Source organism: Lynx canadensis, chromosome C1, assembly GCF_007474595.2.
Source record: "Lynx canadensis isolate LIC74 chromosome C1, mLynCan4.pri.v2, whole genome shotgun sequence".
In the NCBI taxonomy this organism is placed as follows: Eukaryota; Metazoa; Chordata; class Mammalia; order Carnivora; family Felidae; genus Lynx; species Lynx canadensis.
Window position 1 is genome coordinate 65574009 of NC_044310.1, and position 72089 is coordinate 65646097.

At 37.5% G+C, this 72089-nt stretch overlaps 2 protein-coding genes, 1 long non-coding RNA gene and 1 other non-coding gene across 8 annotated transcripts in view; all 4 read left to right on the forward strand.

The window, feature by feature from the left end:
- The first annotated feature begins 4729 nt into the window (after positions 1-4729).
- IFI44L (interferon induced protein 44 like) lies at positions 4730-26634 on the forward strand. Of its 4 annotated transcripts, none has more exons than XM_030324378.1 (10): positions 4730-4857; positions 7204-7693; positions 8222-8270; positions 9230-9425; positions 12856-13008; positions 15762-15933; positions 20471-20571; positions 20893-21064; positions 21412-21547; positions 26547-26634. In XM_030324378.1, exons 2-9 carry the CDS (start codon positions 7216-7218, stop codon positions 21543-21545), a joined length of 1455 nt encoding a protein of 484 aa, XP_030180238.1. In that variant the 5' UTR covers positions 4730-4857; positions 7204-7215; the 3' UTR covers positions 21546-21547; positions 26547-26634. The 4 variants fall into 4 exon arrangements, with proteins under 4 accessions (XP_030180238.1, XP_030180239.1, XP_030180240.1 ...); XM_030324379.1 differs by lacking the exon at positions 26547-26634 and adding an exon at positions 21741-21751; XM_030324380.1 differs by lacking the exons at positions 21412-21547; positions 26547-26634 and adding an exon at positions 21814-21945 and having other exon boundaries at positions 4731-4857.
- Positions 14102-14208, forward strand: LOC115522507. The gene has a single exon (XR_003971413.1). It is a non-coding gene; the product is annotated as a U6 spliceosomal RNA (small nuclear RNA).
- Positions 26635-27232: 598 nt separating the features above from the next.
- Positions 27233-44292, forward strand: IFI44 (interferon induced protein 44). Of its 2 annotated transcripts, XM_030324381.1 has the most exons (9): positions 27233-27316; positions 27561-28024; positions 32721-32757; positions 33466-33661; positions 34050-34199; positions 39138-39309; positions 40368-40468; positions 42689-42890; positions 43957-44292. In XM_030324381.1, exons 2-8 carry the CDS (start codon positions 27571-27573, stop codon positions 42878-42880), a joined length of 1302 nt encoding a protein of 433 aa, XP_030180241.1. In that variant the 5' UTR covers positions 27233-27316; positions 27561-27570; the 3' UTR covers positions 42881-42890; positions 43957-44292. The 2 variants fall into 2 exon arrangements, with proteins under 2 accessions (XP_030180241.1, XP_030180242.1); XM_030324382.1 differs by lacking the exons at positions 40368-40468; positions 43957-44292 and having other exon boundaries at positions 42689-42821.
- A 25785-nt stretch (positions 44293-70077) lies between these two features.
- LOC115521742 overlaps positions 70078-72089 on the forward strand; it is a 22135-nt gene continuing 20123 nt past the window's right edge. Inside the window, exon 1 of the long non-coding RNA XR_003971154.1 lies at positions 70078-70089. This is a non-coding gene — a long non-coding RNA (uncharacterized LOC115521742). The remainder of the gene's footprint in view (positions 70090-72089) is intronic.

Consider the following 72089-nt stretch of genomic DNA (forward strand, 5'->3'; position numbering starts at 1 on the left):
CACAGAATGTGAAGTGGGCTCCAGGCTCTGAGCTGTCAGCACAGAGCCCAATGCAGGGCTCAAACCCACAAGCCGTGAGATCATGACCTAAGCTGAAGTCGGACGCTTAACTGACTGAGCCACCCAGGCGCCCCTATTTTTAACTTTTTGAGGAACTTTAATACTGTTTTGCAGAGTGACTGTACCAGTTTGCATTCCCACCAGCAGTGCAAAAGAGATCCTCTTTCTCCGCATCCTCGCCAACATCTGTTGTTGCCTGAGTTGTTAATGTTAGCCATTCTGACAGGTGTGAAGTGCTATCTCATTGTGGTTTTAATTTGTATTTCCCTGATAATGAGTGATGTTGAGCATCTTTTCATGTCTGTTGACCATCTGGATGTCTTTTTTTGAAGTGTCTATTCATGTATTTTGACCATTTCTTCACTGGATTATTTATTTTTTGGATATTGAGTTTGATAAGTTCTTTATAGATTTTGGATACTAACCCTTTATCTGAATGTCACTTGCAAATATCTTCTCCCATTCCGTCGGTTGCCTTTTAGTTTTGCTGATTGTTTCCTTTGCTGTACAGAAGCCTTTTATCTTGATGAAGTCCCAATAATTCATTTTTGCTTGTTTCCCTTGTCTCCGGAGACATGTTGACTAAGAAGTTGCTTTGGCCAAGATCAAAGAGGTTTTTGCCTCTAGGATTTTGATGGCATCCTGTCTTACATTGAGGTCTTTCATCCATCTTGAGTTATTTTTGTGTATGGTATAAGAGAGTGGTCCAGGTTCATTCTTCTGCACGTTGCTGTCCAGTTTTCCCAGCACCACTTGCTGAAGAGACTGTCTTTATTCCATTGGATATTCTTTCATGTTTTGTCAAAGATTAGTTGGCCATATATTTGTGGGCCCATTTCTGAGTTCTCTATTCCATTCTGATCTATGTGTCTGTTTTTGTGCCAATACCATACTGTCTTGATAATTATAGCTTTGTAATATATCGTGAAGTCCAGGATTGTGATGCCTCCAGCTTTGGTCTTTTTTTTTTTTTCAGGATTGCTTTGTCTATTTGGGGTCTTTTCTGGTTCCATACAAATTTTAGGATTGTTTGTTCTAGCTCTATGAAGAATGCTGGTGTTATTTTGATAGGTATTGCATTGCATATGTAGATTGCTTTGGGCAGTATCAACATTTTAACAAAATTTGTTCTTCAATCCAGGAGCATGGAATGTTTTTCCATATTTTTGTGTCTTCTTCAATTTCTTTAATAAACTTTCTTTTCAGTGTATAGATTATTTCACCTCTTTGGTTAGGTTTATTCCTGGGTATTTTACGGGTTTTGGTGCAATTTTTTTTTTTCATATTTTTAACTGATGAAAGGTATACACAGCAGATCTTGTAAGTACTGTAGTAGCTCAAAAAAGATGGCCATGTTACTTCCTAATTCAGCCTATATGGTATTAATTCATCCTGTGGTTTTTCTGTGCAAGTAGCCTTTTCACATTCCATTGCCTAGTGTTTAATAACTAAATACAGATATATGTTTTTAAAGTTTATTTATTTTGAGAAAGAGAGAAGTAGCACATGGGAGGGGCAGAGAGAGAGAGAGAGAGAGAAAGAGAGAATCCTAAGCAGGCTTAGAACTGTCAGTACAGAGCCTGACGTGGGGCTTAAACTCAGGAACTGTGAGGTCATGACCTGAGCCAAAACCAAGGGTTGGATGCTTAACCATCTGAGCCACTGAGGCATCCCATAACTAAAAATATTTTTAAAAGAACCAAAAGATTATTGTATTTGCCTTAAATTCTTTATTGCACCTAATCCTAATTTTAGGTTCAGTCATTGCCTCACCTAATCTTAATTCACATTGTTTTTTTTTAATTTTTAATTTTTTTTTAAACATTTATTTATTATTGAGAGGCAGAGAGAGATAGAACATGAGCATGGGAGGGAAAGAGAGAGGGGGAGACACAGAATCTGAAGCAGGCTCCAAGCTCTGAGCCATCAGCACAGAGCCCGACGCGGGTCGAACTCACAAACCGCGAGATCATGACCTGACCTGAAATCAGACGCTCAACTGACTGAGCCACCCAGGCACCCCTCATTCCACATTGGTTTAATGTGCGTATAATCTATGTCTGTTTATGTCCCCAGAGTTCAGCACAAAGTTTGGTATACTGGTGCTCAATATATTTTTTTACTGAAAGAAGAAAGAATGGATGGATGAATGGATGAATGAATGAATGAATGAGTTAATGAGTAAATGCAAAAGGCTAAAAACTAGTCTCTTTGATTCTAGTCTTGTCCTTTGTTATAGTCAGAAATCTATGGTGGCCTCCCAATGGCCTACCTCCTTGTACAACTCCCTCCCCTTGAGTATGGCAGAAATCCGAAAATGATGGGATATCACTTCCATGATTCATTTATTGTCTTTAAGAAAGAGATTATCTTCAGTGACCTTGAAAAAATTAGGTGTAGGTGAGCCCTTATAAGAGAGGGAAATGTTTCTGAAGGCAGAGACTCAAGGCATGAAGGAGGTTTGACACAGAGAAGATTCTGCTGCTGACTTTGGAGATTCTGTTGCTGCCATGTTGTATAAGATGAATGGAAAGGCCATTGGCAAGAAACTGGGAGCAACCTCTAGGAGCTGAAAGTACCTTCAGGCTGGCAATCAGTGAAGAAAAGGAGACCACAGTCTTACACGGAACTGAATTCTGCCAATAACCCGAATGAGCTTTCAATCAGATTCCTTCCCAGAGAAAGATGGGACTGAAGTAGTGTCCCCTCCCTAAGGAAAGAAATGAAACGAAACAAAACAAAACAAAAACCTCAAGGCAACCTGGTTATACGTGTACATGACAACATCCCTCACGACCTTGTAACGTGAGACCGCTTAATCAGACTACATGTTTGTGTGTTACCATATATAGGAGACAAAGAAGTAAAATGTATAAAAGAAACTACACCACATGGTGTTTGGGGCTCAATTCTTTGGGTACGAACCCAACTGAGTTGTGCCGGCACATAAAGTTGCTTCCTGGAGAGAAAAGCCTCCGTGTCACGACTCTGCAAGAATCCTGCTATAGGAGACAGTTGGCCAATACCTGGAGTGAGAGACCCTGAGCAGAAAATCCATTTGAACCTTGCTGGGTTTCCTGATCCACGGAAACTGTGCCATAATAAGTGTGAGTTGTTTTAAAGCCTCTAGGTGTATGATTATTTGTTACAAGTCCAGAAAAACTAACTCTTCTTTCTCTGACATTCAGTTTTGATCATGCCATTACTCTGCTTGGAGTCTTCATATTGTCTTCGTGATAAAATCCAGCTTAAATAAAGACTTTTACAATCCTAATCAGCCCCCTCACCTCATTGCCTGCCAGTTCGATGCAGTTCAATCCATTCCAGCCACGAGAAATGTGTGGAGGCCCCTGATGACACTACGCTTTCTCTTGCTTCACTTCTTTCTTGGACTTTGTAGGGGCCCCCTGTGGGCTGCCCCCAAATGTACCACAATGACATACTGATTATTTTGAATTGAAGCTACTTGCGAAATAGCCGGTGTAAGGACACTTACACCCTTAGACCTCTGACCCCCTGAAAGCAGAAAATAAACCTCTCGTATGAAAAAATATCCTCCCTGTACTAAGAAGTAAAAAGACATCCTTATCACCAGAGATAAGGACTTTAAAGTCAAGAAAGCAGAAGAAACAGACCTTGGTATGTGTATGTGTGTTTACCAATCTATAGCTACCTGGCCCAAATTCCACTTAGAATTCCTTACTAATTAAAGTTCCCAAACATCTGTTTTCTTTAGCCCATCGAGTTCTCGCAAATTGATTGTCTTTTTGTCTAAATTGTATAAAAACTGCCTGTTTTGTCATTTCTTTGAGTCTCAATTTTATTATTGGGCCTCCAGACACACATAATAAAACTTTGTTTTTTCCTTCTGTCAATCTGTCTCCCTTCAGTTTAATTCCCAAACCAGCTGGAAAAAACCTTGGAGGAAAAGAAGGAAGTTTCTTCCTGACTATAACTTCATGTCTCAGTCTGAACTTTGCTTTGCTAGCTTTTACTAGTGCCCTAAGGCTGGGTGAGGCCACTGTCACTCCGGTCCCCAGGGGATCTTGTTTTTACTCCTCTTGCAGCATTTGGAACACTAATATACCTGTCTGTGTACCTGACCATCTCCCTGATTGCACAGCATACGATTTGAGGGCACTATTTTTATCTTACTCAGCATTATCCTTCTCCAGGGTCTAAGCCCTTGTTGAATGACTAAATGTGTAAATGGGAAAAGCTGTGCACTGCCAATTCCCAATTCCCAAATGAATTAGGGAAGAGCCAAATTTTCATCTGTGTGTTCCAGTGTAGAAAGATGGTTTTAAATACCAGCCAGTGCTGCCGCTCTGTTAGCTGAATTAACTTGCACACTTAAGTTTCATTTGCATACTTTGAGAAATAAAGATACTAAGAGTGTTTACCGTGTTTGGAGAAGACACTAGGAAATGCGAGCAGTTGCACAGTGCCAAGCACATAGTAAAATGTGCAGAAATGTTGGCTATTGGTTTTATTGCAGTTTTTATTAATTATCATTTCCTGAGTGCCTACATGTGGGCTACAGAGGGGACCAAAGATCTTTCTCATGGGTTTGGCAGAAATCTTAGTTTCTTTTTCCTTTTCTCTGTCTCTTCCTCTCTAACAAGGAAAAAGAAACATAATGACGTTCTCATGCTGGCCACTGATTGCTGCTGAGTTTCACTTTCCTTTCTTTCAAACACAGATGCCACAGATCTCGACAGAACCTTCTGTCTCCAAACTGTGGCTGCTGGATCCAGCTAAGACTACATTTAAGCTTCATCCAACTCTTAAAACCAGGTAAGTGATTTTTTTTTTGCCATCTGAGGCTTCCTAGCTGTGTGTAAAGACAATTGCCTGTTTTCCTTTCTTTGAAAATGAATTTCAGAGTGAAATGGCTGCTAATGGCTAATGATCATACTTTTCTCTTTCATTTGTTGTGTTTTTTAATGAAAATTTTAAATACAGGGAATGCTAGAGAGTAAGTTCTATCAGATTCTTAAGATGATTTATCTAATTAGAGTAGTTTTTTCCTCCTGAAAAAACAAAAGCATTACAGATAATGTTGAAGCTATCTGTGAATCTCTGCTATACTCCTTTCTCTTCCCTTCCTTGCCAGAGGGAAATATTATCCAGACTGCGGTATAATTATTGTTGTGCTTGTTTTTGTGCTTTTGCCACATATACCTCTGTATCTGAACGTGATCTCTAGTATTGCTTTGTGTTAACAGTTTATATGAATGCTATCATACTAAGTGTATTGTTCTCAACTTGCTTAATCTTTTGAGCTTTATTAAGGTTGATACAAATAGGCCTAGTTCGGTCACTTCAGTGCTCTTTAGTATTTCATTGTGTGAATATGCCAAAATTTGTATATCCAGGCTTCTAATTTATCCTAAACAAAGTTGCCATGAATATGCTTGCTCCTCAAAATGATAGGTGTCCATCAAAACAATGTGAATATTACTGAATCTCCATATTTGGGTCAACTTGGTATTGCTGGCCCCTTGTTGGATGTAAACTGCTATCTCATTATTGTTTAATTTACAGCTCTCTTTCTAGAACAGTTGAACATTTTTTTCATGTGTTTATAGTTGATTTGAGTTACCTCATCTGTGAATGTCTTCATATACTTTGACTACTTTTCCATTAGAGACAGTTTTTCCATTAGATGTGAGGTACACACACACACACACACACACACACGCACCGTGGAATATTACTCAGCCGTAAAAAGAGATGAGATAAGCCATTTGCAACAGCATGGATAGATCTAGAGGGTATTATGGTACGTGAAATAAGTCAGAAAGAAAAGTGCCATCTGATTTCCCTTATGTGTGGAATCTAGAAAAACAAAACAAATTAATAGAGTATGGGTTTATTTCTGTATTTTGCTTTTTCTCTTGGTTTTCTATCATGTTGTTTCATTTCCTGCTTTGTGTTTCTGATGAATGTGAGTCACTAAATCTAAAAACATTGTGGGGATAGTTTGAAGCTAGAAAAATGTTCGCTTCATCCAGACAAGATTTGTTTTTGCTCCTGCCTTACAACTAGAGGCACAGGCAATCTTCATGTATGTGAACCCACTCAGAGACTGAAATTACCAGGAGATGGAATTAAGTCTGTACATTTTTAGGCCACCCTTTTTTCTTCCCTGTAGCACTTCAGAATCCTTGCCCACAGCTTGGGAGGAAGATTGCCAACGCACCCTCTTTCTTGCACTATATTCCCCTAGCTCTGTGAGTCTAACAAAAGTTTTGCCTAACTTCTCAGCATCTCAGGCACCTCTTCTAAAGTTCACAGATGCTCCTCAGGGAAACGTGCTCCCAAATGCCAAGCTTCCCTCTCCGTCTTCACTTCTTTTCCAAATCTTAGCCAATGACATAGTTTCACTCCTTTGTTATCTCTTCAATGCTTTCAAATATATATATTTACAGTTTAACCTGTGTTCTAGTTTTTGAAAGAATGGAAAGAATTGGCATGATGACTCATGGTCTATCCTGCCACTGTGGGACCTCCATGTCTATTAACTCCTCTCATATTTCAATTTCTTGCTCTGTGAACTGTTTTATGTATAAATTCCCCTTTCCTATCTTCTAATTCATGGGCTGGCAAACCATGACCTGTGTACCACCCACTTGTTTTTGTAAAAAAAAAACCTTATTGGAACATAATCATGTCCATTTGTTTATATATCATCTATGTTTTTGCAATGTTGAGTTAATTATGGCAGAGATTATATGTTTAACAAAGCCTAAAATATTTACATCTGTCATTAAGAAAAAGTTAGCTGACCCGTGTTCTAATTTATTAATTTTAATTTTACTTTATTCTTTATTTAGTTGCCCATTTGTCTACTGACTTAAAAAATTTAATGATATTTTAATGATATTTTTTATTTCTAAATTATCTGGGTTTTTTTTTTTCATATCTACCTACTATTGTTCTATCTCTGGTTTTTTTTGTGTGTGTGTGTTTTGTTTTTTTTTTGTTGTTGTTGTGTTTTTACATTGTAATCCAACCAACATGTTTTAATTGGGTCGGAGAAAAAAATAACGCACTGGAACTAGAAGAAGCAGAAATCTGTACTTTAAGCCACTGTGGTATACTAACTAGTCTCTCAACCTATTATTGTTTTTCTATCAGATACAGAAAATCATGGCAGTGACAACGAGATTGACATGGAATGAGGAGAAAAGTCTGCAAAAGCTGCTTGGAAATGTTTCCTTGAGACTTCTTCATAAGTCTAGTGTCCATGGACATACAAGTTTTGGTTTGCTTGATAGGTGCCAGCTTCAGGGATCTACTATAACGATTCTTTACTTTTATGATAAGATTATTGGGGTCTTTATACCTGGGCATTATCCTGCACCATGTATAGAGTTTAGAGAGCCAATCCCCTCCTTCTGTTTTTCATTTCAAAGGAATAAAGCTACAGAAATGGCAATTGCAGTTCTAGAGGCAGAAGTGAAAATTGCTTCTGGGCAACTGACATTTTGTTCCTTTGATCAAGAGATGTTCTGTATAGATTCAAGCAAAACCAAACTTTCTATACATCCTTCGTTAAGCTCTGAATTAGGAGTACATATCTCCTCTGACCTCACTTATTTGGAAAATGAAGTCTTTCGAGTTGAAGGTATGTTGAATGAGATAATCCTACATTCTGGTTCTAGTCTTTCTTTGTATTTGTTGGTCATCACTGAGCTACAAGAACAAGGATAAATGAGAGGAACAGTCAGGTTTCATGCCATCAAATTACTGTTTCATAAACTTCAAAATGTAACCTGGGAAGCATAAAGGTTATGATGTATTACCCAGAAGGTGTAGACAGCTTTGAACAGAGTCAGTTGAGGAGTGGAAGTGGAGAGATGGAGATGGAAAGTGAGTGATAGCGGGGGTTTGTTTTGATATATGACCCCTTTTGGGTCAGCTCTAGGACCTCTGGGTATACTTATGTGAGAGTTTGCAGAGTGAGTTAATTATCCTCCCTAGAAGGGGGGGTAATTTTCCTTCCTCTCTTCACTAGGTTACCAACACTAACTCCTAACTGGACAGCTCGGCCCTGGTTTATATAAGCAGACTCGCTGCCCCACTGAAAAGGTTGACTTGGCATATTTAGCAAGACAGGTTAAAAACCTTATTATGCTATGTTTATTTCCTACAGGAATTAAGGATGATACAACCTATATGCGCAAGGTAACAAGAGCCTCAAAGTAAGTTAGGTTTTTGGACTATTACTTTATTTAGAACACTTCTATAAATGACATTGGAAATTAAATAATAAAATAAAAAAAATATAACTTGGGTGATAAAATGAATTATATATTATTTAATAGTATGTTTGAGGCAACTTACAGCAACAGCAAAAATAGAATGACTACCAACTGTGAACCTTTAAAAATCTACCTGACAGCAATTTGACTTTCTTTTTCACTTGAGCTGGCTAGATCCAAAGTTTTCCAGACAGAAATTTCTGGATGACTATTTCAGATAATTCCTTTGAAGCCTTTCCTTGGGAATAAAGTTTTGGGGGAATTTCAGTAAGTTTTAAAAGCAAACCTCCGGGGCACCTGGGTGGCTCAGTTGGTTAAGTGTCCGACTTCGGCTCAGGTCATGATCTCACAGTTCATGAGTTCAAGCCCCGCGTCGGGCTCTGTGCTGACAGCTCAGAGCCTGGAGCCTGTTTCAGATTCTGTGTCTCCCTCTCTCTGACCCTCCCCCATTCATGCTCTGTCTCTCTCTGTCTCAAAAATAAATAAACATTAAAAAAATTAAAAAAAAAATAAAAGCAAACCTCCTTTCCCCAATTTATAAATATCTGTATTGTATATATATTTATTTCTCCTTAATATAATATTATTACTGAAATAACACACATCTTCAGTGTTGCTGATATTTCTCTGACTTGTGTTGTCAAGGCTAATAGTTTAACAGTGATTTGGTTGCTGGTTAATGTTTAGCTTTATTAAGATATAGATAAATGCATTTTCTTCAAGCACAAAATGTGTAACCATAGACCATTTCACATCAGATGAGAGATGGGCATTAATACCCAAATAATACATAAGTAATTACAACATACTTGTAAAAGGAAGGAAAGAAGGTCCAGGAGAATTGTGCTGTTGTTCCTCTGGGGGTGTGGCTGTTTTAAGTTCCGCATGTTATTTCACAGGCAGAGGAATCGGCTTCTAGCAGAGCTCAGAGACTTCAAGCCCAAAGTAGACTTGATTTCAGAAATTTGTATTCTCTTGCTGGGTCCAGTTGGATCTGGAAAGTCTAGTTTTATCAATTCAGTGAAGTCTGTTTTCCAAGGCCGTCTGACTCGGCAAGCCATAGTGGGGTCTGATGACACCAGCATTACTGAACAGGTAAGTTACTCAAGGATTTCCTGAGGGTTTTGTTTTATTGATTACAATTATTAGATTTGTTCATTTCTTTGCCATTCTCTAGGAATGTTAACCTTCTCACCTACAAGCAATTAAATGCTAAATCAAATGTAAAACAGGAGTAAAAGTTGAATCTGAATTGCCTCCGTTGAGTTGTGTTTTACTGAGAGGCTTTTCATTTTTATGCACGCGAGAAGCACTTATATTTAGAATGCTTAAACTTGTAGAATACAACCCTAAAATTTAAAAAAAACTTTGTGTAAGTCTTTGTCTGTTATATTAGAAATGTGTTTTTACTTATGTCCCATATGGTTTTACCTGGATTGAAATTCTTTTCTCTTTTTTTTGTAATAAAATAATGAAACACTTTTCCATTTTACAAAACCATTTTATAAGAAATGATCATGAAAAGCAAGGCAACAATTCACTTTGGTGAGTCAACCTTCAAAGGGTAAATCTATCAGTGCTCCTGTGAACACAATCCTATTTGTAAACAAATAGGAGTACTAATACCATTTTTAAAACTGTTACTCCAAAGACCTACAAATTATTGTGGAAAAACTTTCTCCCATTCTGTGCTTCTCAATGTTATACAATCAAACAAAAAAATTAAGGGGAATGAATAGGACATTTCATAATCAAACTGTATTTTTCCGGGATTGCTACAACCTAATATAGTTATCTTCTGATTGGAAATGTGCTGTGCACCATCAGTACAAAATTTTGCATCGGACAGACGTGGCTCATTTTAGTTTTGTGTCACATTTAATAACTGAAAGCATTTTCTATGATTTTCAAGAAACACATTTTATTTCTTGAGGTTGGCTAGATTCTACCTACTTGGCTGGCTTTATCTTGATGTATTAGTCTAGCCTCAAAAGCCAAAGCAAGATACGGCAACAGCAGTTCAATACATTAAGCATTGATGGAATGTTTCTGTTAAATACTGTGTTGGCAGTAAAGACCTAAATACAAATAATTGGTCTTATTACTCAGGGATTTCAATGTAGATAATAAACAAATAAGTACTATTCACTGTGATAGGTGCTGTAGTAGAGGTACTCACCAGGACAGGATTCATCTCCTTCCTTTTCACATTACTTTAAGAGAAGATGTAGATCCTGAAGTCCAAATGAAATGCAAATACTACTATATAAACTGAAGGAATACAGGACAGAATATTTGTCAAGGAAACAGAATGTATTTTTTAAATGATTTATTTCTTATTTTGAGAGAGAGAGAGAAGAGAGGAAAGGAGAGAGAGAGAGAGAGAGAGAAAGAGAAAGAGAAAGATCTCAAGCAGGCTCTGTGCTGGCAGTGCAGAGCCTGAGGCAGAGCTCAGTCTCACCAACCTTGAGATCATGACCTGAGCCCAAATTAAGAATCAGATGCTTAACTGACTGAGACACACGGGCGTCCCAAGGAAGCAGGAGTTTATTGCTCAGGGATCCTTCTCTTTGAAGAACTCAATTTGTGAAGGAAACAGATTAATGAAAACTATGAATGTGCCTACTGATACTAAAATTACACAATGCACTTTAAGTACGTGACTCTACTGCTTTGTGTAATTCTTTTCCGGTGGAGGCACCCGTTTACTTAGATCAAAATATCCAGTGGTATTGCTCCTAGGCATTGGACTTATGGACCAATGGGAGCTTTTGACTTCATTGCAGATTACTATAGGTCATAGAGGGGTTCTCTGCTTCCTGGTTGGGAATGGGAGAATTGTGATTCAAGTTGTTTGGTATCTCGGAGTTAGTATTTTTCTTTGTGATTCTGCCTAAATCTTCCATAGTTGTGCCTATTTGGAAGTATATTTGACCAATAAAGATTTTTCAGAGTTCCGAGAAATACTCTTGGTATCAGATTGAGTGTGTTTATTAAGGAAAGATGATTTGTTAAAGCAGAGCTTCCCAAGGTGAGGTTTGTAGACCCCTGAGTGTCCCTGAGAGAATTTTATGGGGTCTGTGAGTTTAACATTATTTTCATAATAATACTAAGATGGTTTTGCTTTTTGTAGGGTATGGACATTTGAACTTATCATACAAATGTAGTTTTATTTGTTGCCTGGCACCTTTGCACAAATCAAGTAATGGCACCAAACACTGTTAGTAATCATTGTATTCCTTTCTACCACTCAGCTTGCAGGAAAAACAAACAAAATGCTTTCACTTAAGAATGTAACTGATGAATAAGTAACATGGATTTTATTTAAACTCAGCTTTTGAGAACACATTATTTTAATATTTTGTGTGATGAAATGGGAAGTACATATAAAGGGTTTCTAAGGCATGCCAAAATGTGGTGGTTGCTGAGCAAAGACACTGGTGCAATTGAGTTGTGAGCTGAACTTTTCTCAGGTAACATCATTTTTAATTGAGAAGACAATTGGCAGGCTTGCTTATTCATACGTAGCTATTCAGTAGAAATTCATGGAAAATGCACCAACTGAGCATATCACTTCAAGAAAAACAACCAACCAACGATGTTTGTTGCCAATGGTAACATTTGAGTTTTAAAGAAAATTAGAACTTTGAGCAGCTTGTATCCACCATTTTGAGCTTCATAACTTCCTAAAACTTAAAGACTTATCTGGTAAGATTAGCGGTGCTAGTAAAAAGTATGATGTTTTAGTATTGTCCAGGGAAATGTGCCAATATTTGGAAGATCTAGGTAAGCCAGTGAACCAATATTTTCAAATAAACAAATGCATTGGGTTACTAAGCCATGCATGGATACAAAGTGTATTCAAAGTGTAGGATAGATCAATGAATTTAATGTAACTGAGTATGAAAATATCACAGATTCCACATTACAGCTAACCTTTGAGAAATGATCACTTGTTGAGCTTTGATGCATTATTAATGAGGAATATCCACGATTTTCTGAAAGCTGTTAAATTAAATACTCTCTCCTTTTCTTACTACATATATACACGTGAGACTAGGTTTTCTTCATATACTTCAACCAAAATGATCTATCACAAAAGACTGAATTCAGAGGCAGGTGTGAGAATCCTGCTCTCTTCTATTAATCCAGATACTAAAGAGCATTGTAAAAAGTAAATTGATCCTGCTGTTTTTAATATTTTTTTGGAAAGTAATTTTTTTGTAAAAATGTTATTTGGGTTAACATGCAATAAATTCATAATTGTATTTTAAAATGATTTAAGAAATATTTAAAATTATTTCAGTTTCAGTTTCTAGTATGTTAAATGTCAGTAGATATGATCTACATAAATAAATATCTCTTTGAGATTCTCAGTAATTTTTAAGAGTATCAGGTGATCCTGAGACTAAAATGTTTGAGGACCACAGTGTTAGATATTAACCACCCTGTGTTCTTCCTATTGTCATGTCTTGAATGCTTGTTGAAGAACGAATTTTTACATTTGATATACTTTGTTTTATAGTATAGGATTTATTCCGTTAAAGATGGGAAACGTGGCAAATATCTGCCATTCATGTTGTGTGACTCCATGGGGCTACATGAGGAAGAGGGAGTAGGATTGTGTGTGGATGATATACCCCACATCTTAAAAGGCTGTGTGCCAGACAGGTATGAGGTAAGAATTCTCCAATCTCGAAAACCTTTCAAATCATTTCCATCAATGCTCTTTGTTAAATTTTTACCCTATAAGGCAATTTCAACTGTTATAAGGTATTTTCAACATCAACCAACACTACTCTACTTTTAAATGAATAAATATTCATATAAGTAAAGTAGAAGAACTTATTTTCTATGGGATTAAAAAATATAGGCTGGGGTGCCTGATTGGTTCAGTTGGTAGAACTTAAGACTCTTGAACTCAGGGTCATGATTTTGAGCCCCACATTGGGCACAAAGATTACTTAAAAAAATAAGGTAATCTCAAAAAAAAAAAGAAAGAAATACAGTCAAAAGCAGTATTTTACTTATACAAATTTCAGAAAACGTTCAGGAAAAGATTGTTCCTGTATCACTCTTTACAATAATGTAAAATAAGTAGAAAAGTAATAGTTTAACCTCATGCACTTTTTTGATCACTTAGACAAAATATTGGAACATTTAACCACTTTTTGTTTAAGTGTGATATTGTTATACTATAAGTACTTACGTTTCACCACTTAAATGCTACCTAAATACTTACATCCAAAGGTTGGCTTTGCCACTAATTAGATGTGTACTCATAATGAAGTTACATATATGTCTCTGCAAGTCTTACTTTTTTATGTGTGAAATGTAGGTAATAATAAAGCCCATTTTGTAGAGTGCCTGCAAAGATAAATGAGAGAATGTACTTTAAATGCTCAAGAAGTCAACCATTATTATCACCTTTCTTTTAGGCATTGGGTGTGATACAATCAGCTTCAATTTCTAAACATGACTTCTGTTGCTGCTCAGTTGTGCTTGATTGGAAACCTTAACTATGGACTCATATATTAAAAAAAAATTATTAAAAACCTATTTTGTTACAGATGCTATGCTAATTGAAACACATAGTTAACTAGGAACATAATTCTCATCCTCACAATTTATGGAGACATAAGATATAAGGAGGTGGAACAGAGCAGAGAGATTGGAGAACTTGTGAGCCTACTAACACCTTCGTTTTTCACAACAGAGAGGCAGTCTACTCAGTTCAGCATTGAAACATATAGTTAAAAAATAATGAACCTGTGCTCGCTTCGGCAGCACATATACTAAAATTGGAACGATACAGAGAAGATTAGCATGGCCCCTACTCAAGGATGGCACGCAGATTCGTGAAGCGTTCCATATTTTTTTGTTGTGTGGAAACCAATTTGACAATAAATTTCATATATTGAAAAAAAATTACTAGAAAAGCACAGAGGGAAATAAAGTTATTTGATATTATTCGAAAAAAAAATAATGAACTTAGCCCTGTACTGTAGTTTTAAATCTATTTTCTTAATTCTAGAAAGATTATCATTCTTGGTATGAAGATGTTAACTTGGAATTTGGGATTTTTCTTCTGTTTCTCTTTAGTTTCTTTTTCTTCTGTAAAATTAAAGAAATTATGTTATTTTATTTTTTTTAATTTATTTTTTTTAGTAATCTCTACACCCAACATGGGGCTCGAACTCATGACCCTGAGATCAAGTTGTGCGCTCTTTTTTTTGTTTTTTTTTTAATGTTTATTTAGTTTTGAGAGAGAGAGAGACAGAGCTCGAGCTGGGGAGGGGCAGAGAGAGAGAGAGACGAAGACACAGAATCTGAAGCAGACTCCAGCTCTGAGCTGTCAGCACAGAGCCTGATGTGGGGCTCGAACTCATGAGCTGTGAGATCATGACCTGAGCTGAAGTCAGATGCTGAACTGACTAAGCCACACAGGCACCCCTAATTTCATGCTCTTCTGACTGAGCTGAACAAGCACTCCTATAGCATTTTATTTTATTTTATTTTATTTTATTTTATTTTATTTTGAATGTTTATTTTATTTCTGAGAGAGTGTGTGAGCAGGGGAGTGGCAGAGACAGGGAGACAGAGGATCTGAAGCGGGTTTGGTGTTGACAGCAGAGAGCCTGATGTGGGCGTCGAACTCACAAACTTGCAAGATCATGACCTGAGCTGAAGTCTGAGGCTTAATGGACTGAGCCACCCAGGTGCCCCCTATGGCATTTTATTTTAAACGGCATTTCCCATCCCCCCTCTGTTTTTCTCCTCTATTCATTAGTCCATTTAAGTATGCAAAATGTTTAAAGTCTTAAATGATGTGTAACCAATGTCAATGGTCATTTTTTTTTTTTTTCTGGAGACTGGGATTTGAAATTAGCTTTTTAAAAAATATATTTATTTATTTATTTTGAGAGAGAGCGTGTGTGCGTGAGCACTCGTGCACACAGGAGTAGGGAAGGAGCAGAGGGAGAAGGAGAGAGAGAGAGAATCCCAAGCAGGCTCCATCCTGTCAGTGTGGAGCCCAACTGTGGGGCTCCACCTAAAAGACCGTGAGATTATGACCTGAGCTGAAATCAAGAGTGGAACACTCACCTAGCTGAGTGACCCAGGAGCCTCTGAAGTTAACTTTTTAAACAAACATTGTTTGCATTTTTCTGAAATAGGTCCATTATGGATAATGTAAAGTATGGATACTTATAATTTTTGCCAAAACAATGAAGTGGTTTTTCTATACGAAAGATATAATAACATTACACTCATAGTGGAGAGGAAGTATGGAAGGGGGATTACTAATTAACCTGGGGAAAAAGTGGCTAGGGGGAGGAAAGTTTTGGGTTGGAGGTTAGCATTTCAAGCATGGATGTGTTTTAATGAAGTCAGCAAAGACTCTCTAAATGTTACCTTATGTTTCTATAACAGTTTAGCCCCCATAAATCAATTACGCCAGACCATCCTATGTTCATCGCCTCTCCGTCACTGAAGGACAAGATTCACTGTGTGGCCTATGTCTTAGATATCAACTCTATCAGTTCTATCACCTCTAAGGAGGTGGCAAAGTTCAAAGAAGTTCAAAAAGAGGTCTTAAACTGTGGTGAGTCTCATTGTCCTTATTAAAAGAAACTTGTATTTTGAGGGGCACTTGGGTGGCTCAGTTGGGTAAGTGTTCGACTTCCGCTCAGGTCATGATCTTGCAGTTTGTATGTTTGAGCCCCAAGTCAGGCTCTGTGCTGACAGCTCAGAGCCTGGAGCTTGCTTTAAATTCTCTCCCTCTGCCCCTTCCCCACTCGTGCTCTGTCTCTCTCTGTCTCTCAAAAATAAATTAAAACATTAAAAAAAATTAAAACACCTTTTATTTTGAAATAATTATAGATTCACAGGAAATTGCAATGAGCATACAGAGAGGTCCTATGGACCCTTTACCGAATTTCCTGAGTCCTAGATTGGTTACTGGCAACAGCAGACAGAGATCATTTACATATTTTTTTGTCACGTGTGATTTTCCAGTGGCTTGATAGGCAAGTCACCTCCTCATATTACTTGACCTGACCAGGAAGATCAAAACCAGAAAATTGCCACTGTTATGTGTGTGTGTGTGTGTGTGTGTGTGTAGCCCTGTGTTGTTTTATCACATTTGTAGATTTAAAAGTAGTTAAGTGAGTCACCCTCATTTATGGTCTGGGTGCTTTTCAGTCTGTTGCTTTCTCACTGGATGTCAGGGCGACTGGGTTTGTGTGGGGCCCTTTAAGATTGGGATCTGTGTTGTTTATAATTCTGTGATTCCCCTGGTCTTAATCCCCATTGTTTTTCAAGACCAGACATTTTGTCTTTCTGGTGTCAGCCCCCAGCATTGGGGTGCCTGATGTGGGGCACAGTCCCTTCATTCCCTTGAGAAAGAGTTTGAATTTTTTTGGATCCCACCTGATTGTGAGGTCACTGCATCTGGAGTGGGATCCTGGGCAGTGTCTCTGCCTCTCGTACCCTTCTGGATGCACTACTTTTGTGTTTTTTTGTTGTGGACATGCTAGTCTTCTAGTTCTTAGGTCCTTTTCAGAGGACAGTGATTCCATACGTAGCTGTAAATTTGTTGTGTCCATAGGCAGAAATGAGGTCAGGGTCTTCCTATGTTGCCATCTTTAACTCATCCTCCATGGGAATTTTAGAATTACCTTGTCTATTTCTACAAAAAATCTTGCTTGTAATTACATTACATTAACCACATGTATAATTACATTAACCACATGTATAACATTAACCACATGTATAAATTTTGGGGAGAATTGACATCTTTACTCTGCGGAGTCTTCCAATCCATGAACATAATATGTCTCTCCATTTATTGAGATCTTTGATTTCTTTCACAAGTTCTCCACAGTTTTTAACATTCAAGTCCTGCACGTGGTTTATTAAATTTATACCTACGTATTTAATTTTTTAAAAATGATATCATATTTGAATTTTGGCTTCCAGATGCTTATTCCTGGTACATCAATTTACAATAGAATTTTGTATATCAATCTTGTTTCTTGTGACCTTGCTGAACTCACCTATTAGTTCTACAAAAGTTTTTTTTTTTATTCCTTGGGATTTTCATACCATCTTAAATAGGGATAATTTTGTTTTTAATCTGTATGCCTTTTATTTCCATTTCTTGTCATATTTTTCTGGCTAGAAGTTCCAGTACTGTGTTGAATAACAGTGGTGAGAGCACATACCCTTGTGGTGTTTTGATCTTATGGGGAAAGTATTCAGTGTTTCACCATTATGATGTTAGCCATATATATATATATATATATTTTTTTTTTTTTTACAGTTGTGCTTTGTCAATTTGAGGAGGTTCTTTATTCCCAGTTTTCTGAGTTTTTTTTCCTTCTTGTCCTGAATGGATGTTGAATTTTATCAAATAATTTTTCTCCATAGATTGATATAATCATGAAAAAAATTTCCTCTTTATCTTCTTAATATGATGATAAAATACATTGATTTTTGAATCTTGAGCCAGTCTTGTCTCCTTAGAATAAATCCCATGTATTATGAAACATATTTTTTTCATATATTGCCAAATCCTATTTGGTAATATTTTATTAAAAATTAATGAAGGATATTGATTCGTATTTTTTTTTCCTGACGCTTTGTCAGGTTTTGGTGTCAGGGTAACACTGGCTTCATAAAATGAGTTGGGAAGTGTTCCTCTTCCATTTTCTTGAAAGGATTGTGAAGAATTGGTGTTAATTTCTCTTTAAATGTTTGGTAGAGTTTTCCATTGAAATCATCTGAGTCTGGAGATTTCTTTTTCAGGGGTTTTTAAAAAACCAAAAATTTAATTTTAAAATAGTTATCAAGCTATTAATCTATGTCATATTAGGTGAGTTGGGATAGTTTGTAGACTTTAGTTCATTTCATTCCATCTAAGTTGTCAAATTTATGTGGATAGAATTGTTCATAGCATTTCCTTATTATTCATTTTACATCTGTAGGGTCTGTAGGGATATCTCTGTGACCTTGTTGATATTGGTGATTTGTGTCTTTTCTTTTGTTTTTCTTTGTCACTATTTCTAAAGGTTTGTCAATTTTATTGTTCTTTTCAAGGAACCATGTTTTTGTTTCATTTATGTTTTAAATTGTTTTTCTGTTTTTAGTTTGTTCTTTGATTTCTGCTCCTTAGGGTTTCTTTCATCTTCTTGATTTGGATATAATTAGCTTTCTTTTTTCTGGTTTTTAGAGGGGAGGGACCCCTTCCCTTCTCTTCCCTTCCCTTCCTTCCCTTCCCTCTTTTTCCCTTTTGTTCCTTTCTTTCCCTTTCTTTTCACCGGTTCCAATTAGCATTCCTTAGTTGTGCACTTCCCCAACAGCCAATATAGGCTATTTGAAGTAAAAAGAAAGCCTAGAGAACTCACCACCATATTTTTTGTTGGATCCTGTGGTCCTTAGCCAATTTCTGTTATTTTGTTATTCTCTCCACATTCCAATGTTTGTGTTTGATTTATAAATAATGTCTAGTGTTTCTAGTTGTATTTAGAAGGAAGAATAGGGAAAAGTATATTGGCTCCATTTGGTCCAGAAGTGGAAGTCCTTTCACTGAATTTCAGGAAAAAAAAAAAAGACCCAAATAAACACAACCAGAAATGAGATATTACAACTGATACCACAGTAACACAAATTATCATAAGAGACTACGATGAACAATTATACACAAACAAAATTAGAAGAAATGGATAAATTCCTAGAAGCATACAACCTTCTGTTGTATCCTTCATGAATCATGTATCCTTCATGAATCATGAAGAAATAGCAAATCTTGACAGACCAAATATGAGGAAGGATATTGAATCAGTAATCAAAAAACTCCCAACAGACAAAAGTCTAGAAACAGATGGCATCACTGGTGGATTCTACTGAACATTCAAGTAAGAATTAATAGCAATCCTTCTCAAACTATTACAAAAAGTAGAAGAGGAGGGAACTCTTTCAAACTCATTTTAGAAGATCAGCATTACCCTGATATCAAAACCAGGCAAGAACACCACAAGAAGAGAATATTACAGGCTAATATTCCTAATAAGCAGAAACATAAAAATCTTCAACAAAATATTAGGAAACTGAATTCAATGATAGATTAAAAGAATCATATACAATAAACAAGTGGGATTAATTCCAGAGATGTAAGGATGATTCAACATTCACATATCAATCAATGTGATACACTACATTAACAAAATGATGGATAAAATCATATCAATAGATGCAGAAAAATCATTTGACAAGCTCAACATCCACTTATGATAAAAACTCTCGGGGCGCCTGGGTGGCGCAGTCGGTTAAGCGTCCGACTTCAGCCAGGTCACGATCTCGCGGTCCGTGAGTTCGAGCCCCGCGTCGGGCTCTGGGCTGATGGCTCAGAGCCTGGAGCCTGGTTCCGATTCTGTGTCTCCCTCTCTCTCTGCCCCTCCCCCGTTCATGCTCTGTCTCTCTCTGTCCCAAAAATAAATAAACGTTGAAAAAAAAATTAAAAAAAAAAAAAACTCTCAACACAGTGGGTAGAGAGGGAATATCTATATCATATATATGACCCATATATATGATTCATGTAAGGGGAAAATACTAAAAGCTCTTGTAAAGAACCTCAGGGACATTCTTCAATGGCATTTGGAAATCTTACTTTTATAATATTTTTTTCCTGGGGAAGCAGGTGTTAGTAAAAAGGCTTTTGATTCGGTTAGCTGCCGATTGGGAGAGGGCAAGAAGTCCTTAGTAGAACTGTGAAATCAGTGTGCTTTGTTTTTACAAATACTCTCACACAATCTTCACTTTCTGGGGTCTTTTTTGCTCTTCAATATCCAGCAACCACCCTGCCCCCCACCCCACCTTATCACTTTAAAACACACTATTTGGAATGGTAGATGATTGCAACATAGTGTGAATTCAGTTGCATTTAGAAATTATATCTCACGTTGGAAGAAAAGATCATTTCTCCTATTAGAAGAACTTCAGGTTCCATATTGACATTTACTGGGGACATTTCATTCTCTAAATCTTCACCCCACAGAGAGTTGCTTTCACACATACTGAATTGCCTTGTTGACACATTACTGTTTATGATACAAAATCACTGATTTATCTCTTTGATATAGGTACAGCACTTGTGGTCTTGCTTACTAAAATTGATAAGTGCAGTGAAATTCTTCAAGACAACTTTTTAAACATGAATAATTCTATGACGTCCCAAAGCCAGGTAAAGAATACATTTCTAACCAGGCATTATTGTAATAGTGTTATATTGTGTGTGTGTGTGGGGGGGGGGGGGGGTGTATGGGTGTGTGAGTGTGTGTGTGTGTGTGTGTTCACACTACAAATGTGAACAGGCAAATGAAGAAGTGGATCAATTGCCTGATTAATTCAAGTTTATGTCCTACTTTAAAATAATAATTATCTGCATTATAATTATATTCAGAAGATAATTTATCAAGCTATTGCTTTTTCAGTTTCTTTCTTGAATTATATTTGAATTTAGTCCTTTTTCAGATATGAGTTATGCTTATTAATTTTTCCACAGATAATAAAAGTCAGCAAAATGCTAGATATTCCTATTTATAATATCTTTATGGTTGAAAATTATGCATCAGAGTTGGAACTGGACCCTTTAAAGGACACTCTGATCCTGTTTGTCCTGAGGCAGATGTTACGGATAGTGGATGACATTTTAGAGGATTTGCCTCTTGAAACAGGTAATCTGGCCCCCTTTCCACTCTTGTCATAAAGCACTGGTATTTTTTGAAAATCCCTGAGTTCTACCTTATTGGACAGCTGGTGCCCACTTGCTTGCTCTAGACCTGACAACCATGTTAGGATATGTGCTTTGTTTCTATTCTTTTCCTTTTGTTTTCAGGTAAAATTGTAGGAGTTTTCAGCTCTACATGTGACATCAGTTGCTTTGATTCTGATACTTGGCCCAAACCTGGATTGGCATGCCCTGGTTAGAGTCAGTCTCTGCTGACAGCCTCTTTATGACTTCTGCTTTCACTCATGTTTCACCTTCGGTCCCTGACAGCATCTAACTGACAGTTTCTTCTAGGACCTCAAGCTGAAAGGCCAATCCTGAGCACTGGTGGGCCAAGATATGCCCCACTGCAGACCACCCTCTGGATTCCTGCACTATTTATGATTTTAATTTCTGTGACACCTTTTAAACCTCCCCAGCAAAATTAACTGTATCCTTATGTATTTGTCTATAGCTCTGTATTTAAAGCTCTATGTGAGTACTAATACATTGAATAATAGTTTAAACATGATTACATGGATGTCTAGTTCCCTAAATAGATTGTGAGTTCTTCAAGAAGCAGGGTTTGGATTTTACGCACGTTTGTATGACAGAGTTTAGCACAGTGCCTGACAGGGAGTAAGCATGTTTGCCATTATGCTTCCCTCCCAACTTCCCCAGAGTGATAACATGTACTTAAATTTTTCCTCCTTACAGGGAGGAAGCCTGGAAGAAAATGAAATGCCAGAGACAAGAAATGGACATAAAGGAGGGAGAATGTTTCATTTATGTCTGGATGAAGATATGAATTTAAGGGAATTAAAAAAGCAAATATTTCTTTTTTTTTAATTTTTTTTTATTTTAACGTTTTATTTACTTTTGAGACAGAGAGAGACAGAGCATGAACGGGGGAGGCGCAGAGAGAGAGGGAGACACAGAATCGGAACCAGGCTCCAGGCTCTGAGCCATCAGCCCAGAGCCCGACGCGGGGCTCGAACTCACGGACCGCGAGATCGTGACCTGGCTGAAGTCGGACGCTTAACCGACTGCGCCACCCAGGCGCCCCAAAAAAGCAAATATTTCTTAAGGACTTACGTACTATTTCTGTGAAAAACAAACAAACAAACAAAAACAAAGCTTGTTCCTTTAATGAACTCATGCCTGATTTTCATTAATGAATTCCAAACCATCCTAGCCATGTCTCCCAAGTAGAGTGATCAAATGAGGCTACTTACAAGTGCAAGGCAATAAGAAGGTTGTCTTTAAAAAAATTTTTTATGTTTATTTATTTTTGAGAGACAGAAAGAGAAAGAGCATGAGTGGGGGAGGGGTAGAGAGTGAGGGAGACACAGAATCCCAAACAGGCTCCATGCTCTGAGCTGTCAGCACAGAGCCCGACTCAGGGCTCAAACCCACCAACCATGAGATCATGACCTGAGCTAAAGTCCAGCACTAATGGACTGAGCCACCCAGGCACCTCAAGAAGGTTGTCTTATACAGGTATTCCCAAATGATTCTAAATTCCTCTGGGTAGCTGTGAAGTTAGGACTAGCAATAAATAAAAAAAGAATTTCTGAAGACAGGTTTTAGGTTTTTTTCTTCCATAAAACCCTAACTCTCTTCTCCAAATTTCTTAGTATTTTTCAGATGAATATGCTTTGATTCAATAGTTACCTATATTAAAGTAGTCGAATATACTTTTAGTCAGAATTACTGTCTTCTTTGGGAAGTCCTGGGTATTATCATGGCAAGAATTCCTTAGGGATAGTTGTGGAAAAACAACTATTTCCTGAAGCAAAGCTACAGGTGAAGTGGTGCTCAAATGAATGGTAGCATGATTCAGAGCAAGAGATGGATGGTATCTTTAAAAGAGACAGAGGAGTAGGATGGTGACAGATATTGAGGAGTATAGCCAGAAGTCGATGTTGGGAACAAAGAGTTCCAGCCGGGATGGTTACGACATGGACGTAGGGAGCAACGGGTCCAAAGAGTAGTATGTGTTCGTTTCCATGTAGTCCACGAGACAAACAAGCCACAGCTGTAATTGGGTAGAAGACTGAAGGTGGTTGAAGACCTACCATTGTCCTTTACTGACTATAGGGCCATAACTCATCAATCTTCATGTGGAGTCAGCAAAAATCTGGTCAGAGGAAGGTTTTGCTACATGCAGAAGTATATTCAAGATGGAACTTCCTTACTTTGTTTGAAGGGTAGTGTGGGATACCTCATGAAGGAGATGGGGACCCTGAAAGGAAGAAGAGTAATGGAGAGACCAAGAGAGATAAACAGAGACTTAACAGTGCAGTATTTTATACTGGAAAGTTGCTAGGAGAGTACATCTTAAATGTTCTCACCACATGTGCAAAAAAGGTAATTATTTGAGGCAATGGATGTTTTAACTAACCTTATTGTGGTAACCAGTTGCAATATATACATGTATCAAATCATTACACTGAACACCTTAAACTTACACAATGTTATATATTAATTATATCTTTTTTTCCCCTGGGGATTTTAATTTATTTATTTAGTATTAAAATCCACTGATTCTTGACTAACACATGAAGTCTGAAACAATCAACTTTCCTGAGTCTTATTTCTTTATATTTTTTATTTTTTCAATTTTAATTTTGGTTACTTTTTTTGTAGTTTCAAGCTTTTATTGAATTCCAGTTAGTTAACATATAGTGTACTATTAATTTCAGGAGTAGAGTTTAGTGATGCATCACTTCCATACATTACCCAGTGCTCATCACAAGTGCCCTCCTTAACCCCCATCACCCAGTTAATGCATCGCCCCATGCCACCTCTCTAGCAACACTGTTTGTTATCTATATGTAAGACTACATTTATACAATTATATCATAATAAAACTGGAAAATAAAGTAAAAGTGGCTGTTTCTGACAGAAGTTTGTAGCATTATACAAATTCACCCAGCATCTACCTTAATAAAATACCAAGAGTCGTTATGGTAGGTGATGTGTAAGCCTGTGTCTCTTTTAGAAAGCTAATTTTAAAGATTATCATGTTGCTTCTTCATAAAAAAAGGCAGGCCCAGGGGCTCCTGGGTGGCTCAGTCGACTAAGCATCTGACTTCAGCTTAGGTCATGATCTCACCGTTCGTGAGTTCAAGCCCCGTGTGGGGCTCTGTGATGACACCTCAGAGCCTGGCACCTGCTTCAGATTCTGTGTTCCTATCTCTCTGCCCCTTCCCTGCTCATGCTCTGTCTCTCTTTCTCTAAAAAATAAATAAACATTAAAAAAATTTTTAAAGGCCGTCCATATCTAATATGGCGAAATTGAGAGACTCAAGTAAGCCCCAGATGCTTCAGAGACCAGCTGAAGAGTAATCATCTTGAAGTGACAGAACTCATTTTAATACTAAAGTCACTACTTGATAGCAAAGCTGGTTGAAGCCTTCATGGTATTCCTAAAAGCTGTGGGAATTTGGAAGTTCCCAAATCCCATCCCAAGGTGATGAATCTCTGAGCCAATTAATGGAGGACAGTAGATTTAAGATCTAATTTTTGCCACCAATTTAAGCAAGATGGAAACTTGCATGCTAATCACAATTTTTTTTCTGATGTTGGAGAAAACGCAGACCACTGGGGTCAGCCAGACAATAGAATTAGAATTATGGCTAATATCCAACTGCATGCCCCCTCACTCCTTTCCCAACACAGCTCACATAATGGATTTGAGCTGTTCCAGACTCCAGGACAGGAATGATAGTGGAGGTGAAACTGCAGGTAGAGATTGTAGGAATGGGAATAGAGATGGGGAAGAAGAATAACAAGCTATGTTAAACAATGTTGTGAATATGGTATTTATTTATTTATTTATTTACTTATTTAGAGAATGTGTGTGTGGGCATGTGCACATGCATGTGAAAGCAGGGGAGGGGCAGAGGGAGAGGGGGAGAGAGAGAATCTTAAGCAGGCTCCATGCTTGGCATGGAGACTGACATGGGGCTTGAACTCATGACCGTGAGATAATGATCTGAGCCAAAATCAAGAGTTGGGATGTTTAATAGACTGAGCCACACAGTCATAATTTTTAATTTTTAAAGTTTTTAAAACAATAGATTTCTTTTGCACATTTCATGATAACGTCTATCTGACAGTAATTTAAAAAATGCAAGGGTGCCTGGATGGCTTAGTTGGTTAAGCATCCAACTTCTTCTCAGGTCATGATCTCATGGTATGTGGGCTTGAGCCCCCCCGTTGGGCTCTGTGCTGACGGCTCAGAGCCTGGAGTCTGCTTCAGATTCTGTTTTTCCTTCTCTCTCTCTCTCTGCTCCTCTCCTACTCACTCTGTCTCTGTCTCAAAAAAATAAACAAATAAATAAACATTAAAAAAATTAGAAGATGCAAGGAACATATTTAAGCCTTTGAACTTGTTTGTCTTCCATTTTGGTGTTGAGTTGTGGAAGCAATTCAAATTTGAATGGACTACTACAATTTAAATAAGCATACTAAGACAAATACATGTGTGGTATTCCAAGTGTATGAGACTCTCCTGTCTGGCAGATAATCAGTTAGTGTTTCTGTTCTGGTTATTAGATATAGACAGAGGGGGTTTCAAGGGGAAAAAAGTAACTTATCTGCATCATAAGACTTGGAATATATCAAATGGACACTGTGTGTGGTTAGACAACCCCTTAAAATAGCAACTTTTATATTTTTTCTGTACTTCTTTGTATATAGTTCTTCCCCTATTTACAGAATCACTCACATTGTCCTCCTGAGAAGATTGTTTAAACCAAAGAGTGAAGAAAAAAAACCCTGAAACAATGTTTAGATTTTCTTTAACTTCCATAGTAGACCCCTGAGAGTCCAGACCATGAAAGAACCTGAACATAGAATTTATGGAATTCTATGAATTAAAAAGGTAATAGAGGAAAAAAATAGAGGGAAGTTTACTTTTCCCATTTCCATAGAAACTGCAAAATAGCCCCCCTGCTGGGAAGTAAAGGGGAAGAGAAATTTGGCATAACTTTGGTAGAAATCTGAAAGAGGAACAGAACTGGGGGACCCACAGGAAGTGTGTGGTCATACCAACACAGGTCTCTGCGTGGGACCTATCACACCTCTGAGCTCATGTGGGGGGCTGGTGTCTTCCAAAAGCTCAAGGAAGGGAGAGCTGGAAGTAACCATTTCTTGAAGGTGCTGGTTCATTCAAATGACATACTTTATGATCAAGGGCTACCTAAATTATTGAATTATTTGTATGCGTAGGGGGGGTGTGGGGAAGGTTTGAAACTGCCAATTCTACAGGATCTCTTAAAAGAATATGAGGCAAGTACAGACTACCAAATGGTCTCTGCTACCATCTCCACATTTTGTTTCTTTATTATTAAGGAGCTAGGCCTTTCTATTTCCATTCCATTGATGATACAGGCAACTTGTCAATTACTCTAACATTCCTGGCTTCCTTAATGAACTGACAGCTGTTTGCCAGGCAATGTGAGACAGTCCTGCTTCAGTCTGAGTTCTTGAGGCAGTCTGCAAAATGACAAAGAGAGAACCTCCTGCTGTTTTGAGCCTGTTGGGGAGCAGTGGGACCTGACTGCGGAAGGTGTTCAGATGGTGGTGACCTTATACTTGCTGGTTGTCCTTATACTTGCTGGTCTCCAAAATCCTTATGTCCTACCCCAGTGTTCTCTGTTTGAGATTGTTGCTCCTCTGTCACAGCTTATTAGAAATCGTCACTCTTTTTTGCTGCAACCTGTCTTACCACCAGCGGTATAGAAAGCAGTGGACCCTGATGAAAATAAGTTGATTGTACAGAAGTGGATGAATCTGGGGCATGTGTCCTGGAGTCAGATTAAACAGCATTTGTGTGTGTGTGTGTGTGTGTGTGTGTGTGTTGTGTGTGTGTATTTCAACATACAGAAACTGACTAAATTTTTCTTTAAAATCCACTTAAAAATCTGGCAAGCTGTTAGCTTTTCTTTTCTCTGACTTCAGTTCTTTGGCTCTCATATTTTTATGTGACTTTACTTCACAAATTTAAGTGGATCAGCTTGTGCTCCCTGGAAGAAGGAAGCTGGCACTCTGCCGACTGGGCTGGGCCTTACTAAGTTTCAGTTTCCTTTTCTCTGAGTCACCGAAGCCTCCACATTGCTGAAGAATTTTTTGCTCCTATCGTGTGTCTGCTTAGCTGTTCAGACAGAGCAGCTACGCTCCACTTCAGTCCTTGTACAGATTCTACAAACAGGTAAATGAGTTGCTGCTTTCCACTTTTCCTAGCTACTTGCAAATTATAGTCTTCTTTTTTTAATTAAAAGAAATCCTTTAGAATGGAAAACTAGTCAATGATTTTTCTTGCTGTCTGTTCATCCTTGGTTTACTCTTTCAATGTATAATGTAGAGTAGAGAAGAGGAACAAATGCAAGCTTTGTGACAGTATGTGTTACCCATTTTTCAATACTTATTGGAAAATGTATTTGATTTTCTGCTAGATCGAGAAGTATGGCGGTGAGAACTCGTTTGACATGGATGCAAGAAAAGAATCTGCAAACTTATTTTGGAGGAAAACAGTTTACCCTTCTCTATAAAGCTAGTGTTCATGAATTCTCTGCATATGATTTGTTTAAGAGATGCTGTGATCAAGGGCCGATTGTGGTGGTGATTTATAAGGACCACTATGTTGTTGGGGCATATATGAAAACAAGTTGCAAGAAAGAGGAGAAAATTCCCATCGTCCTTTTTGCTCTTGAAGAGAATACAATTTCAGAATGCAAAATAAGCTCATATGTACCAACTGAATTGTTTTATGATGGTAGTGGAAGAAGGAATGACTTAGAATTCCACATAAATATGAGGAAACAAGTGATGACTCTGAACTTAGATACAAGTGAAAAACTTCGATTACCTCATATGCAAGCTTCTCCCTTTCAGGAATGTGAAGTTTTCCGATGTGAAGGTAGGTTTAATTAGATAACCTTATATAGAGTTCTCTCCTGAATGTTTGGAGGATTTGAGGTGACCCATTTCTTTAAGGAAGAATGTCCTTGTCTCTGGGTGACCCAGACTGAAACCTGGCTACACATTGTTTGCTGAGACACAACCATGGTCAAAAGGAGCATATACAGAGTTTTCTGGAGGGTGTTTGTGTGGGCAAAGGGTAGGGGAAGGGGAGGAAAGGTAGAAGGAGAAGAGAGAGAGAGAGAGGGAGAGAGAGAAAGAGAGAGAGAGAGAGAGAGCAAACTTGAAGAGGGCTGCTCTTGGAATGAAACCAAAGCTTGAACTTCTCTTGATTCGTTCTAGATCCTGCAGTTTCCCATTATACCCATTATATCAAAAGACCAAAATTAATTAATTTATTTTTCTGTGAGAGGACATTGTTTCCAATATCTGCTGTTATAAACAGTGCTTTTATATAATATCTTCATGCATATAACTGTGCATACAAGAAGTTACTTCTTTATAGTAACTTCCTGGAAGTGGGATTGCTGTTTAAGAAATAGTTACATTTGCAGTTTGACAGACACCTCTCAAAAGCTTCAGTTGTCTATACTATTCCCAAGAGTGTTATAGAAATGCCTATTTCCCCGTCTTCTTGCCTTTATTTGATATTATCAAACTTTAGAATATTTGCGAATTTGATGGTCAAGGAGGGCTTTTCATTTTCTTTTTTGCTTATACCTGATTACTCGGAAGTCTGTGTGTATCAACCATTTACATTTCTTCCATGAAATAGTTATTTATGTCTATCCATTTAAAAGAAGAAACCTGGGAATAACTCTCTGAGTATTTTCATGTTCCAAACTAATTGTCTGTGGTCTTCATACTTGAATTATTGTCAGAGTATGTAATTCTTGAATCACATTTTATTGTGGGGGATTTTGTAATGTTTTCACAGCATTGATATTGCTGTGGAAAACACAGGTACAGACTTACTTATTTGTCTTTGTTGTTTCTCTTTGAATGATTTGATCTTTTTTCCTGGCTGCTCCAAACATTAAAAATTCTTTTGTTGATGTCTGGTAAATTTAATTGGACGTGTGATGATATTGAGCATCCTGGATCAGTTAAGTAAACTTTTTATTGAAGTATAACACATAAACAGAAAAATGCACAATTGATAAATGTACCAATTAATAAACTTTTATAAATTAGACGCACTAAGGTAACCACTACTTAGATGAAGAAATAGATTATTACCATCATTTCAAAAGACTCCTTGCTGATTCTTTCTGGTTATTGCCAGCCAAAGATAACTATTACTTTGGCTTGTGTTGACACTAATTACTTCTTGTTTCTGAATTCTATATAAATGGAATCATATCAAAATATGTATTCTTTTTTGTCTGACCTCCTTCATTCAACATTACGCTTGAGGGACTAAACTAAACAAGGTAATGGATTCTAAAATCAGACCTCTACAAATCAGGTATCTCACCCAGTATAAAGTTTTACTAATAATTTCAAAGATAAAGATAATCAGAAGTCTCAGAGAAGGCAGAAAGGGTACAGGAATATTCTATGTGGCTCCTAGATCCTTCTTTTGCATATTAGACATATGCTTTCTGGCTAAAAACAACCAGCAGGATTTTATATTAAAGTTTATTTATTTACTTTGAGAGAGAGAGAGAGAGAGAGAGCAGGGGAAGGGAAGAGAGAGAGGGAGAGAGAGGAACCCCAGCAGGCTCCACACTGACAGCTCAGAGCCCAATGCAAGGCTTGAACTCATGAACCGTGAGATCAAGAGCTGGACACTTAACTGACTGAGCCACCCAGCCGCCCTACCAGCAAGATTTTTAAATGAAGTTTATGGGCCACTTTACATATTGAAGAGTGGTTAAGTTATGGAACATTGGTATGTCAGTGCTATGGATCAAATGTGTCCCCAACCCCCCCCCCCACTCCCCCACCAATTCGTATGTTGAAACCCTAACCTCTAATGTGACTATATTTGGAGAAGAAGCCTCTAAGGAAGTATATAAGGTTAAATGAAGTCATAAGAGTGGGGCCTTAATTCAATAGGATAAGCATTCATATAAGAAGGGGACACCAGAGGGCTCGCTCTCTCCACATGAACACACGAGAAGAGGTCATGGGAGAACACAGTGAGATGGCGGCTACTACAAAGCAAGAGAAGAGTCCGTGGAATTAAATCTACCTTGCCAGACAGTGATCGCAGACTTCTCAGCTCCCAGAACTGGGAGAAATACATTTCTGTTGTCCCAGTTAATGGTATTTTGTATGGCAGCCTGAGATGACTAAGACAAGCAGCCTACATGACATTTCCTATGAAGATGTGCCTCATAAATCCATAGAATCTGTACTTATTTATTCTAATTAATCCTTAGCCAGGAACATCTTATTAAGGGCATTCAAGAGGTACATCCTTTCCTTGTAGGAAACATCATTAGTCTATATACCAGGAGGTAAGATTATTAGCAAATTTTTAAGGAAGTTAGGCTGGGTCATTTTTCTCTTTTTTCCTTGAGGGTGTTACTTGCTACAGTGAGTGAATGTATCTCAGGCCAGCTGCTTTAACTCCTACCTCTCTACTGATTCATCATATTATTGTATGTTGCACTAATTTGTTCCTTTTCATTTTCATATAGGATTTCATTGTAATGATTCCATCATACTTTTTCTTAATAAAATTACTGCTGGTGGACATTTTGAGTTTTCTAGTTTGAGGCTATTACAAATAATGCTGCTGTAAACAGTCTTGTACATGGTTTTTTGGTTCACATGTACACATATTTTTGAAGAATGTAAATATAAAACTTCAGGGTCACTGGAAACATATATGTTTGCTTCAGTGGACACTGACAGAGCTTTCCAACATAGTTATATCAATTTTACCCACCACAAGAAGTGCATGAGAGTTTCTGTCACTTCTAAATTTTTCCCAACACTTTTTATTGGTTATATAGTATGTAGTCATTTAGGTATGTGAGCTGTAGCATGACATTTTGTGAATTTGGCTTTCTTTGATTAGACTAGTCTGTAATTTATTTTATAGTTTAAACCAATCCATTACTATATTAATTTACCCTTTTCTTAATTTACAAAATTTGTCTTGTGTTTTTGTTAATTCCTTCTTATATTTCTAATTCCGTTCTTATATTTCTTTATTCTTTTCTGTTTCTCTTTTTTATTTTCAAAACTTTCCTTCTTTCCTGCTGTTAATGAAATGTATCTTTAGCACAAGATTGATATAAAGTGTTTGTATTTTTGTTATTGTCAATATATTTACAATTTTGATTTTTAATTTCTTTTTAGTGTTAGGAGAGTGATTTGTAAAATCCCAAGAGGTTGGTTTTCTCTTTGCTTACACTTATTCTTTTCTAGTTTTATTATATCATAATAATTGTAGGTAGTCTTCACTATTTTTACTTTGGTAATTTAAAGAGGTTTTCTTTCCATACATATAGCCTTATTTATTTATTTTATAAAGAGAGTGAGAATGCATGGGGTGGTGGATAGAGAGAGGAGAGAGAGAGAGAGAGAGAGAGAGAGAGAGAGAGAGAGAATCTCAAGCAGGCTCCATGCCCAGTGCAGAGCCCAGTGCAGGGCCTGATCCCACTACCTTGGGATCATGACCTGAGCTGAGATCAAGATTCAGATGCTTAACTGACTGAGCCCCCCAGAATCCCTATATATAACCATATTTATGACTGTTTCACATAGTATTCCTCTTTGGTAGTGTAGAATTGCCAGCATCACTCCTCCTGTTCCTTTCAGTTTTTTTAATCTAAATTAAAAAAATGTGTATTTATTTTTGAGAGAGACAGAGACAGACAGAGACAGAGACAGAGACAGAGAGACAGAGACTGAGTGGGGTGGGACAGAGAGAGAGGGAGACACAGAATCCGAAGAAGGCTCCAGGCTCTGAGCTGTCAGCACAGCGCAGGGGCTCGAACTCACAAACTGTGAGATCATCACCTCAGCCTAAGTCGGACGCTTAACCTACTGAACCACCCAGGTGCCCCTCATTTTAAACCCACCACCACAGAATGTTTCTTCACAGGAAATAAATACTTCTTCACCTAGTCTCATTGGTTCAAATAAAGTCCTCAGCTGACTCCTGAACCACTCACTGTGCTCTGATTGGGTAGGGATGAGTTCTACATTCTCTTCAGAGCTAAGAAGAAAATCAATTGGACTGGAAGTTCCAGGAGCCCCAGTTGCAGATACTAGGTTTTGGAGAAAATCTGGTGTCTGTGGGTTTTTTTGTGTGTGTGCCTCTGTATATTTTCCCTTTCAGACCTATTGCATTATGGAGAGGAACTATCTTAAAGTATTCCCACTCTTTCCCTGGCCTGTCCATGTCTCTTCGCTTTGCTTCTCTGATTCAGAAAGTGTCCCAGTTCTCATTTCCAGTGATGGAGCAAGCCACATACTACTGCTGGGTAACTGGGTGAGAAAAGATTTGTAGACAATCTAGTCTTACAGTGCCCACCTTGCCTCTAGCTCTAGATTCTGCAAATGACATGTTTAGGAGATTTGCCATAATTTTTTCCACTTGCTTTCATTATACTGCACTGTTATCACGGAAAAGCTATTTTTGTATTTTTCCCTAGTGAATGCATTGACATTCATTCAGTCAGCCAGTCATTCAACAACTTGTAATTTTCATTTTTCTTTGATTATTTCCCTAGATTTGTTGGACAGAAGGACTCTGGAAGGAATTAATGAGTAAGTCAATGTTCTGTTACTCTGTTAATGATCTTAGACTTATTCTAAGTTCTGTCAATAAATCAGTAGCACAAATTATAACAGATAACTTGTGGATTGTGAAGAATAAGCTGTAACTATATTTATAATCATAAAACTATTTGATAATACTAATGTTAAAACAGAAAGAACACCGAGGAGGGGGAACATTCCTAATGCTTTTACATATGTGAAGGAAACTAATTATTTGACTGCAAGTCTACACTTTTGCTTAGAATTTTTGCAGTTACCGTTTCCACTACTTTAGGGAATTGCCTTGGAAGTGGTGGTCGGTAGTTGGAGAATACTTATAGAGCTTTAAGAACATGCCAGAAATTATTACTTCCATAAACTCCAAAAGTCACATATTATGCTGTGTTTTTCAAAGTTTATTACTGGTAAGTTATTTTCATGTTTAACATAGCTCATATTTAGCACTAGTTTTGTATGGTCTGGTTGCTTAAATCTGAAAGGTTGTATGTCTGATTGACTTTAGTTACAAGTGTTATTTTTCTTCTTTTTCAGTAGGATGCGAAGTAGAATAGTTTCATGCCCTTTTAATAGGAAAACAAGTTGCTAATAGAAAATAAATGATAATATATAAGAAAAGAAAACAAATTCTAGAAAAATTTATGGTAAGTTCTTGTGACCTACCCTCATTCAATTGTTAACATTGTCTTGTCTGTACAGGCTCCACGAGAGCTTATTGTCAGCCGTGAACACTTACAAACCACATAAAAACCTCGTTCCCCAAGTGCGAATTCTGCTGCTGGGTCCGACTAGAGCTGGGAAGTCTAGCTTTTTCAACTCAGTGAAGTCTGTTTTCCGAGGCCATGTCACACACCAGGCTCTGGTGGGCTCTGAACCAACTGGGGTTTCTGACACGGTATGTCCATTCAGGGCCACTCAGCCTTTGCTTCTTTGGTCCAGTTAATTGGGTTCGAAGTCTTTTGTGATCAACTTCATTACGTGTAGACTTTATCTCTGTTTGTAATTTTTAAAATCTTATTATTTTTTAGTGTTTATTTATTTTTGAGAGCTAGAGACAGAGCACGAGCAAAGGAGAAGCAGAGAGAGAGGGAGACACAGAATCCGAAGCAGGCGCCAGGCTCTGAGCTGCCTGCACAGAGCCCAGTGCAGAGCTTGAACTCACGAGCCGTGAGATCATGACCTGAGCTGAAGTCAGATACTTAACCGACTGAGACACCCAGGCACCCCTCTGTTTGGAATTTTTTAAGAAGTGTGCTCTTAAAGTTGCTTTTTCTCATCTGCAGTACAGGACATATTCCATTAAGGATACGGTGGATGGCAACTTCCTGCCTTTTATTCTGTGTGACACAATGGGCCTGCATGAGAGAGGAAAAGGGCTGTGTGTGGATGACATAGCTTACATCTTGAAAGGCCACATTTCTGACAGATACCAGGTATGATTGGGCCAATCACTGCAAGATTATAATTGATATTTAAAACGTTTATTTTTGCTCACTCCGGACAGCAGCAAATGCCGATCTAATTTGATGCATCATCTTTTATTTTCTTCAAGTGTACCCATTCAAGATCATTTGCTTCTTCTTGATATTTTATTTTACAAAGAATTAAAACACGCAAACAACTCTTCTATCATAGCTGTTATAACAACTCTGAATGCTGTTACATATTCAGCTGCCTTGGGCTACATGAAACACAAATCCAACTAACATCAATTTACTAACATTGGTCATTTTTCTTATGTAATAGGAAGTCTGAAGGTAGGTGGCTTTGTGTCAGTGTGGAAGCTCTCTGAGGTTATTGAATTCAAGGGTCTTTCTAACTTTCTGTTCTGAGACCCTCAGCATGGGGTGCTATGGATTAAGTATTTGTGTCCCCCTAAAATTCACAGGCTAAAGCCCTAATCCCCAGTGTGATGGTGTTAGGAGGTGGGGCCTTTGAGAGGTGATTAGGTCATGAGAGTAAAGCCCTCATGAATGGGATTGGTATCCTTATAAGAAGAGACCTAAGAAAGATGAACTTTCTCTCTGCCATATGAGGACACAGTATGAAGGTGGCTGTCTACAAATCAGGAAGGAGGCTCTCATCAGATACTAAATCTGTCAGCACCTTGATCTTGGAATTCCTAGCCCCCAGAATTGTGAGAAGTAATTTTTGTTGTTTAAGCTACCCCACAAGGTAACTTATTATAGCAGTCCAAGCTAAGACATGGGGCTTTCATCATTATGCTCTCCAGATGTTCATACTGAGCCTTGTCAGTGTTCCAGGCAAGAAAGAGGAGGAGATTAGAGTGAAAGCCACTTGAGCCTATCAATTTTTGTTTTAACTTTCTAGTCCTTTTATTTACTTATTTTTAATGTTTATTTATTTTTGAAAGAGAGAGAGAGAGACAGAGTGCAAGTGGGGAAGGGGCAGAGAGAGAGAGGGAGACACAGAATCTGAAGCAGGCTCCAGGCTCTGAGCTATCATCACAGAGCCCGACATGGGGCTTGAACTCATGAACCGTGAGATCATGACCTGAGCTGAAGTTGGATGCTTGACTGACTGAGCCACCCATGTGCCCCATAACTTTCTAGTCCTTTTGATAAACATTTAAATTTTGAATTAATCATTAATTCACCTTGTTCCAAATGATTAGTCAATTGGGTCAACATCTTTTGTTGAATGTCTTTGCATCTTTTCCCTACTAAATATAGGGATTGGTTTTTATATTCTCTAGCTTGTTCTATTGAGGCATTTATCAATTCCTTTATGATATTCATTTTGTTACCATATCACTTAATTGTTTTAATTACCATAGCAATCAATAATGTCTTAATGTCTCACTGGACAAGTCATATTCATTATTTCGTGTGTTTTTTTTCTTGACTATTTTCACGATATACTTTTCCAAGTGAGCCTGTTTGTGTTTTTTTTTTTTGATTGTTTGTGTTTGATTTGTTGGTGCTTTGATTAAAATTACATTAAAATTTTATACCCAAAGTTGTTTTACATCTTTACGTATCCAGTGTTCTTATCCAGAAACACGGCATGTTTTATTGTTCTATTCATGCAAGGGCTTTTCATTCTTTAGTGTAGCATTATCTTGTAGAGGTAAAGCTTTTTTAAAAAATATTCTTTTTTTTTTTTAAAAAAACAACTTTATTGTAGGGAATGTTAAATCTATGCAAAAGGAGACAAAACGATTTAATGACTTCTCATTTACTCAGCTTCAACAACCTTTGACTCATAGCCTATCATCTCTGTCTATTCACTTTCTCTTCTCCTGTAGTATTTGGAATCAAATTTAACATGTCATAACATTTAATCCATAAATGCATATACATTTATCTATGTAAGGATATATACCTTTTGTTATAGATAGCTGTATACCCTTATCATATCTAAAATTAATCATTATTTTTTAATTTATCAACTATTACCCAATGTCCAAGTTCCTAATTGTTGTATAAGTAAGTATCATGCTTTTAAAAATTTTGTTTAAGTTTATTTATTTTGAGAGAGTCAGAGACAGTGTGAACAGAGGAAGGGTAGAGAGTGAGAGGGGGAGAGAGAGAGAGAGACAAAGAGAGAGAGAAGCCCAAGCAGGCTCTCCACTATCAGCTCAGAGCCTGACACAGGGCTTGAACTCGTGAAACCGTGAGGTCATGACCTGAGTTGAAATCAACAGTCAGACGCTTAACCAACTGAACAACCCAGGTGCCTCAATATCATGCATTTTAAAAACAGCTTATTTGCGAATGATTGAAATGAATTTATTCAGACTCTTAACCTGTACATTCTGCCTCTATCTCTTTTGGTGTTTTTCCTTGTAATGTGTTTTTTTGTTTGTTTGTTTGTTTTCTTAGAAATCCCATTGTTCTGTAGACTTCTCCATAGTCTCAACTTTGCTGTTTGCATCCCTTGATGCAGTTTCCTGTGGTCTTTTGTTTTCTATGCACCCTGAAAATTGGCCATTGAGTCTAGAAGCATGTTCAGATTCAGCTTCCACTTTGTAGAGGGGCTGTGCTCTTCCGTGAGGAGACACACATTTTGTTCTATTTGATTCTTTTTGCTTTTCTAATAATGTCAATATTCATTAATGTTCAATGCCTAGATTCATGTGTTTATTAGGGTGTGAACATGTGATATTCTATCTTCATCGTTCTTTTTTTATTTTATATTTATTCGATGAGGAGATAAAAGTCTCCTCATCTACTGTTTGATTACCTGGTGGTACAGTTAACATGGGAGAGGCAGGATTTTTTTTCTTTACTACAAGCTTCTGAAACCGTAAGGTGGTTTCTTTGTATCTGCCAATAATGACCAGTGATTATTTTATTATCATTATGAACCCCTGAATTGAACATATTTAATGTGTTTCAATCCTGTGCCATTTTCTCCATACTTATATTACAGTTAACATATCTGACCAGTGGGAGCCTCTACAAGTTATATCGTGAGTCCTTTTGACATGAACCTAAAAACCTACTATATTCCTTGATTTCTGGTATGAGAGATGTCCAAGCCACATATTATATATTTCTAGTGCCTGATTTTGAGTCAATTATTTCTCTAAGAAGTCTTGGTTTGGCTTATTAGAATTGTTATTGCTACATGGTTGGTCATTGATTCTTGCCATTTTTGGTGGACAGAGGTAAGTAATAGATCTTTTTATGATAAGGTGCATTATAAATTCATATAGAAACTTCTCTTTCAAATTCAGTACTAGGTAGTTTTTACTTAATCTTCTTCTGTCTTGCTTCTCTATCTGCTTTCTCTCAGAGTCTCTATTCTCAAGGACTCCAGAGATGACAGAATGTCATGTCACAACTCATTTGCTTTCTCTCACAAAATATTCACTGTGATCTCAGAATATAACTCTAATAGTACCGGGGTGCCGGGGTGCCGGGGTGCCTGTCAGTTAAGTGTCCAACTCTTGATTTCAGCTCAGGTCATGATCTCACGGTTTGTAAGATCGAGCCCCATGTCAGACTCTGTGCTGGTACTGCAGAGCCTATTTGGGATTCTCTCTCTCTCTCCCTTTGTCTCTGCCCCTCCTCTGCTCATGCTCTCTCTCTCTCTGAAACAAACAGAAAAAACAAATTCTTACAGTACCATAAACAGTTTAATCATAACCACTTTTAGAATAATATTTTAGTATAATATTTTAGTATAAATATAACATAATCATAATCAAAATCGGAAAGAGTTTAAAATTTGAACCAGATTATTTATTTATTTAAGTTTTTATTTATTTAAAAATATTATTGTATTTTACATTTGGGGTGTATCAAGTAGTAGGAGTATACAAATTACTGTGCTTTAAAGTCAATCAGAAAAAACATAAATCAGAAATGGTCTCTCTTTGTGTAGTGAGGACCCCCAAATGGAGGTAAAAGTTCATTTTGTTGATTTTAATTTAGGGATGGGTTTTTAAATTAAATTATGTTTTATATTTATGTTTATAATTTATATAGCTCTCTTTTTCCTGTTTGAATATATTTATCTTACACTAGACGTCTCCATTCATTTTTATTCCCTACCAGACCTCTATAAACACATGAGTTTGTGACTGCTGCTGTATACATTCTCCAAGCCATCATAGAAAGTACACCAAAATTCTGATCAAAAGTGTGGAACCCACACTTAGTGGTCAACTAAAATTTGCCCAAACCACATACAATATATTTTGGTGTACTGAAATATAGTTTTAAACTCAACTTTACAAAATAATGTATATTCAAAGAATTCATTTTCTTTCTCTGCCCCTTCAGATACATTTCTCCCCTTTTCTTATAAGCAACCATATAAAAATTTTTCATTTACTTTCATTTTTTTACTATATAAGAAATACTTACAGATTCCTGGTTCCCCTCTTTTTAGAGAAGTCATGAAATACTCTCTGCTATTGATATGTTAGACTTTTGCCACTACAAATAGTGCTGAAATTAATAGGCTTGTACATACATCATTTTGTATTTTTGCCAGTATACATGTGGGACAGATTCCCAGCAGAGGGATTGCTAGTTCAAGAGTAAATGCATCCCATTTTGAACTACTTTTCATCCTTGGTTTCTGTGTGATGATACCGGATTTCTTTCTGTATGCTCTCACCTCCGCCTTTGCCCACATTGCTTCTATCTAGAACACTGTCTGCCATACCTTTATTCCCTTTATCAAACTCCATGTACTTTGTAGCTCCCAGATTATGTGTCCCTCTGTCACAGAAGCTTTACCTGCCTGCATGAAAGGGTTGATAGCTACTTGCATAGACTGTCTTCTCTGCCAGATTGTTATTCTCATAATATTAGAGACTTGCACAGTGCCTGATACATCGTATGTGCTCATAAATATCCATAGAATTAATGTGTTGCATTTTGTTTATCTTATAGTTTAACTCCATGAAACCAATCACACCAAGTCATTGTAACTATATTCACTACCCGTTGCTGAAGGACAGAATTCATTGTGCGGCATTTGTGCTTGATATCAACTCTGTTAAATACATCTCTCATGAGATGATAGCAAAGATCAAAGAAATTCGAAGGCAATTGATAAAGTGTGGTGAGTCTCATTCCACTTTACTACTAAGGGTAATATATTAGACTATATTGTAGAACGGTTTCAGAACAGGATGAAAAACTTAAGAAATTGCATATGTGAATCTTCCCTGGCCCATCAGTGCAGTTCAATCAAATCCAGCACTTGATAGTGTTATAACTTTGTGCAAGTGAGTTAAACTCTCTACGTCTTAACTTCTAATCTATAAAATTAATATGATAATAGCACCTAACTCAGGGATTTATTATAAGGATTAAACAAATCAACATATATGAAGAGTTTGGCACAGTTCTCATTACCTGCTACCACTGTATCCTAGCATGAATTTATTTACAAAAAGTTCTAGATTTTCCCTTGAGCCTTAAGTGATTAGAAATGGAAAACAGTATTTCAGTAAGAAAAAGCATCAGGGAAGTAAGATGTTCGGTAGGGAAGGGACAGTTAAAAGTCTTAGGAGAAGGTAAATAGGATTAGAGAATTAGGGTGCCCCATTCTGTCTTTTCTTGGCCTTATCCATTCTGTCTGGGAAAGAGCAAGTTTACCACACTTCTAACTTTGATTAAGTTAGAAGCATGGAGTGATTTACTTGCTCTCTGAAATTTAAACCCTTGCAAGGGTGGTGTGCAGGGCGATGCTTGCTAACATTGTAACAGAAGACCAACTTATTTGGGATGCTTTGACACATTCTGTTGCCTTCTTGAGGCCTTTTCTCCCCCATCTTGTTTATTAGGTGTCTTTTCTCTAGTCTCCATGAAAACAACTGTTTGGAGAGGAAATGAAACCTATCACCAACACTGTAGCATCAATTTTAGTTATCTCGTCCAAGAGGTGGTTTCATTTGAAGTCTCATACCACGGAAAGCCTTGAAGGGAATTTCCTATGTCAGAGGAATTCTGAGTACTAATGAGTAGTTAGAGGGGGGTATTTTTGAAGGGTGATGGCCCTTCCCAAATATCTGGAATTGCTTCATTGATAGCCTATTGCGTAATTGATAACTGATTAACTGAAAAGTACTGATGCTGTCTATAATGATCAAAATGACACATATCTGTTTGACCTAGGTATGCCACATGTGGTTTTGCTCACTCATGTGGATAGCATGCAGCTGATTACAAAAGGTGACCTTACAGACATATATAGATGTATTCCTGTGAAGCACAAGGTAATGATGTCCTTCTTTGTAGACACACTTTCTAGGATATGTCACTATAATCACATGATATTACTGTGTGTAAAAATAAAAATGGACACCTACTGAACTTAAGAATGAAAACAATTACTTGGATAATTCAAAATCATATCCCAAGATTTAAAAATTAAATATATATTCATCTTTACATGGACAAAGATTATTCCATTTATTATAATTTAATTCAGTTAGGTTCAATTCAACAAATATTTATTGATTACCTTTCATAATCGAGTCAGTGTGCTAGTCTCTAACCAGACACAGATAATTAAAACAACTTCCTTGCACTCAAAAGCTTACAGTTTTATCAGTGGAGGTGAGGGTATGGGGGAGTCAGAGGAGAAAAAGATGACAGAGTATGATTATGACAATGTCATGAAGTGACTCAAAATAAAATTGAAAGATTAAAGGAGGAAAATATTGTGTTAAAGTGTATGGGAAAGATTTCATTACTGGAGTGTCACTGAGAAATAGCTTTCAAAGAGAAAGAGAATTTCAGGAGGTGAAGAGACAAAAAGGGGAAAACATTCAGGCCATGAAGATAGCATAAGTCAATACAGCAGTGTGTAGGGGGAGCATGGAGTCATTCAGTTTAGTGGAGGGCTGAATCCTTGTAGGGGGAGATAGAGTATGAAAGTTATATTTGCATGAGGTGACTTTACTTAATGATGTGCATTATAGGGAATCATAACAATTTTTTTCTCTTCTTTTTAAAAAAAACTTTTAATTTAAATTCCGGTTAGTTCACATACAGTGTAATATTAGTTTCAGGTGTACAATATAGCAATTCAAGACTTCCTATACATCACTTGGTGCTCACCCTAACAAGTGCCCTTCTTAATCCCCATCACCTATTTAACCCATCTCCCCACCGGCCTCCCCTCTGGTAACCATCAGTTTGTTCTTTATAAATTAGAATCTGTTTCTTGGTTTATCTCTCTCTTTCTCTCTCTCTCTACCTCTGTGTGTGTGTTTCCCTTTGTTCATTTGTTTTGTTTCTTAAATCCCACATATACATGAAATCATATGGTGTTTGTCTTTCTCTGACTGACTTATTTTGCTTAGCATAATACATTCTAGTTCCATCCATGTCATTGCAAATGGCAAGATTTCATTCTTTTTGATGGCTGAGTAATAGTTCCATATATATATATATATATATATATATATATATAGTATATATTCTTTATCCATATATCTAGTTTGATGATATATCCATATATATTATAGATACATATATCCATATATATGGATCTATAATATATATATCCATATGTATATCCATAATATATATCATATTATATATATACATATATATACATATATATAAGATATACTATATCCATATAATATATATACATATATATACACACATATCTTATATATATACATATATATACATATCTTCTTTATCCATATATCATTTGATGAACACTTGGCTCTTTCCATAATTTGGCTATTGTAGATGATGCTACTATGAAGAGTAGTGATGTAACCAAAGTAAAGCTTCATAAAATTTAATTTGCCACCCACATGCAGAATAAATCAGAGTCAAAAGGAACCTGGACTTGGGAATACCAGTTGGGAGGATATAATGATAGCTAATATTTGTTGAGTACTAAATATGTGATAAATTTTCTTATTCAATACATATAACAACCCTGTGAGATGGGTACTGTCATTACCACATTTTATAGATGAGAAAACAAAAGCACAGAGAGTAAAATATTTGCCAGTGTTTTTGACAGTGCTAAGAAATAACAGAACCCTATTTTGAATCTGGGCAATATCATTCCATAGATAAATTAGTTTAAGCACAAATTGAACATCAATATTAAACTGGTCTAGGAAAACTAGATTAATCCTGAGAATAACTTTTAATAGGAAACAGGGAAATTATAGACTCCAGCATAAGGGTATTAAAAATGCTTCAATTTCCAAGTACTTTATACAGAATCATTAGTTCCTTTCAATTTCTAATTCATATGGAATCTACTATGTGTATTCTTGATGAAAATTAGCAGTGATTTTGAAGACTCCTTGTGAAGTTCTTTAAGAAAGTACTTTATGGGACCAGATCTCTATCTTCATTTTCTCTAACAGGAACACTATTGCCAAGCTCCTGCTTTTTGTTATTGCTTTCATAATGTGTATTGACCTAAAATAGTATTTGTCACTGTTTCTGTATTGCAGTTAGAGGCAGTCCACAAAAAACTTGGATTTGCTCTTTCTGATATGTTGGTGGTTAGTAATTATACCTCAGAGTGGGAGTTGGACCCTGTAAAAGATGTTTTGATCCTCTCTGCGCTAAGACATATGCTGTGGATTTCAGATGACTTCTTAGAAGATTTGACCGCTCAAGGAAACAAGAATTTAGTGGTGTAAACACTTGAAGGTATCAGCTGTGTGGCTACTCCCTGCTTGGATCTATTGGGTACCTGGCAGTTCATTGTGTCTCTATGGATCACTGTCCTGTGAATGGTCCTACTCTTTAACTCACTGGCCAGATGTGTTTTTCTTTCCCCTCACTTTTCCTGATTTCCCACCCTTAGGGGTATATCCCACAGATTTGTACTACTTCTCTTTCTCCTGTCTTAAGATAGAATCTTTGAAATGATGCACTTCTGTCATTTGTACTGTTTGAACATCCCAAGCTGTATCCTTGCCCTCTTCTCTTGAAATGTGTTTTTTGCTTGGGACCCTGATATGGATTGGATCAACATTGTTTCTGATCAGATGTGATCTTTGGTTATATGCCTCTTTTACTTTTTAAATTTTTTAATGTTTATTTATTTTTGAGAGAGCATGAGTAGGGGAGGGGCAGAGAGTGAGGGGGGCAGAGGATCTGAAGCAGGCTCTGCACTGACAGCAATGAGACTGATGCGGGGCTCAAACTCACAAACTCATGAACCGTGAGATCATGACTGGAGCCAAAGTCAGACGCTTAAGCAACTGAGCCACCCGGGCGTCCCTTGATTACATTCCTCTTTCTTGGTACCTACATTTCTGCCTTTTTTGACTTGACTTTTTTGACGTGTCTCCCTCCTCAGAGTTTCTCTTAATGCCATGTAGTCAGGATGGTCTTAAGCCCATGGCAGATGTATGTGCCTTTCAGATTTATGACCTCAGATTTTAGCATTACATGCAGTCTCTTTCAACCTCTATCAACAATATGCTGCACTGTTTCAATCAAAGATCAGACAGAAAGAAGTTTCAATCTATACTCAAATCTTATTTTAGTTTGTGAGAAATCAAATTAGAATATAATATCCTCTTTATTCTCTCTCACTTGCAAACTACTAAGACATTCTCATGCTACTACTAACTCTGCCATCTTGTTTTCTCCATTTCTTCTCTTCTTGATGGGCACATGCACTCCCAAAGGGGAGATTGGAATATTCCTTTTCCTTCTGGTTGCTTTTCCTTAAACCATTAAGAATATTTTGTTTCTCTTTTATCAGAGATTGGAGAAAAGGAATTATCAAGTATGTAAAAGGAGGAAACAAATACGTGAACCCTTCACATACTAGTAATTTTTATCTCATCATTGAAGAGTGAAAATTGAGAAATTAGAAAATACAGGAAAAAGAGAAATAGATGAAACAGAAGGGGCATGTTTTATTTATGTCTGGGATGAAGATGCCCTACAAAATCGTAATACCTGCCAATAACTAGGAGCAGCAAGATTTAAAGCCATTAATTGTAAAAAAAAAAAAAGATTGTGATTTCTTTTGGATTTATTTTCTGTATCTGTGGAAAATGGAAGTTTCTTCTTGTAAAACTTGAGTTTAACTTCAGTGTGCGTGTGTGTGACTTTGGAAAAGTTTATTTAAAAATTTTTTTTTCAACGTTTTTATTTATTTTTGGGACAGAGAGAGACAGAGCATGAACGGGGGAGGGGCAGAGAGAGAGGGAGACACAGAATCGGAAACAGGCTCCAGGCTCTGAGCCATCAGCCCAGAGCCTGACGTGGGGCTCGAACTCACGGACCGCGAGATCGTGACCTGGCTGAAGTAGGACGCTTAACCGACTGCGCCACCCAGGCGCCCCAGGAATAGTTTATTTTAATATAACTTGTCAGCATGTTCTCATCCTCACCCACATCGTCTTATTTTGCCTTCTTATTTTATTTCTAAAGTATTTGAGTGCTCCCTTCAGAAGCACATATACTAAAGTATTTGAGCTTCTCTTTGGGTCTCCAGTTAATGTATTCTTTCCCCTATAGATATTTGTTTGTTTGTTTATTTGTTTAATATCTGAAACTGTCTTCCAGGATGTGACTATTAATATTAGTAAGAGTTCTGGAGGATTAAGACTAACAAGGACTATATTTGATTACTCTGTCAATTACAACTATTTTAGCTACAAGTGACAAAACTCAACCTGAATTACATGAATAAAAAATAAACCATAGAAAAGGCTGGGGTTGAACCAAACTGCCTCAGAAATGGTTGAGTCTAGAGATTCAAAAGGTATTTTCTCTCTCTCTTTCACTCTCTCTCACACACACAAGTGCACACACATGTGTATGCACACACACACAGATATACACCCTCTGCTTCATTCTTTGTGCTTATTGCTGTCATTCTTTCAGGTTAGCATTCTTGATAAATCTTAAACCACCTGAATCCAGGTTTCAAATTGGCATTCACTTAGCCTCATGACCCGAAAAGGAAGAGGATTTTCTTCTCCCGTGTCATTGTGAAATACTCCAAAAAAGGACTGCAACTGATCTAGCTCAAATCGTATATTTGACCTCTGGGAACAATCACTTCTCTTTCCCAGAAGAGAATTAAGTCATAATTGCCCAGGAAGAGTGATATATTATTAGAAGAAGGGAGTATGGAGCGCCTGGGTGGCTCAGTTGGTTGAGGGTTCGACTTTGGCTCAAGTCATGATCTCGCAATTGGTGAGTTTGAGCCCCGCGTCTGGCTCTGTGCTGACAGCTCAGAGCCTGGAGCCTGCTTCAGATTCTGTGTCTCACTCTCTCTCTGCCCCTCTCCTGCTCATGCTCTGTCTCTCTCTGTCTCAAAAATAAATAAAACATTAAAAAAAATTTTTTATAAAAAAGAAGAAGAAGGGAGCTTATTATGGACATGACCACTGTTGGATTAACTGAGCTGGAGAGGTACCACAATATGTATCTTATATTTAGGGAAGTCTTACATCTAGTTTCTCATTTATATTATAAAGAATGGCTTAGTAATAAGTCTAAAATCATTAATAATTACTTTAAAAATCCTTTTATTAAAGTAATATATACACATAAAAAGTACACAGTTCACAATTGTATGGCTCAGTACATTTTGATACTTAACAAACCAGTGAAACTAGAACTCAGATAAGAAACAGAACATCCTACAAGTTCCCTTTATGCCCCAGATATCCACTATTCTGACTTCTAATTGTGTAGATTAGCCTTGTGCTTTTTTATCCCTTACATAATATCATGTACTATTTACTCTTTTGGGTCTGACTTCTTTCATGAGATAGTGTATTTGTTTGATTCATATTATTTACATAGGTAAAGATCATTTATTCTCATCGATTCTATTATTCTAATGTTAATGGGTGGCTCTAATAATTTCCTTATAGGTCAACAATATATTCTATATAGGTTGCATTAAGCTTTTTCTGATTTATAGCTATATGGAAACAAACCATATGATTTTGGGTGTTTCTGATTTTGTATTATAATAAAGATTTCATAATATGAACATACAATGTTTCAATTTGTAAATATAGCTTGAAAATGAGAAGTAGCATCATGAAGAAGTTGACATTATCCTAAAATTAACAAAGTAGTGTTAAGGGTCAAACATATCCAAGACTTTCTTTAAGAAGAACAAAGTGGGAAAACAGGTATAAAGAGTTATATCAAGAAAATGTAAGTTGACTTTGATGCATTGATAAATTAATGGAACAGAACAGAGAGTCCAGAATCAGACTCAAGCATGTCTGGACATTCGTTCTATGATGGGGTAGCATCACAGATGAATAGAAAAACAAACAATTCATAAATGGTCAAGGTCAATTGGTCATCCATATGGGGAAAAAAGCTCTGAATTCCTCACATCATAACCAAAAGTCTACTTTAGGTGGATTAAGTTACTAAATGCTAAAAAGCTTTTAGAAGATAAAATAGAAGAGTACTTTTATTCCTTGGGAGTGAGGAAATATTTCTTAAGTCATATTTCTTAAACAATATACAAAAAGCTTAACCTCAAAAGAGGTGAAAATTCAGCTACATTGAAATCAGTAACTTTTATATTCAAGAAATCCCATTAAGGTAGTGAAAAGACACAGCAAGTTGTGGAAGAACATACAGCTAGCAAAGAACTAATGAAAAGATGTATAAAGAAATTCTACAGATTTAGACGAAAACTGAAATATAAAAGAAAATGAACAAAAGACTTGAAAAGGAACTCTAAAGAAGAAGGAAATTATAATATCCAGTACAGAAGATAAATGTTCTATATCATTAGTAATAAAAAAATATTGAAACTAAAGTAACCTGATTCTTTTTTACTTTTACTGAGATTTAATTGCCATATAAAATGCATATAGTAAAGGTGTAAAATTGGGAGAGTTTTGACATATGAATACATCTGTAAAATAATCTTGACAATCATGATAAGAAATCTTTCTATCACTCCCTACCCCCCTAAACTACAAGTGCCCTTGTAATCCATTCCCTTTATTCCACCTCTTGTTCTGGTCCTCAGACAACCACTGGTCTGCACTCTGCCACTGGAAGTTAGTTTTCATTTTTTAGAATTTATATAAATGAAATGTTATAGAATATGTTCCTTTGTGTCTGGCTTCTTTTATTCAGCACGTTTTGAGATTCATCCATATTGTTGCGTGTGTCAGTAGTTCTTTCTTTTTATTGCTGAGTAGTGTTTCATTGTGTGAATACACTACATTTCTTTATCTGTTCACTTGGTAACAGACTTTTGGATTGTTTCCAGTAAAGGTGAAGACATGCAGGCAGACCTGATGAACTGGCAATTTGACTCCCAATTATGTATCTTAGGGATACTCTTTATATGTGCATTTAAATACATGTATAAGAATTTTTATTGTAGCATTATTCATTATCATCCCAAATCAGAAACAACCCATCAACAGTACTGCTTATCAACAGTAGGGAAGATAATAAATTGATGTATACTACATAGAGTATTTCATTTCATGTAGGAAAGAAAATTAAAGAACAGTTACTATATGTATCAGTATAAATATTGCAAATACAGTATTGACCAAAAGGATAAAGACATGAATTAATATTTACATTGTGAATAGATTTATATAAATTTCACAAAATTTCTAAATAAGAGAGGAAATGATGACTATAAAAATTAAAATGGTGGTTACCTTTCAAGGGTATGGGGTTGTGAAGAATCAGGGGCTCACCTGGTGGTTCTGTAGGAGCGAAAATGTCCTTTATTTTGAACACGGTGGTGGTGAAATGGATATTTGCTTTATAGTTATTTTTAAGTTGTGCATTTGTATTTTGTGTACTTTTCTGCATGTGTTGTATATTTCACAATTAAAACAGAAAAAAATGAGAAATAATGTCACACAAAAACTTTAGAATTAGACAAAACTGGGTCCAGTTCTCTATTCTGCTACATAATTTGTGATTTTTTTAAAAAATCTCTCATTTCTCCATCTTACAGATGACAACAACATAGGTATGCTGTAAGGCTTAGATTAGATAATATATATAACTAGATGATCAGTGTAGGCACTTAGAAACAGACACTCAGATGCTGATGGACATTACCAATCTTGTATAACAACAAACTGATAAGTTACTATGTCTCTCTATTATAAATTTAATTTTATCGTAGTTGAAAACAAAGGTAAGACTTGGACTTGGTAGCTCATGAGAAAAAAAGAGACTGAAAGTCAAATTATCAAAGTTTTTGTTTTTGGCTGTTTGATAGGTGGTTTTAAAGAAAATATACCTTTGGCTTCAAGAGCATGCTGTTATCTAAAATTCAAAATTTGTAATAGCAGATAGAAACATATTAAATGGCTTGGTCATGTATGCCCCCTACTGGCCAATTCTCTACAAAGTAGAAATGATGCTGAAGGTTGAATTTGGAAGCTTGAATAAAAACTGCTAAAGCTTCTAATTCTTTTTTTTTTTTATTAAAAAAAATTAATGCTTATTTATTTTTGAGACAGAGAGCTGGGGGAGAGGCAGAGAGAGAGAGAGAGAGAGAGGGAGACACAGAATCCGAAGCAGGCTCCAGGCTCTGAGCTGTCAGCACAGAGCCCAATGCCGGCTCGAACTCACAGACTGTGAGATCATGACCTGAGCTGAAGTTGGATGGTTAACTAACTGATGCACCCATGTGCCCTTACAGTTTCTACTTCTTAAAAAAACTATCACAACAGAAAAAGTTTTAAATGTCTAATTTTGTAAAAGGTTTGCAAAATTTAAATAGAAGATAATTTTCTCCTGGTGCTGAAAATGTGGTAGTATTTGAAAATGCTGTGTTCTGTTCTGTTTTGTTATTTCTGGCATTATGCTAAACTTATTATTTTTTATCTTTTTGTTTTAGTTTATTTATTTTGAGAAAGAGAGAGAGAGACAGAGTGTGAGAGAGGGGAAGGACAGAGAGGGAGACCCAGAATCTGTAGCAGGCTCCAGGCTCTGAGCTATCAGTGCAGAGCCAGACGTGGGGCTCAAGCCCATAAGTCACAATGTCATGATGTGAGCCAAAGTTGGACACCCAACTGACTGAGACACCCAGGTACCCCTAGACTTATTATTTATTCATATTTGCATTTTAAGGTAACATTAATGTGTTTTATTTTAGCATTTTTGTTAGTCTGCAGAATAGAAATTTGAATATATAATACTTACGGCTTATGATGATCAAAGAACACACAAAATGGGTACTTTTGCCTTTTGCTTTTCATAAATGTGATCCCCAATTACATTACTTTTGGATAATGAAGTCTTGAACCCACTTCTACATGAGTTAATTTGCACAGGGAAATCCTAGTCCAGTGGAACAGGAGAAACATTATACTTCAAGTGTCATGTTCTCTCAATTTTAATTTCTATTTGATTTAGGATTATTATATATGAAACAAGGGTTTGCAAGTTAGTTATTATAGTAAATTGCCACAAAAACATTAAATTAAATATGACCTGTTTCCCTGCCAATGCTGCCTTCACAGAGATTAACAGTGGATTCCTTTCAGCCACATAGTACTGAGTGCAAACTTCTTAGGGTGGCATTCCTAATCTGGACATATTTGATCTCAAACCGTAAAACCAGAGCTGCACTGAGTGATTTACTCTTCTTTACTCTTTTATGCATCTTCCTTTCCCCACTTTTATGCATCTTCCTTTGTTCATACTTTGGGGGCAGTTACTTAATTTCTATTTGCCTTGTTTTCTCATCTGGTACATGTGGCTACTTTACCTACCTCAATTGTTTTGAGGATTAAATGAGAAAGTATAGGTAAAGCACCTTTTGAAAAGTGTCTGAAATACAGTAAACCGTAAATAAGTGTCTATTACCATTATTCATTTCCCCCTGACCGTCCTTCTGTAATATTCCTCCCCCATTCCCATCTACCACCTACCAGTAAGGAATTGTTTTCTCTACCATCTGCATTCTGTTGGCTTTTTGTAGATACTATCCAAGCATTATCACACTATATGCGAATTGTCGAGCTACATGGCTGTGTGCATGGCACACTGCTTCTTGTGGGCAGGAGTCCAAACAGTACAGTTTCTGCACATAAAAGGTGTCCAATAATGTTTTGGGTTATTAAATAAAGTGATTAGAAAACATAGGAAGGTTGATGGGATGTGTGCCTGATTCATGTAATGCCAACTGAGAACAGCAACAAGAAAAAAAAAAAACACCCTATTTTTAAATGTAGGAAACCAAAGTAGGAAAAGGCAAAGAAAGGAGGAGCTGAAGCCATTACTCCTTTTAATAGTCAGTCTTAACAGCTATCTGCATTCATCAGACTCCCGCAGAAAATAGAAGCAACTCCAGGTCTTTTAAGCAATGTAATTTAATGTAGAAATTTGGCTATGCAAATGATGGGGAAGCTGAGAGGTCAAAGGAAAGACAGAGAAACAAATCATAGGTTAACCAAGTAAAGGAGACAAAACTTTACCTCTACCCATCTTAACTTTTCAGCTGGGACTCTTTATTTATTTTTTTAATGTTTATTTATTTTTGAGAGAGAGAGAGAGAGTGTGTGTGTGTGAGCATGAGCAAGGGAGGGGCAGAGAGAGAGAGGGACAGAGGATCCCAAGTGGGCTCTGTGCTGACAGCAGTGAGCCCTATGCAGGACTGGAGCTCACCAACTGTGAGATCATGACCTGAGCTGAAGTTGGACGCTCAACCGACTGGGCCACCCAGGCACCCCTCAGCTAGGGCTCTTTAACAAAAAGTCGGATCAGGGGCGCCTGGGTGGCTCAGTTGGTTAAGCATCTGACTTCAGCTCAGGTCATGATTTCACATTCCATGAGTTTGAGCTCCACGTCAGGCTCTGTGCTGACAGCTCAGAGCCTGGAGCCTGCTTCGGATTCTGTGTCTCCCTCTCTCTCTGCCCCTCCCCTGCTCATGCTCTGTCTCTCTCTGTCTCAAAAATAAAAACATTAAAAAAAAGTGAAAAAAATTAAAAAACCAAAAAGTCGGATCAGCAAGACAAAAACAGTTTATTAACACATACACAGTGCCCATCATGTGGGACAAACTTCAGTAACTCCAAGCTGTGGCTTAGAAAAAGATCTATGCTTCCCTAAATTCACCGCAGCATTATTTACAGTAGCCAAGATATGGCAGCAACATAAGTGCCCATCAATGGGTAAATGGAGAAAATATACATATGACAGAATATTACTCAGCCAAAAAAAAAAAAAAAAAAAAGAACAAAATCTTGCTACTTGTGACAGCATGGTTGGACCTAGAGAGTACAATGCTAAGTGAAGTAAGTCAGAGAGAGAAAGACAAATACTGTACCATATGATTTCACTTATTTGTGGAATCTAAAGACAAAACAAATGACGAGGCAAACAAACAAAAAAACCAGAAACAGACTCTAATACGGAGAACAAACTGGTGGTCAGAGGGGATGGGGTGGGGGATGGGCAAATAGGTGAAGGGGATTAAGAGGTATGAACTTGCAGTTATAAGGTGAATAGATCACAGGAATGAAAAGTACAGCCTAGGGAATATAGTCAATAATACTGTAACAACGTTGTGTGGTGATACATGCTGACTACACTTGTGGTGGGTGTTGTGTAAGATACAGAATCACTGAGTCCCTATGTTGTACATTTAAAATTTATGTAACTTTACATGCCACCTGCAAAAAAAGAAGTTACAGCACCAGCTTAGGTAGCATTTATATCCTACCTTTAGGCAGAAAAGGGAAGGGGAGAGCTTTTCTGGCTTCATTTTTTTTTTTTAGAGAGAGAGAGAGCTAGTGAGCTTGAGATCAGGGGAAGGGCAGAGGGAGAGAGAAGGGGAAGAGAAAGAGGGGAGGGGCAGAGAGAGAGAGGGGGCAGTAAGAATCTCAAGCAGCCTCCATGCTCAGCACAGAACCTGACTGAGGGATGGATCCCATGACCTTGGGATGACCTGAGCGGAAATCAAGAGTCAGACGCTCAACCAACTGAGCCACCCAGGTGCTCCTCCTGCTTCTTAATTGCCTTTAGCTCAAAATAATTTTTATGTCAAGAGGCATATTTTGGGGTGATGTATTCTAATTTCCTTCAACTAAAACAACAAGCTGCTACCACCCTTAGGGCAGAAAAAAACAGCATGACAAGAAAAAGTTCCCAGAACTAATAGGCCAAAGCTCTATGGAGGAAGCTAATCTAAGTGGGGGCTTCCTAGTAACAAGTGAAATTGCTCAGGGTGGGGTTGTCCCATGATAGCTAGAGTCACGAAGAAGACACTTTTGCTGCCAGAGGTAATACCCAAGAGTAAGACACGAGCAGATATACCCCAAGATCTCGCACATCTGCCCTCCCGTCTCTAGTGGGTACCTCCTCTTGGCCAAACCCAGACATAAACCAGCTGAGGTGGGAGTCTGAGAAAGCAGCCTGCAGAAGTGGGATTTTCTGTAATATTGAGTAGAATTGGGCACCTACCTGAGGCACAGATCTGGAGGCAAAGATGCAGTGACCACTTAAAACCCCTTTTCTTCCCTCCAACTTTCAATCCAACCTCTGGTCTTCTCTCCATTCCTAAACACAGGATAAATGTTCACGCCTTCACTACTCTTGCAGCATAGAATGCAATCTCTGTGTTTCTTCCTACCGGAATTTAATAAATGTTCAAAGCGCAATTTGACTGCATTATATAGCTTTTCTCATGCCATCAGTTACATAAAGTACCCCGTTGGTACTTTATAGTACTTTGATTATATTTCTTTTGTAGCAATAATTTTTGCTTTACAGTATAGTGACTTATGTATATGTCCTTCTCTCCTAATATTAAAAACAGTTTTGGCTAATGCTTGACTAAATATGCCCCCTCATTCAACACTTTTTTTTAGCGCCAAATGTGTGGACTGTGAATTGTGTCCATAGGGCATTACCTGAGGTGGTCTGCCTTCACCTGCTTATGGTGATATCCATTAGTTCAGAGACAATAGGAAAAGAACTTTCATCCTGAGATATGGGCCCATGGAAACTACAATGGACGTCAAGATTTTGCCCTCACTGTCTTTGGATATTCCATTGCTGGAATAAACCCAATTTAGTTAGAAGAATAAATACATGGAATTTTTTTTAAGATTTTTTTTCCCTCCAAAGACAGAGAAGATTTCTGTCTCTTTTTCAAGATAAGGCTATAGAGGGTAGGAAAGTTATGGCCAGTATGGTTTTCCTTTACAAGTGGTATGGAGCTTGATTTATTAACACCAATATTAGAGTTGGTTACTATCTACAGATGTACTTCAAACTATATATTTCCCAATGTTTCATCTTATAAATTTCCCAGTATTCTGAGAAGAGGTAATTCACCTGTGAAACAACATTCTCTATTAAGCATCCATGTGCCACGGACTGTGCAAACATTTTAGGAGGGTTAGTTCTGCACAGAGTTTGGTTATAATGATCCCTGGGATTCTTTTCAGGAATGTGGACTGGGGCTATCAAGGGTCCAGTTTAGATTAAAAAGATACCATCTAACTGAATCACAGCAATGCCAAGGACATGCATTCAACATATAGGCCTTAGTTAGTCATTCCAAGATCTCAATATCTAGAAACTTGCAACTATTTTGTAATTTCCGCAAATTTGAGATACTATTCTTCAAAGTCTCAGACAATGGACTTTTGAGACTCCCTCCTGTACTGTTCTAATTTTGCTTCTTTCCAGGCATATTTTGTTTTAAAAATATTTAGCACTCATCTGGGCTACATTTTCTATGCATTCCATATTTCTATGCATGGAAAATATGCTTATTCTGAAAATCATGTAAATTGTAAGTTACAAGAATGGACTCTTATTTGTATTCAAGAATATTGATTTCTTTCATGGTTCAAGATTATGATTCATGAGATTCTCTGTGGTGCAGAGTATTCTTCCAGATTCTAGAGTCTGAGGATGTAGGATTAAAATGGGACTTTGGATGCAGGGATTCAACATTTTGCTTTACTGTTAAGTAGCTCTGTGATTTGAGGTTAATTTCTTTACTTCTGTAAGATTTACGTTTGTTTGTTTTTTTTTTTTTTGTAAAATTAGGAGCTTGGACTTCACAAGATTAATTCCAAGCTCTTTTCCAGCTCTGAAATTCTATGATACTATGATTTAAATATTTGCATATATGGGGCAGACACTTAACACTCTACAAAGTGCACACTTCTGACACATGAGGTTCTAAGTGACATAACTTGATTTTGAAAGTATCTTTGATGAGCAAGTGGTAGAAGAAACACATAAAGACATTGGCAGCCTGTAGGTTACAGACCATCCTTCTGTGACTTTTATCTCACTTTTCCCTAGTTTTTTATTCAAAACAAGTTTTACCACAATTTGCAGTTGAGCAGAATCAAAGTAGGATACAAAACTCAATCCATGTTTTTCCTGTTTCGTAGATCATTTAAAATTACAAATGATGTGTCAAGTATCTATAATTGGTCCCAGTTAGCCATTTGTGGGCTGAAATGACAAGACGGTGTGTCCAGAGGAGTGAGAATATCATTTAGTTACTTCAGGCAGGTGAAGTCTGGCCAAGAAGAGACAAGCTCATAATCTTCAGTGAGACCTGGGCAGTGGGGAGGGTATGGGAATAATAGACCGAGCAGATAGGAAGGAACAGGAAGATCAGTGGTAGCCAGGACCAGAGAGACTGGGAGCACTCGTGACCTGAGGAAGAATCACGTGAAGGCAAGCCCTAAAGCTTCCACAGTGATTGTTGATCAGAATGATGGCTAGGTGGCTCTGTTCAGCTGCTAATTTCATGTTTTCTCTTTTTTGCTATTAGTCACAAAATGAATCGGTTGCATTAAGAGCCAGTATCAGTCGTAAAAACACATTAGCTGTTATTTTTCTCTGCACTGCGTTTATTATTGTTGTTTTCCCTTAATGCCAGTTATTATAAATACATTGCAAAAATTTAGAATAATATACAGGATTATAAGACAAAGACTCACAAGGGCTAATTGTAACCCGTGCACTCTTTTAAATCATCATTTATTAATTTATATGACACTTCAGGGTGATCAAATCCCTTCACCGAAATCAAAGATAAGGACAGTGGAACTAAGCTTAAAATATCTAAAGAAATAGGTTGTTTACTTCATTCTTCCCAGGTGCCTGGCAAAAAGTATGTGGATATGCAAACAGGTGGAGAATCAAGTAGAATCTTGGCTCTATAAGTCACCAGTGAAAGCTGCCTACATTGCTAAGAGTGCTTCCTAAAAATGACCCATTAAGAGGGGGGCTCTACCTAGGCTTCCATGGGTGATTTGCTGTTCTAATGTGGTGCTTCCTATCTGGAGCTGTAAAAAAGCATCAGAAAGGGCACTGATGCTTAACTGTTAGTGGATTTTCAATCAAAGTTCCAAAGTCATTCAACAGGAAAAGATAACCTTTTCAAAAACAGTCCTGGAACAAATAAATAAATAAGGAGGAAGAAAGAAACTCCAACCCTTGCCTCACCCTACATATGAAAGTTAACCCCAAATGGGTTCTAGAGTTAAATAAAGAGCTGAAATTATGACATTACTAGAAGAAAGTTTAAATGAAAATCTTTATGATCCTGGATTAGGTAAAGATTTCTCAATCAGGACATAAAATCCACACAAAATAGAAATTGAAAAATAGACTAGATCAAATTAAAGATGTTTTCTCTTTGAAATACCTATGTAAACAAAGAGCTGATAGACAGAAAAATAAGCAAAGACCCATCCAGGGCATACAAAGAACTCTTACTCAAAGATAAAACAATTTTAAATAGACAAAAGATTTGAACAGATACCTTGCAAAAGCGCCCAGTTACATCATAATCCATCACAAAGGGTGACCAACACCAGCAGTCATGGGGAAATGCAATTGAAAACACAGCACTGCCTATGACTCTCTCACAGCAAAGCGTGCTTTCAGGAAATTAACATTGCATTGAAGCTTACTACCTCCATAATTTGGGAAAATAAGGATTCTATGGTCACCTAGAAGACGAAAGCAAAAGTGTAGAGAGATAGAGGTAATTGGGTTCCGAATATGTCGTCATGGAGCTCAGTATTCACACAGAAACATGATTAAAAGGGACAAATGAGGGTATCCAGTGGCAAGTCAGACATGAGTAGCCATTACTGATTCATACTCTCTCAATGGCATTTCACCTTCCAAAGATCTCCTTGGGACAAAATTCCGTTCTCATGTAGGTCATAGTTTGGACTCTTCTGTCACGTAATTGTATTATCTCTACTATAGCAAAGTGAATCCCTTTGACACTCTGTGAAAATATAATATACTTTATATCATAAAGACATCTCTCAGGATTTCCAGCCTACGGTCACTTTTTCTTGGAATGGAGCAGATTTATCACTCGGCAATCCTAGTAGAAAAAGACTTGAGACGATTATTTCCTTTTAAAAAGAGATTAAAAAATAGTGCTACTTCTGGTTATAAGGGAGTAGCTTGCAAACTTCCTGTCTTGAAACAAACAATAAAACCTGGCTACAATAAAAGAAATCAATAAATAAAAACAGCTATTTAAAAGTCCTGGAAAAAAATAAAAGCACTGGGAGGAACCAAGGCAACCAGAAATAAGAAAGAAATAAACCTTGAGGTGAGCTCCTCTTTCTATGCAACTTTTACCCCTTGAGGCACTTGCTGATTAACAGGTTTGAAGGTCAAAATCTACATAAAAGAGGCTTAAAACTTGCTGTAATTTTTCTGGGCTAGTGATATAAAATAGTTTAGAGATACCAAGGAACTCATGACTTCACTAGCAATGTCCTGAAGAAAAGGGAACCATGGAGAAAGGAAGTCATCTTTCTAAGTGGCTTTTGCCCTCATATAATATTATAAAATGAGTAAGGATCGTACTCTGAAGAACCTCAGCTTGTTTTCTGTGAAACTACCTGGAGCTTCCCAACTCTTTGTTCAGAATGAGCCTCCAACGACCACCACAAGTTGATATTTGTAGGGGAAATTTCCAGTACAAGCCCTTCCCTTTTTTGTGTGTATAGTTCAAGGTGAACTAACACACCATGGAAACAGCAACAAAGGAAACCCAAGAGTCTTGAGACCAGTGTCTGATGAAGAAAGGCTTAAATTAGGAGGATGAAAGAAGAATGAATTTTGAGAAGTGAGGGGCTGGCTGCATTAGTTCTCCTGTTTTGTTGTGTTTTGTTTTGTTTTGTTTTGTTTTGTTTTGTTTTGTTGGAAACCCATTGATCTCAGGCTGTAGAGACCACCAAGGATATTTTACCAACTTGACTAGGTCAGGAGTCAACAAACTTTTTCTGTAGAGGCTGGTTAGTAAGCATTTTCAGCTTTTCCGTCCAGGTAATCTCTGTTGCAACTACTCAACTCTGCTGTTGTAGCATGTAAGCAGCCAGAGACAAAAAGCAAATAATGAGAAAGTCTGTGTTCCAATAAAATATTATTTATAGACACTGAAATTTAAATGAATTTTGTGTAATTTTCATGCATTATGAATTGCTATTTTCTTTTGATATCCTTTTTTTCATGATTTAAAATATAAACAAAGGGGCACCCAGCTGGTTCAGTCAGTTGAGCGTCTGACTCTTGATTTTGGCTCAGGTCACGATCTCATGGTCATGGGATCAAGTCCCATGTCAGTCTCTGCACCGACAGCACCGAGCCTGCTGAGGATTCTCCCTCCCTCTCTCTCTCTCTCTTGCTCTCTAAATGAATAAATAAACATTACAAAATAGCTTTAAAATTTAAAAATAGGTGATGGAGATAAAGGAGTACACTTGCTGTGATGAGCACTGGGTGATGCACCGGGTGAAGTGTTGAATCACTATGTTGTACACCTGAAACTAATATTACAGTGTATGTTAACTAACTGGAATTTAAATAAAAACTTAAAAAAATAAAAAAATATTTAAAAAAAGCCATTCTTCAGTCACAGGCTGTACAAAAACAGGTGGTGGGTGCACTGCACCCATGGCTATAGCTTTCCAATCTCTCTCTTAGTGTCTCAAGTCCTCCCTGATATTCAGGATCCCTAGGAGATTCTGTCCTCTTTCTCTGTAATGACAGCATTATGGTCATATGGAATTTGAGGGAAATACTCTGAGGGCAACTCTTCCTGGAATTGACTTCATCTGCTTAATAGCCACATCATCAAGGAAGAGAAGATGGCTTGTCAGTTTTGTGGTTATTCTCTGTGTTTGCTCCAGAAATCACTTGCTTGATTCTTCTCCTTCAGAGTAACAGGCTCTAAACATGAGCGAGGAATCATTTAATATGATGAACTGTACTGTCAAGAAGGTAATGTGGAATGAGACATAATTTTTGTTTTTGTTGTTGAAATTTTACATTTGTTAGTGAATGGCTTCTATTTATGAACAGGTATAAGGTGACTAGGTTCCTGGGGCACCTGGGTGGCTGCAGGTCAGGTCATGATCTTCTGGCTTCTGTGTTTGAGCCCTGCATCCGGCTCTGTGCTGTCAGCCTGCTTCAGATTCTGTGTCTTCCAATCTCTCTGACCCTCCCCCACCCCTCTCAAAAATAAACATTAAAAAAAAAAGACGACTAGATTCCTGCACATGTTCGGAGGAACCATCAGTAATGAGGCAAGTGACTGGCTGGCTGGCTGAAACAGCTTTCAGATACTGACTATCATCTTTTCCTTATGAGTCGAGCCAGGAAATAGTCTGATACATGAGAAAATTAAAAGAGAAAGATGGGAAATGGCAATAAGATAATAAGGGCATATGATAGTACACATCCAACTGTGAGTAAGATTGTTATAGTTCAGAAATTTACACTCAAGTGAAAAACAACCCAGAAATCTATCCCTAAGATTGTAATAAGTTTATGCAAATCTTTTAAATTCAAATGGGAAAGTTTTACGAATGAATTTTAGGTGGACCTAAGGATACCCCATTCCAAGGCAAGTTTCCAGTTATGGAAAAGGAAATCAAAGCTGATGTTTATAACAAATTTGGGAATGGTTTTCTTGCCTCTATCAAAAACTGCATCCTTCCCCCCCACCCCTGCTCCCCGCCACCAGAGAGTACTTGGGATGAACAAAGGCAATAACTTTGCCGAGTTTTGCTACAAAAGGGAAAGCTTAAAGTGTATATACCAGGACAGGAGCATGACGTTACTTCGGAGAGGGTACTTTGGCAAGAAATGGAGCATTTGAGCGAAAAGACTCTCAGTACTGGCTCCCAAATCACTGTAACATTGTCCAAGTCAAGCAGCAAGTAAGTGAGAGCTTTGCAAAGGCCATTAATGGAAAGGGCCAGTAGATGGCATAAATAAGTCAGGATAGACTCAGAGGCTCAAGGAAAGGAAAAGGACGTTCGTCGGGCAGCTCCTTACTTTTATGTCTAACACTCCTGCCTGAGCTTGTACTATTCGCCTCTCTGACCCTAGCTCTCTGAACTGTGGTTGCACCTTTAGTTCACATTCAAGAATGGTCCCACAAACACAGCCTGAGGTACTTAGCACCAGAAACTCAATGAAATGGTGAGATCCAAAGAGGATTATGTTTACTATCATTATTTTCCTTTCTAACCCCTTCTCTTCCTTCTTCCTCCCTCCCTCCCCCCCCCCCTTCTTTGATGCCTCAGGTGCAAATATCTGAGCCACTTATACTCTGCTCACCATCATCACTAGTTGTAAAACACTCTCATTTAAAAAATTTCCCCTTCTCTCTCAGGATTTCCACTTAAGTCTCCCCCATAGGCATTCAAGGGCACGTAACTGATATTTACTCTTGAAAGTGTATGTACACTGGTGACATATATGTTATACATGCTTATATTTTTAATTTTCATAAATGGCCCTATGTTGTTGATTTTTTGCTTCTTAGTGTTTTCACTGAACACTAGGTTTCTGAGACATATTCAAGTTGCTGTCACTTCTAATTGCTATCTGGTATTATTCTGTGCTAGGTGTGCACCTGCTACAATTTAATAGGCTATTCCTTTAGTGATGGACAAAACTAGGCCTCCATTATTTAGGAGTTATCTTTTATTTTTTCTTTCCTCTACTTCACACATAGACTGGGAAAATGCTACATTTTGTTAAATGGCTCCTATAAATGTGATACACAGTGAATAAGACTGAGAAAGCAAGCTGTTTTGGAAAAGTATTCTGAGCCCACTACAGATCTGTTCTGCTCCTTTAAGGCTGCTAGAAGGACTTTCTGATTCTTATTCCTAATTTTTATGTTTTTACTAACCATAAGGAGGAAAACCAATGAGATATTTATGTTCATTCTAGTCTTAAATTTATTTTTTCTTGTTCTAACAGTGTAATTTGAAGAGAGAGCAAAAGTGAGAATATTATAAAATTAAAATAACTAGTTAATGTTTTATAACCAACATCATGGCTATTTCTAATCTGAATCCTCTCTATATACACAATACTTTGTATGGAAAATGCATATGTACTCTGCAACATTAAACACCAGTAAAATATTTATGCCAGATAGATGGGCAATATGGTGGGTTGGAAAGATTATACTTTTTTGGTATAGGCCAAGAGTGTCAAACTTTTTCTATAAAGGCTGCTATGGATAAATTGTGTCTCCTTAAGATTTGTGTTGAAGTTCTAACTCCCTATGTGACTACATTAAAGATGGGGTATTTAAGAAGGTTATTAAAGCTAAATGAAGTCATAAGAATAGAGTTCTGATTCACTAGAATTGTGCTCTTATAGGAGGAGGGGGAGACACAAGAGCTGTCTCTCAACCATGTGAGGATGCAGTGGAATGCAGCCTTCTGCAAGCCAGAATCGGGTTCTCACCAGAACCTTACTGCTGGCACTCTGAGCTCAGCCTTCCAGGGTACCAGGGTCTCCAGAACAGTGAGAAAATAAATTTCTATTGTTTAAACCACCCCCTCTATGGCATTTTGTTATGGCAGCCTGAGCTGACTAATGCAAAGGCCCAGATAATAAATATTTTAGGCTTATGTGCCAGGACCAGCATTACAAAACTTATTCTGGAATGCTTTTCTAAGAAGGTGACAGTTGGCTAAGGAATCAATCATGAGCGGGATCCAATTATGCAAAACTCAAGGTGTTCTTGGCAGAGCAAACAGTAGGCGTGAAGTTCTCAAGGTGGTGGAGGTTGCATCCAGCTGGTGAGGGGGGGAGGTAGGGTGTGCTCAGGACAACAATAGACCCAGTGTGTCTGGTTTAAAGTGTGAAAGTATGAATCATGTGAAAAGGAAAGAGAATGAGGAGGGTCATGGGGAGAAGATGGAAAGAAATTTGGATTTTATCATAAAGTGTTATGGGAAGATTTTAAGTGTGTGAGTGTACTTTGTGTGTTTAACCTTGTATTTCTTTTGGACGCCTTAAAGCCCGGAAGTGACTTGATCTGATTTATGTTTTGTTTTTTTTAAAAAAACAAATCACTTTGGCTACTAAATGGAGTAGAAGCTGGGTACCCAGTTAGGAGTCAATTGTAAATCTGGAACGTGATTGCTGGAAAGAGTGGGTGGATTTCAGATATTATTTTGACATGGAATCATCAGGATTTGTTGATGGATTACATATGGAAGGCAAGAGAAAGACAGGATGATGTACCATGTTTGGTTTCAACAACTATAAGAAGGATGGTGCAATTCACTAAGATGGAGAAAATAGGGAAAGAATAGAGTGTTTTTCTTCTTTTTTTTAATGTTTACTTATTTTTGAGAGACAGAGAGAGATGGAGTGTGAGCAGAGTAGGGACAGAGAGAGAGGGAGACACAGAATCGGAAGCAGGCTCCAGGCTCTGAGCTGTCAGCACAGAGCCTGATGCAGGGCTCGAACTCACGAGCTGTAAGAACATGACCTGAGCCAAAATCTGCTGCCCAACTGACTGAGCCACCCAGGCGCCCCAAATAGAATCTTTCTCTAAGGAGAGGGAGGCAAGAGTTTATTTTGGGAATGTCGCTTATTGGATGCTATTAGAAATGCATGGAATTATTGAGTAGATAGTTATAGGTACAAAATCCACATCTCAGTTGAGAATGTGGGTTGGGTGCGGTCTTCAGCACAGAGATGGAAGAAGAGCCATGGAACTGAATGGAAGCCCCTGGGACAGCAGTGAGCAGGGCAGAGAAAACAGGGGACTCGGGGCTGAAGTTTGGGGCATTTAGTGGCCGAGCAGAGAAGGAGCCATCAAAGGGCACTTCCAGGAAGGAAACTTCCAGGAAGGAAGGAAGGACATTTACCTCAGGTTAGCAGTTATTATAGAAATGAAGATCAGAGAGGATTTCAAGAAGGCCAAAGAAGTCAGTTGTTTTGGATGCTGATTGAGGAGTTGTGAAGGATGAAGACTGAGCAATGACCACTGGGTTTGGCAATGGAGATTGTTGGTGGACCTGACACGAGCAGTTTCTCTAACAGAAGGGGATAGAGACCTTAATGGACAGTGTTGAGAAGAGAGTAAGGGTAGGAATTTAGAGATTAAGAAGGAAAATAGCATGAGCACTGAACTTGCCTCTTAAGACCCGAGACTGAAGTTGATCTCTTCCACTTACTAATTGAACCATCTGGGGAAAACCATGTAATTTGTTTTAATCTCATTGTGTTTCTCTGTAAATTGGGTGTAAAACAGCACACACAGGTTAGCCATGAGGATTAAATGACATAATTCAGGGAAGTGCATAATGCACATAATAGACACTTTACAAGTATCATTTGTCTTTTCCTCTCACATTCTATTCATTTGATCCACCTTCTTCTGGAAATGAAGGTCTCCAATATATGTAGAGTCACAGCTGGCTTTTCCAAGTGCCAAGGAACTCTGATGTTGTGAGTACAAAATCTTCTAAAATAAAAGATTTTGAAAAAATAAAAAATAAAAAAATAAAATAAATAAAATAAAATGAAAGATTTTGCTGCTCTAATTTCCCCATCTGTGCATGATATGCAATAAGCATAAAACTCTCTGTCTTGGTTTCTGGGGGCTACCACATGGGAGAGCAAGAGGATACTTGTGCCATATCCTGAACATTTTCCTTGGGATCTGTCAAATGGTCCTGATCTGAGGTTCATCTACACCTAAGGTGTACATACCTATGGACTGAGTGATAAGAGAACATTCATAAGCCAAAGTTGATGCACTTTTTCCCAGAAAAGCAAGGTTGGCATTGTCCAGTGTGTGCTGAGGAGCTCTAGAAACTCTGTTGTCTGTTCCTATTTAATTGCATTGCACATGCACTTATGTCTATACTTGAAGAATGGGTTGAAGGAGCCAGTGAATAGCATCCCTCAGTCTTCTACACTGTTGCCTCCCCCAGGAGATTTTGTTTCATAGCAGGCCACCCTGGTACCTACAATCGAAGAGGAAAGTGCATTATTCTAATTGAGGGACTTGCCACATTCAGTTTACCTTCTTTTGAGGATGTGTCCTTTTTTTCTGTCTATCTCCCCACCCCTGCACCTGTCACTAGAAAAAATAGTCTCTTTAAGCTTCATAATTAAAAAATGCTCTACTGATTAAAATATTTGTTTATGCAATAACAATAATAATAACTAATTGCATTCAGCTTGATGAGTTTTATATCACGTTTCAGCCAAGTAGGACTCAAAACATCTGAGCTATTAAATCCTGATAAGTGATAATGGAAAAGACTGCTCAGCCTTAACTGTAGTGATGTTACCAGCAGCGCTATAATTATAATTTCCTCTTTCATTAAGTACCACAATTTGCCATTGATTTTTATGTAAAACCCCATGGACTTCAATGGGAGTTCCTCATATACAGCAAAGGGAAAAGATGCCTTTTGTTATTTCTTTGTCTCTAAAACATTAAAACTTTAATCCTTTACAGTGTGATTGGGTCATCCTATTTATATCTTATTTTCTGCAAAAAGTGTATATAAAGCTACTGCAGTTCTGCTTAGAATGTTTATTGTTTTTGGGAAAATTCGGTACCGAATCATATTTTCAAGAGAACTGTAACACAAGTGGTGTCTGTTTGAAGATTGATAGAAGTTCAAGAGAATAATCTTAGAATCTACAGAATCTCTTTTCTCATACTTCATGCCACGTTTCACCTGGTTTTATTGTTGTGTGTGTGTGTGTGTGTGTGTGTGTGTGGTTGTGTGTGTACATGTGTTGATAGTGTCTGAAGTCTGTGAACTTCCTGGGATATGTTCGCATGGGATACGAGACATGCTAAAGAGGCAAATTCCCCTCTGCTCCCAAATATCCACTCACCATTCCAGCCAGCCATCCTCTCACACTCTCCACCTCCTTCTCTGCTTATGAACACACTCTTTTGCACCTACGTGCCTTCTATTACAGGGCACAATCACATCTATTGTCAGGCCAGCATTTCACTTGCCATTAAAGTAGTAGAACTGGAAAATGGCAACTCATTAGATCTCTTATCAGTATTCCTCCTTCCTTCCACCCTTATTTCCTCCTTCCTTATTCCTTTCCCCTTCCTTCCTTCCTTCCTTCCTTCCTTCCTTCCTTCCTTCCTTCCTTCCTTCCTTCCTTCCTTCCTTCCTTCCTTCCCTTCTTTTCCCCTGCTGAGGACTTGATGTTCACAAAGGAGAAGTTTGGACACTCCCATGTTGTTAGTTAAAGCAAAAACAGGAGTAATTTTCATTGTGGGAAGGAGCATCCCCTGTTTAATGCTTACTGAGTATCCTGTAAGAAGGTACTGGGGATTATGGCTGGTTGTAGATTCCACTTTTAGGAGTAGAGCTGACTCCAGGCCCATGCACAGTGTTGTGGGGGGTGGGGGGAATGAATCATGGTTCTTCTTTGCTTATGATTTTCTAAAACAAAGCATGTCTCAGCAGTTCAAGGTAAATTCATGAGCATGCCTCAGTCTGTGTGTGCATAAGGAGTTCAACTCTGCCACTATCTCACAAAGTGAATGTGGACAAGTTACCCAACCACTCTGGGCAAAGTTACTATTACAAGCTGAAGGTTAAGAATCAGATGAAACTAGGTTCTGTATCATCAGTTATTGCTTCTTAACCAATCCAAAGTTCAGATGTCCAATAATAATTTATTCCTGCCTATGTGCCCATATGGGTCATGGAGGTAAACAGACCTATGATGAGTACAGCTGGGTGGTTCTGCTTCAAACTGTGGATCCAGCTGAAGTTGGTTTGACGGCCAAGCTCAGATATGTTCCACCTGTTTATTCTGGGCCCAGACTGACTGGGCAGTAACTAATCTGGGGAAGCTCTTCTTATAATGTTATCAAAGGCACAAGAGAGTAAAACCAATCTCCCAGGCACTGCGAAGGCTTGTTTTGTGTCATGTCTGCTAATATCCTGTTGGTGAAAGTAAGTTTGGGGACTTATTCTGAAGTCATGGTATTGGAGGGAAGTATCTTTCTCCCATTGAGGTGGGGGAAGGCAGAAGAGTAACTATTTGTGAAGAATATGATTATAAGTAGAATTATTTTTTTCTAGATATTTGTTTCCATTTTATGTGTTGGTACCTCCAGAAAGGAACAGTTTGATAGAATGCATTTTGGGGGAATTTTTTTTCAAATTGTGGAGGTGGATTATCCTGGGGATAAGATAAAGCTTTGAAGTTACCAATTAAGTAAACACTATAAAAACTTCCCTATTTTGATTTTACTGTTTCTGTCTTTTAAAAAAATTGTCGTCAATTGATTTGATAATATTTAGGGGTTGGCTAAACCATGAGAAGCACTGTTGTTGGGGTCCAGAGAGGATAAATGCATGGGAAGAAATTTGAGGTAGAATCTCTAACTGAAATATTACTACCCCATTTTATGTAATGGTGTCTTATTAGAAGTAGTAGCACAGCAGATATTAATTTGCACAGAATATATAATCATTTGTGCAAAGATATAACTTCCTTTTCCTCTAACTGAACATAATTTCTGTTTCAAGACATGTTCCCATCCAAAGGAAGGAAGGGTGTTTATTTTCTCCCTTACACTTGCAGGTAAATTCAGTCAAGTTTAGGGATTGTGTGTGTGTGTGTGTGTGTGTGTGTGTGGTCATTTCAAATTTAAACTAAAAGAAAATCAAGATTTTCTCCCTCTTCCTTCTTCTCTTTGATTATACTTCTCAGTCCCTGGGGCAATGAGCCACTGCTGTGGTGTCAGTGGGCAGAGGGGCCTGCCTTCCACTGGCGTCCTTTGAGGTATTCAAACTATCTGATGGTGTTGTCCCTTTATAGCAGCTGAGTTTGGAACTCATGTGTATAATATTGGCCTGTAGATTAATTCTCCCTTCCCAATTCTGAGGATCCTGAGTTTGGTGTACTTGGTTTCTGCAAACTCATGCCACACAGGATAAATGAAAAGCAAAAGCAAACAAAAAAGGTTGGCAATTCTCAGCCTCCTGTGGGGGCAGGCTGATGCTCTGTGAGGATGCTTAGAGTTTCTCTCTTGGGCATTTCTGTTTAGATGCTCTCTCTTCTCTTCTATGCTATTCTCCATGACTCGGGAAAGGTAATGAGTCACATTTTTCCCTGTCCATAGATCCCTCAATTTATCTTGGCCCTCGATTGTTTCTCCCCAGGGACTCTAAGTCTATAGGCAGGGTATGGGCCAGTGGGCCAGTAACTAAGGCTCCTTATTCTCCAATTATTCTTTCTTCCAAGCTTGAGTGATCTTTATTTAGTGGGCCATAGATGCAGGGGGAAAAGTGTTTTCTCATATTATTTTAAATATTTCTACTCTTACCCATGAATTTACCACATGATCTGGCTTTTTGACCTTTGAAACCAAGAATATGACATCTTTTTATTCACTAATATTATTCACCCTGGAGGTGATGAGCTGCCCTAAGGAAAGATGATGATGGAACAAAAAAGAAGGAACAGAGCAACATGCCAGTTCATATCTCGCTATATCATCCTCTCTCTGCAGTTTTAGGAAATGAGAAGATCATTCTTTAACAACCATAATGGTCTGCCATGGTTAGACTCCTCAGTGTTTTCAAGTATTTTCACAACATCATCTCATTTAATTCTCACAGTGGCTCTCTGGGGTTGAGCTGATCTGCAGCTGTGGAAGTGTGGCTATGCTTTATCACTTACTGAGTGAGCTTTGTCTCCTGGGACTGTTGCTTTAGCCGGGTTAGGAAATCTAGGTATCCATGCAGCTGGAGCCATCTTGGGGAAAATGCTTCATCTTTTCAAGCATAATTCTTTTTTTTAAATTTTTAAATTTGAAATTGCTAAAGAGCAGTGGATACTTATTAAGGCTTTGCCAGATGTGCTAAAAGATGCTTCTATTCATAGGGATTTAGCCTCTCAGAAAACTTCAAGAATTCAACATAAAAGGCACAGCTATTTAAATTCACAAGCATACCATTCTGTCTTCTCTACTTTAAGCTTGCCTACTCTATTGGCTCATGAAGTAGAGTGTTCTGACTGAGCCTCAAACTAGGTTGGCCATGCACCCTTGGCTCCATTCTGCATCAGCTTCTATGGGGTACAGCAGGCAACCTCCGAGAAACTTCATAAAAACTGAGGGGTAGAAGTAGGAGAGATAGGAAAATGGAATAGGATGAAGCAGTGAGAGGAAAAGAATGGGAGTGCCTGGGTGGCTCAGTCAGTTAAAGCATCTGATCCTTGATTTCGGCTCAGATCATGATCTCATGGTTCATAGGGTTGAGCCCCACATCAGGCTCTGCACTGCTTGGGATTCTCTCTCTCTTCCTCTCTCTCTCTCTGCCCTCCCCCCCGCTTGTGTGCTTTCTCTCTCTCTCTCTCTCTCTCTCTCTCTCTCTCTGTCTTCCTATCTCTCAAAATAAGTAAACAAGCATAAAAAAAGAAGGAATTATAAAGTAGTGTGTCTATTACCTGCCTCTGCCCCTTTGACTAGTTCTGAGCCTTGGAGAAAGAGAGCCATAATGAAAACACTGAAGGAGTTTTCACAAGTAGGGACTCTTCTAGATTCTACTTTAGGCCCCAGGTGGTAAAACATGCAGAATGAGCATCCTAACTCTAGCAGCCTAACTTCATCTTAGCCAATACTCAAAAGCTATAATTGTGAGCAAATTATTAGGCTTTTACTTAACAGTTTTCATGGAAGTCCATGGGCTCTGCCTCCTGCTTACGTATAGAGACTAAAAAGCCTGTAAAGAAACACTGAAAGAAAAATTCCACTTAGCACCTTAAATCATTATTAGGGCATAAGCCCATCAGAATTTCATTGAAAGGGAAGCAAAGTCATTCTCTTGTTACAAAGACTAATGTTTAGTAGAGCCTAGTTCAAATTTTGTCCTCATGATGTATTAAATAATGTGACCTTAGGCAAGTAACTAAACTTCCTGTGGTTCAGTTCACTCATTTCTAAAATGGGAATAGTAAGAGCAACCACTTCATTACTTTGTACGGATTAAGCAAATAAATACAGGATCTCAACCATTTGTGGGTTTAAAGAAAATATGGCTCTGTATTGCTATTGTATAACTCTTTACAAAGGATTTGGAACAATTTCTTCTTTCCTTTCTTCCTTCCTACCTTCCCCACCTCTTTCCTTTCTTCTTTTCTTCCTTCTCCCCTTTTCCTTCCTGAATTTGAAACTAGCATCTTCCATCATTTTCTTGATTGATTAAGACTGTTTTGATTTGCTCAGTGTGTCCCTGATACCCACATATTACTGATATGTCTTGATTTTATTTCTGTATTTTAAAAATAAACTTATTTTGGAATAATTTTAGATTAAGAGAAAGGTTGCCAAGATAGCAAAACGTATTTCCCATATACCCATTGTCCCTTTTCTTAAAGTTAATATCTCACCTGATCATGACACTTTTGTCCAAACTAAGAGATTAACATTGGTATATTACTATTAATTAACTAAAGACCCTATTTGGAGTTCATCAGTTTTTCCTTAAGTATGATTTTTCCATGCCAGGACCCAACGCAAGATAGTGCATTGCATTTAGTCATTTCTATTTGTTTTTTTTTTTTTTTAATTTTATTTTAGAGACAGTGAGTGTGTGAGTGGGAGAGGAGCAGAGGGAGAGAGAGAGGGAGAGAGAGAATCCCAAGCAGGCTCCATGCTCAACACTGAGCCTGTTGTGGGGCTTGATTCCATGACCCTGGGATTATGACCTGAGCTGAAATCAAGAGTCAGATGCTCAACTGACTGAGCCACCCAGGCACTCCAGTTATTTCTATTTTTAAAAGAAAAAAATATATTTACGAAATATCAATCATCAAAAAAAAAACCGAACACCCTCAATTTGTTCATAAAACACTGATATTGATTAATTAGGCAACAAAGTCGCAAGAAATTGGAAAATTTTGATTCTTAAGTTCCACTAATACGACTGTATTCTATATGTTTAATGTCTCAACCCTCTTTGTATTTCTAAGATTACAGGAAAAATTAGAGTATGGCCAGAAACTATAATTGTTTAATCAGTCAGATCTTTTAAGGTAAATTTCAGGAGAGATATGATATACATTATAAATGCTACTTATATACAGCCATCTAAGTGTTTGGATTTTAGTTCAATTGGGATAAATACTACTTAGTTTTAATTTATATAGCTATAAGAATAATACAAATAATATACAAATTATCTTGTTAGATCATAATTTGGCCTTCATTTACTTTTTGTTACTTAAATACTGGATGACCTTGGTAGAATTTTGTTGCTTAAATTTGATCATATGCAAATAAAGAGATTGGTTTTGATGGTTTTGAAGGTGAAATGAATCTGGAAATCCCCTATGTTTTATTTTGTATATGTTTTGTGTTTTATTTTCCATATTTTGGTTATTTCATATTTATTTTCATAGTAAATCATGAATGGCTGAAGTCTGCCAAATATTTTTCTTAAGTTCTGTTGGAAAAAATAAGGTTTTTTTTTTTTTTTAGGTCTTAACACACTTTGATAGCTATATAGCATTACATATATCAGTGGGTTAGATTATCTAGTTTCAATAGGTACAGGTAATTTAAAGATTGCTCTTCTGAGTTTAAGAGGAGCACTCTGCTCAGGACAGAGTGAGGAGGAGTGGTTTGGAAATGATGCCTCTCTAAAAAGAAAAACAAAACCCAAAAAACAACAACAAAAAAAAAACATGTGCAGATGACTTCAGAGTTTCACAAGAACCTCAGAGGTATCTCTGGGCATCATCTTATGGTCACAGTATAAATACCAAAGAGTGTCATTGAGAAACCATGGCTTTGGCCAGCCAGATTTCAATTTCCTTCTGCAGTTTACCCCATTTTTTTCTTCTTTAACCATAAGTGTTATACTTGTGTTTTTAGGCATGTCCCTTGAAAGCACCACTTAGGGCTTACAAAGTAGCACTTTTGGTCCACCATCCATCATCTTCCATAAAAGCCTGATGACCTTGTTGAAGGTTTTAGTTGAGACCCTGTTTAATTTTGCACTTGACTTGGAAGTGTGTCTCACAGAAATCTTCCAGATGGATCTCTGACCTATCAGGTGTAGAGAGGGTTTGCTGTAGTTTTTTCAGGTATTCATTATTCCACAGAGTTTATTACAGGAAATTTCTGTTTATATTTTGTTTGAGTTTTCAGCTGGTTTTAAAGATATAAATTGAATAATGTTATCCTTAGGGGGTGATGTTTCCAAGAGTGATCCTCTGGGTTTGGAGAACTGTACTGCAGCATTTTAGAATCTGTCATTTATAAAGAGCATAAATCCTTCCATTTATTTTTGAAAGTGGCTTTACAAATGAGTCTGGTATTTGAGACCGAGTGCAGTTATGAAAATTATACTTTAGTTTCATTCTGGCTGGCTGGGATTAGTCTAAACATGCATATTTTTCTAAAACATGTCCCATGTCTGACAAGAAAGGTGAACAGCTATGATTGCTATCATAACAGGATATTTTATAGTCTGTATGTGAAATGGAAGAGGCAGTAAATTTACCGATATTATAATACACTAGTTTGATGTATAGTGTGTGGTTAGATTTCACCCACAGGAAAGAATATCCATTTTACTACCCTTGGTGCTGAACATATTGTATGGTTTTTCTGTCACAGAACATGGTATCTAGGTTGTGTTAGAGTGGCATGCAAACCCTTTACCACATGGCCAAAATCTTTATCTTCCACTGCACCGGTATATGCTCCTGGAATTCAATCCTCTTAGATTTCTCAGCATTCTTCAGCTTCCTCTGTATTTTCTCACCTCCATATTTGGTTCACACAACTTCCTTCTTCTGGAGTGTCCATGTCTGCCATCACAGGTTCTGACACCTCGCTCATGGTTCAGGGTTCCATTGACCTGCCCCTTCCATGAAGCACGTGTCATGTCCAGCTGGCACATGGCAAGTTGCACTACTAACAAGTGTTCATTCTCTTCTTTGTTCATCTGTTTTTTTCAGTGGATCATCCCAGGCCAAAGTAAGTGTTTCCTTTTGAAGCATCTTGTATTTTTGTAGCAGCGGAACAACTATTCTCCCCAATTTTATTTTAAAAGTGTTTTCCTTGGTCTAGACTAGAACACACTTTCAGGAAGGAAGCATGCTTTGTTTACAGTCTCTCACAGTGCCTGACACTGAAGTCTTTGCTCTTCTCCCTACACACCAACTGTCCTCCTTTGACAGCAGATTCATGCTGATTTGTTTGGTCACCTGCTTGTATTTGGGTTAGTCCGGCAAGGCATGGCTCCTCTTCTATTAGATGGTAAGCTCCTTGAGAACACGTTTCATGTCTGAGTTATCCTCTTATCCTCCAAAGTACAAGGACAGTGCCATGCACATGGAAAGTGCTCATTAAATCCTTACAGAGTGAGAGAAACAGCCTGTTCAGCCAGTGCACAGGACCATAGTGTATTCCACAGTTCCATAGAAAATGGCATTTACTGTCCACTTTTTAGAAGAGGAATATATCCCATTAGAATAGAAACAGAAGGAATGGGGGGGGTCATATAACTTAGATCACATTCTAAACCTGGATAGGAGGAAGCTGGTGATGTTGATAATGTAAAAAGAAAT

Coding starts and splice junctions, on each gene's coding strand:
- IFI44 (XM_030324381.1), top strand. CDS start 27,571: ATGGCGGTGAGAACTCGTTTGACATGGATGCAAGAAAAGAATCTGCAA. Junction 33,662..34,049: donor CAACTGGGGTTTCTGACACG/GTATGTCCATTC, acceptor TCTCATCTGCAG/TACAGGACATATTCCATTAA. Junction 34,200..39,137: donor ACATTTCTGACAGATACCAG/GTATGATTGGGC, acceptor TTTATCTTATAG/TTTAACTCCATGAAACCAAT.
- IFI44L (XM_030324378.1), top strand. CDS start 7,216: ATGGCAGTGACAACGAGATTGACATGGAATGAGGAGAAAAGTCTGCAA. Junction 7,694..8,221: donor TGAAGTCTTTCGAGTTGAAG/GTATGTTGAATG, acceptor TATTTCCTACAG/GAATTAAGGATGATACAACC. Junction 13,009..15,761: donor GTGTGCCAGACAGGTATGAG/GTAAGAATTCTC, acceptor TTTCTATAACAG/TTTAGCCCCCATAAATCAAT.